The following is a 71,325-nucleotide window of genomic DNA, read 5'->3' as shown; positions in this document are numbered from 1 at the left end:
GCGTAAAAATATCTATGACCATGGATAGGGGACCCTAGATTTTAATCTCCATCCATGTCTCTGTTATATTTATCTTTATAAAGATGTTTGGAAATATTATGCATTTGTCTCGGCCTAAATTACGTAGAATGGTGCTTGTGTTGCTTGTAAATATTTTATGTTCAGTTGCTCTGTGACGTTTAACATGGTTGAAAGTTGCATATGCTGCTTTGTTTTATCAATGATTTGGTTACTTATTAATCAGTTTATACATCCATTTCTTCTTGCATATGATGGGCTTTTTCTCTTCCAATTATTAACCTTCCTTGTCCCGGTTGTTGCTGAATAAGCACAAAGTATTCTTTTTTCAATATGTATTTTCAGTACGTCAAGTAAAAATCTCATCCATTCAACATTTAATTTCCTACTTAAATCAAACACATCAAACCCAAAATGCAAAGAGAAGCTAATTTCTCTAACCTGTTCCTTTTCTTGGGATCTATCTTTTCTGTCCACACTTACACAGCAACTCACAAATCCACTTCACAATCCCAGAGTAACTAGATTAAAACTGATAACGATACAAGAAAAAACATTTTCGCCACAGGTTCTCATTTCTTTCAAGTATTCTTCTTACTACCTGAATGTGACGCACTCTGGTCCAATGACTCCAACTGGTTCCGTAGGTTTTGATTTTCCTCGAGCAACCGATCGTACTCGAGAAGAAAACCTTCGGACTGTTTCCTTAAAGCAACTGCATTGGCTTCTGCAGCATCCATCTCTTTTGTCTTATTCTCAATATCAGACTCCAGATGCTTCAATTTTGCCTTGAGAGTGGCTATTTCTCCCTCCAAGGCATTAGCTTTGTCCGAGCCATTCGGTTTTCCATCCTCGAACGCGGGACCCTGTTTCTTGATAGCTTCCATGCTCTTCCTTCGAATCCGAAGTTCTCTGATATAGTGATGCAATCTGTCTATCATCAGTCCTAGGAACAGTACTCCCCCTGTAATGAATTACCCCAAATTAATCAACGTTTAACAGAGCAATAAGACCCGACTTAACAACACCATGAAATCCAAGAAGAATTAAACAGCTCAATTGGTGCCATTCTCGAGTGCATCACAAGCTGGAGACAGGCGAGGTACCATCATTTCTCTGGGCTGTGTCATGTTGGCATCAGGAGCACAGCCCGGTATTGTCTTGCGGATAGGACGCTTATACAGGTGACGAATCCTTCTCGACTTCGAGTGGTTGGTTGGGACTTGAGTAAAACACCAGCTTATATGCATGATGTTGGTAGTCATTTATGGGATCCGTCAACTTGCGGGTCGACGGACCGTGATAAGAGTGGTCGATCCTAAAGGTAGGAAATCTACGTGTAGTTAGAAAATAAATATAATTTGATTTTAAATTAATCTAATGGTTAGAAATAATAGATCATATAAACAAATTTTACTTTTGATTAATATATGAGGAGATTAAAATAATTTTTTATGAGTTTAAATCAGAAAAGAAAGAAGTTGTTCGATGATTCTTTTATATATATAAAAAAGCTCATTATATTGTTGGATTCTTTTAAAAAAATTTAATGTCATCAATTTAGTAGTCTAAACTTCAATGATCAAAATAAAAAAAATTCATAACGATTATTATTTCAGTAAACTTTTTAAATTTAGTGACTAAAATAAAAGCGTATTAAAAGACCAGTGACTATTAGTGTACTTTACCATAGTTTCTAAATGGATTTAGAAGAACCTCACATAGTAAGATAGAACAAACTAGGTTCCAGCAGCACAGTAGTGAAAGATCAGGCAACAAAAGAGCGATTAGATTTGAAAAGAATCCAAGGAAGAACTAATTTTACCCAAGAGAGTAGCTTCGAGAAGGTGTTTGGCCATGAGGATCTGGTCCGTCATATTAGCCGCACCATCATCGATCCAACGCTTCCGGATCTTCATCACGCTGTACACGCTCGACATCATCACCATGAAAACCGTTCCCGCCACCGTCTTTACCACCACGGGTCCTCGTCCCCTGTTGACCCGATCCAAAATCATTAGCGTGAGCTTCCTAAACGGTGTCCTGAATGATAATACAATGATCACCGCAATCTCTGAGAAAATCACCACGAACAGTAACTGATTCATCTTTAACAAATTTCCTTTATTTTGAAGAACACAGAAAAAAAGGTCGAAATTAAAGAAAAAAAGTTGATTTCCTTTCCTTCTTATTTAAGGGTGGGAGTTGATAATTTGAATCTGTAAGGAAGCTGTGTGACAGTGTGATGTTGAGAGTTGGGAAAAATAAAAGAGACAAAACGTAGTTAATCCGTGTTAGTAACGTGGAACTGTTTATCTTTGAAGTATTCGGGTTATTTTTCTAAAAGATCCTTAATTTTTAATTACTTCTATTTCAGGCTTAGAATTTTGAGTCTTTTTACTACCTTATTAATTAAAAGGCTGAAAGTGAGCTTTTATCTTATTTTTAATTAAAAAAATTAATCATAAAACTGACTTTAATAAATACAAGTCTTGAATTCCAAGTAATCTGACCCGTGCTCATTCATCTACCTCAAACCCTAGTTGTAAGTTTGATTATGGGCAATTTTACGAAAAATGTTTTGATTTGATTCAATTCTTTAAAATTATTAAATTTATTTTTGATATAGTATTATTTTACGTTTACAGTTTAAACTTATTTATATAAATAATTATATTTATTTAATATAAAATTAAATTGATATATTTATTTTAGAAAAAAATACAATTAAATCGAAATCAGAATTTCATACGTAGAATTATGTAAAATCAACTTCATTTAAACATGGTTAATATTATTAAACACTAACTGATATCTAGGTCTAATTATAGGCATTGTCCATACAGTCTTCAAGTTTTTCAAATTTCACCATTATACTTTTAAGTATAATAATTTAGTCCATCTATTTGTCTAATTTATATATTAAGTTCCAATCAATAGTATTGTTAATTGTTTTTCTTAATTTAAATAAGTACTGTCACATATTCAAATTTAACGAAGAATCCACTAGCAATGCTATCGATTAGACTTTCATTTTTAAAACTATATAAGTAGAGAGGAACTAAATTCTTTAAACTAAGAAAATCGAGAACTAAATTTCAAAAGACTGAAAAATATGAGGATTAGGAACATAATTAATCATTGATAGTAAAGCCTAGAAGGTGGAAGACGAAGTTCCATATTATAAAACTGTCGGCAAACCTTTGCTACCTCTACGTGTTGCTCAACTATTTATTATTTAACATTTGGGTCTCCTCTAAACCTTATATATTCCCCTAATTTCCTTTATTAAACATATTATTATTTTCTATGGATAGAAGAGGTTGTGCAACGTGGTTTGTCATCGACAATGACTACATCCACACATGCAAGCAAGACTGCAAGAGCTTGCATAACTTGTTATTAGATAAGATCCTGTATTTTTTTTTATTTTGAATTCTAGACATTGATTAAATTTAAATTTAGTGGATTAACAGAATGATATAGTGTTAGCAGACTTAAACCAACTCGACTTGATTTGACCGAACTGATTTGATCAAAACCAACATGACTATTCCTTGCTCGTGAATATGGCTGGACAACATTTTTATTTATCAAAATACTTACATTAAAACCATATATAAAAACATCGTAGTTGGCTTCATACATTCAATTTACAGAAAAAGTTCCAAGATCAGACAGTTAAAGAACAGTCATTGTCAAGGAATTTACACCATTTCTTTTAGCTATATACATAAGATTGCATTGTATTGCATCATGCTAAAAGCAAAGGGGAACCAAATGTGTTTTCTCCACTGTAAGTCATATAAAGAAACCCGTCTTCGTCCTTGTTTTCCTCGTAGATCGCAGACATCAAGGCGGCTGCAACGAAAATAAAGAAACAAGCCTCACAAGTAGAACGTAAAAGTGCTGCTTTAAGTTATAATACTCAAAACTTTAACGTGTTATTAACTCACCGGTAGGCGGGAGAGTGTTCTTCACAAAGACGAATATAGCTTTCTCAGCACTAAGCTTAATTCGTTACGGACAACATAAACAAATTGCCCCACAGTCAAATCAGCAGGAACAAGAAACCTGAAGCCATAATCAGAGAAGAATATTAAGGAAAAGAACACTGACTGGAATACACGTAGGATTATCTTGTTCGGTTCTTAAGAATCCATTAACATTGACAACCCAAGCAAACAATTACATGAGACATTATTCTCTAGAAAGTGAATCTGGCAAGTAACATATTACATAACAAGAATATTGATCGATCTTCATCTAATGCGTCATAGCCAAAGACTTCACAAGCATGCCAACAAGTAAATTGAATAACTTTTGGATAAGTTTGAGGTCATACTACAACAAGAGAAATTTTAATATAAAGGCAAAATGCTACTAACTTCTTTTTATCGATCAATGACGTGAAAATCATGCTTGAGGGACTTCATTGTTCCGATGCGGAGAAGTTGGATGAAGTAGTCTCCTTGCTCCGTGGACAAGCGAGAATTTGGAGGACTAATGTTACATTGAAGATGTATGGTGATCAAGTAACTTGGTCCTTGTTTTTAGAGGAATTCAAGCATAAATACATAGGAGATCAGTTCATCCGACAGATAAAGCAAGAGTTTATGAATTTGAAGTAATGGAATCGCACCGTGTATGAATACGAGTGTGAATTCAACAAGTTGAGCCGCTTCGTTACCGAGCTTATTCCTACAGAGAAGGATGTTTGTGATTGGTTCGTTGAGGGATTGCGTCCTCGGTTGAAAGAGATGTTAATTGTATTGAACCTAACTTCATTTCAAGAAGTAGTCAACCGTGCCAAAGCCCTAGAAAGAGCCCAGAATGAGAGATTTGGAGATACAAGAGCTCAGACATCGAAAAGAACGGGTGCTTCTTCGAGTTTTGCACCTTTAAAAAAGAGCAGAGATGTTGGTTCTCGACCCCAAGCTAGATCAGAGTCAGTGGAATCCTCCGCTAGAGGATCAAATCCGATGAGAGGCAGACAAACTCAGTCAGCGGGATCTAAAGCTGGGAGATCTAACCAAGGCCAAGTCAGACATGTCCACATTGTGGAAGGAATCACTTGGGGATATGTAGAATGATTTCTGGAGCCTGCTTTAAATGTGGGGACACGGGGCATTTTGTTTGAGATTGTCCCATGATAACCGGTGAGTCTGCGCAGCCAGAGAGGTATGCTTCTGTAACTCAGAGGGGAAGAGGTAGAGGAAGGAGTCAGTTAGAGTCCTCTGCTCAACAAGAGATACGTTCAATAGCTCAAGTGTATAACCTCAAGACCAATAAGGATCGAGATGACCCTGAGATAATAGCAGGTATCTTTCAATTGTATGACAAGAGTGTTTTGGTATTGATTGATTATGGTTCTACTTATTCTTACATTAGCAGTAAGTTAGTAAGGGAATTGAACATTCAGTTCGAAGCTACTAGCAATGAGGTGATATAACAAATCTGTTAGGTTACAGTGCTCGGGTCAATATGGTGTGTAGAGGGTGTCCTATACGGATTCAGGGAATTGAATTCCCATGCTAATCTGATGGAATTACCCTTCGACGAATTTGAAGTGATACTGGGAATGGATTGGTTATATCGTTATCACGCTAATGTCGATTGTAGATTAAAAAGAGTAATGTTGAGAAGTCCAAAAGGTGTAGAAGTCATTGTATTTAGTGAAAGATGGAATTCATTGGGAAATGTGATATCAGTGATGACTGCAAAGAAATTACTGCTACAGGGATGTCAAGGGTTCATTGTTAATGTGTTGGATGTTAGAACCAATGAGAAGGGGATTGAAGAAATTCCCATAGTTAGAGAGTTTTTCGATGTATTTCTTGTAGAGTTGTTGGGTTTACCTCTAGACAAAAGAAGTGGAATTCCAGATTGAAATAATGTCTGGAACTGCACCTATTGCCATAGCACCATACAGAATGCCTCCAAAAGAGTTGCAAGAGTTAAAGATACAGTTACAGGAATTGTTGGACAAAGGATTTATAAGACCTAGTGTTTCGCCCTGGGGAGCTCTAGTGTTGTTTGTCAAAAAGAAGGATGGGTCAATGGGTCTCTGCATCGACTACAGGCAGCTCAATAAAGTAACCATTAAGAATAAGTATTCTCTCCCTAGAATCGATGATTTATTCGATCAGTTGAAAGGAACTTCGGTCTTCTTTAAGATTGACTTGCGATATGGATATCATCAATTCAAAGTTCAGGAAAAAGATATTTCAAAGACCGCATTTAGAACTAGGTATGGCCACTATGAGTTCAATGGGATGTCTTTCAGAGTTACAAATGCACCAGCTGCCTTTATAGACCTAATGGATAGAATATTCCAACCTTATCTAGATCAATTCGTAGTGGTTTTCATCGATGACATATTGGTGTATTAAAAAACAAAAGAAGATCATGGTGCACACAATAATTTTGTAGATTCTACGAGACAATAAGTTATATGCCAAGTTATCCAAATGTGATTTCTGGTTGAATGAAATAATATTTCTCGAACATGTGATTTCTGCGGAAGGAATTTGAGTAGATCCTCTGAAAGTAAAAGCTATTCTCAAATGGGATGTTCCCAAGAATGTATCTGAAGTTCGAAGCTTTCTGGGACTTACTGGTTACTATCGAAGGTTCGTTAAGAACTTTTAAATGATCGCTTTACCTTTGACTAAGCTGATGAGAAAAGGTGTGACATTTGTGTGGACTCCTGAATGTCAAGAAAGTTTTGACATGTTGAAAAAGATTTTGACAGAAGCTCCAATATTAGTTCAACCTGAGTCTGGTAAAAACTACGTGGTGTATAGTGACACGTCCCATAATGGTTTGGGATGTGTATTAATGCAAGAGGGCAAAGTGGTAGCGAATGCGTCGAGGCAATTAAAACCGTACGAGAAGAATTATCCGACGAATGATCTGGAGATGGCTGCAGTGGTGTTCGCTCTTAAGATCTAGCATCACTACTTGTATGGTGAACGATGCTATTTGTATAAGGATCATAAGAATCTGAAGTATCTGATGACTCAGAATGAGTTAAATTTAAGGCAAAGAAGATGGGTGGAATTTCTAAAAGACTATGATGTAGTAATCAATTTCTATCCTGGAAAAGCAAATGTAGTGGCAGCCTATAGATGAAAAGTGTTCAAAGAAATTACAGCAAGTGAGAAATGAAGAGCTTACTAATTATGAGATAAAAGCATATGGTAATTTATATTATCGATGACGATTAGTAATTCTGGATAATGATGATTTGAAGAATGATTTGTTAACGGAAGCTAATTGTAGTCCATTGATGATGCATCCTGGAGGAAACAAAATGTATATGGATCTCAAGAGTCGTTATTGGTGGCCTGGAATGAAGAGGAATATTACAAAATTCGTATCCAAGTGTTTGACTTGCCAGCAAGTCAAAACTGAGTATCAAGTTCTATCAGGACTGTTACAACCCATGTCTATTCCTCAGTGGAAATGGGAGAATGTAACAATGAATTTTGTAACGGGGTTTTCTTTGGCTCTTAACAAAAGAGATTCAATCTGGGTGATTGTAGATAGATTGACTAAGTCAGCTCATTTAGTTCCAGTGCGAGCTGATTTTTCCATGGATAAATATGCTGAGATGTATATTAGAGAGATTATACATTTACATGGTGTACTTGTTTCCATTGTTTCTGATCGGGATCCTAGATTCATATTACGATTTTGGAAGTCTTTACATGGAGCGTTGGGAACTCGGTTGAACTTCAGTACAACGTTTCATTGAGAGCCTGTGTGATAGAGTTCAAAGGATCGTGGGAAAAATATTTGCCACTTGCCGAGTTTGCTTACAACAATAGTTACCATTCAAGTATCAAAATGGCTGCCTATGAGGCTTTATATGGGAGGAAGTGTCGTATACATTTGAACTGGTACGAGCTTAAGGATCGAGATGTTCTCGGTCCTGAATTGATTCAGAAAGTGAAAGAGAAAGTTCATGTGATCCAGAATAATCTTAAAGTTGCAGCAGACAGACAAAAATCATATGCAGACCTTAAAAGGAAAGAAATTGAGTTTCAAGTCAGAGATAAAGTGTTTTTAAAAGTGTCTCAATGGAAGAAGGTGTTAAGGTTTGATCGGAGGGGAAAGTTAAGTCCTCGGTTCATCGGACCCTATGAGATTGTTAAGAGAGTGAGACCAATAACATATCAGCTAGCTTTGCCACTTGAAATGGAAAAGATTCACAATGTCTTACATACCTCAATGCTTCGAAAGTATCGATCTGATCCCTCCCATATTGTGACTCCAGAAGAGATCGAAGTTCAACTGGATTTGACTTATGAGGAAGAACCGGTCCAAATCTTAGCTCACGAGGTTAAGCAATTAAGGAACAAGACTATTCCATTGGTCAAAGTTTTGTGGAGGAATCACAAGATAGAGGAACCAACGTGGGAGTTTGAAGAAGACATAAAGAATCAATACCCCCATATATTTGCCCATTGAAAATTCGAGGACGAATTTTCTTAAGGGGAGATTTGTAACATCCTCAATACCGGGTTAGTGACTAAATTGTAAGTTTCAAAATTTGGTGATTTAAGTAGAATAATTGAATAGTTCAAGGACTTATATGAGAAATGTTGTGTGGGATTAAATTATAAAGAAGGAGGAATTGAATGACAAAATGGTCATTGGCAAGTAAATAATTAAATTTGGTTATGCATATATATTAAGCCAAGTGGGTTGAGGGGGAAGAAAATAAAAGGTTCCAGAGTTCTCTTCTCCTCTTCCTTCTTCATACGTGAAGGCTTGAATCAAAGGTGAGTTTTCTTATTAGTTAATTTCTTGTTGAATTTAAAGTTGGTTTATGATCATTAGATGATAATTAAGCTTAAGGAAAGCTTAATTTGTCCTAAAACAACAAGATGAAAGGTATAAGAAGGATTAAAGAAAGGAAGTGAATAAGTGAAATCTTGGTGGAAAGATAGTATTTAGATTTTTAGATCAAATTTGACTTGTCATCAACCTAATTAAGGAATATGAAGTGTTAGAATTAGATTTAAAACATGTTGAAATTTGAGTATGGTTCTTGAATTCTATGTAGAAGAGTGGATTTTGAAGTTAAGGACGTATTGAATGAGTGGAAAATGAGTTAAGAATGTGTAGGTGAGCTAACTATATGTAAGGGGATAAAATATGAAGCTTTTGAGCTGAGTTGAGTGAATTTTCATGTTTAAGAAGTGATTTATGGGTAAGGGGTATCGATACCCATTCAACAGGTACTGATACCTCATGAGTAAAATTCAGGGATGGTACCGATACCCCCTTGAAACAAAAATTTTCGAATGTAATTTATGTACCGATACATAGGTAGTGTACTGATATATCAATTAAGGTATGTATCGAAACCCTATAGAGGGTATCGATACCTACATTAAACAATAAATGAAATTAACATTTCCTTTAATTAAGAAATGAAAAATTAGAATATGTTATTTGGAATACTGATATGTAAAAATGTATGATTATGTAGATAGTGAACGTAATTCTATTCCGGAACAATCAATGAATTAGAAATGATCGAGAAAGAGATAAGTTCTAGAATTGATTCAAATCAAACAAGGCTAAGGTGAGTGCACATCCTAGTTAATATAGATATGGTTTCATGGAAATATGACTTGTGATAAGTCTATTTCATATATTTAAGTGCATGGTTCCATATTCATGTAAATGCATAGATTATGATTTTAATAAGTAGGTGCATGACTCATATATGTTTGGATATAATATAATATGCAATGTATGCAATTACAAAAGAATGAATTCAAGTAGTTGTAATAAGCAAGTGATCATATGTGTGCATGTGAATTGAGTAATGTGTATATGAAAAGTGATAGAAGAGATATGAAAATGTGAAATGAAATTGTAATTAAGCTCATGTTATTTAATATGAGAACTGTAGGTATAATTGGCATGCCAAGAGTCGATGTATTATCAGTGGTTATTCGGGACATAGTGGTCCTTCGGACAATTTCGAGCTGTGGTGACAACATTCGTGCACATCCTCAGTGTACTCACGTACCTCATGTTCTCAATAATGTACATGGACATCCAAAGATAAATTGAATGAAAACTCTTATAAGAAGTTAAAGTTCATTTGTGCATATTATAATTATATATATATATCATAGTTTGGTAGATACATGTACATTGCAATGTTATGATGGATTGATAGAAATGCATGTTCATGATTCTATTGTTATATGTTCGTTTTATGCCTCACTAAGTCTGCGACTTAGCGTGTAAGTGATTTACACGTAGGTATCAAGAAACAAGAAGGCCAGAATTAAGAGTTGCACAGACAACAAACCCTACTAGAAGATCAGATCAGAAGTAATTGACAAAGTATGTATTTTGTTGTATATAGTATATATTGTATTGGGGTGTTATAGTTATGACACACCATGTCTCCGCTCATTCAAAGAACATTAGCGGTAGAAACCGTTGGATACCCGACTCATAATAAGGCAACCAATAAAACTGTCAAAAGTATTATGTTAGTATAATTAAACAATTAATATTACAATTTCAAAGTTAATGCAAAAAATACTAAAATTTATCGCATGTCTACCGGCGATATCAATCTTCATCTGAATATATACTTTGGTTGCACTAGACAACTTTGTATCGGTTATTCGGTGTCGCCATCTAAACAAAATTATATTATTTATTGTCATTTTCAAAATATTTAAATAAATATTATAAAATATCAAAACTTTAAATATATGAATTAACCTTGCGGCGAGAGAAAACTCCATAGGAGCGGATGTAATAGGCGTCATAAACGGGAGACGATACTATGCCCATGATTGGAACAAAACTAAACAACCCACTACATCTGTTTTTTTTCCTCTAACGACTACAGTCGCCTTATATAGTTCACGATACAAAAATGCCAAAATTGCAGAACTCCAACTATATTAGCGACATACATCGAAATCATCCATTACCGGAAGATATTGGGTGTACACCAAATTTCCCGATTTATCCGGTAGCAAGATCCCTCCAATCAACATCATAAGATATGCTCGAGCTGCATATATCACCTCTTGCTCTGTTGATTTTTTTATCTACTCTAAATTCTCTTTCCAACCACGACATCCGTACCCGTAACCTATCAGTGACATCGACTGGAGTCTCATTTCTCAATAAATTAGAAATAACATCATTTACCTTATAAGTGTTGCGAAGCACCAATGTCATACCATTAATCGGAAAGCCAAGTTGATACTCAACATCTTCCAAAGTTATTGTTATTTCACCACAAGGTAAATGAGTTTTGGGCCTCCAACGCTCAATCAGCGCCAATATCAGTGCCGACATCACATTAAATTCGCGAAGAAACATCGCTCCATATAATTCGGATTGTGAAAGATATATCACCATAATCTCATGTGGCTCTTTATTCGTCATTCCTCAATGACGAATGACTCGTTCTTCTCGCTACAACTTGAAAATAAATTATTTAATACAATTACATAAATAATTATCATTAATACTATAATTTTGTCAAAACTAAAATGAAATAAAACAAATTAAATTTTATGTTGTCAACTCGATCGACGAAATATGAACATCATCAAGGCGTATCATTTCTTCTCTTGAGTTTATTTCAACACAAGTTCTTCAACGCAAAAGTTTTTGCTCTAATAAAATGTTTGATTACAAGTGAAAAATCAATCCAACTCAAACCTCTATTAATACTATACTATCCAATAGCTAGTTTTTTCAAATTGAAAATAGCAGTTGGAACTCATCATATCGGTGTGACGAGTTTTATTGAAATTTTTAAAAAAATTCGACCATTGAACAACGGTCAAAAAAGTTAAATTTATATCCGTTTGAACTTGTCACACCGGCGTGAGTTTCATGGGCATTAAAATATTATTTTTTATTTTTATTTTAAAAAATAAAAAAATATTTTTTTATTAGGACTCCCTCAATATATATTAAATTTATTCTAGATGTAGGGTCCGTCTAACACAACTATTAAAAAATTATATCTCATGAATCTCGTCATACCAACATGATGAGTCCAACAAACACTGTTGTAATTAGTGTAGATCCCAAATTAAAAATTTAATTTATGTGTCCTACTGGGCAAAATAATCCACCGGGGTGTTTATTTGCCCAATTTGGCGTGACATTGTCTATGGAAAAATAAATCCTTAAAAGGAAGGCGTTGTTTAATTAGCAACCACAAAAGTTCACACAGCCAAACCAATAATAGCGTTGGGTCACTTCTTATAAATCATTGACAGAACTTTTGTACGGAGAGTAATAATGCATGTAAACAATCCTTTATTAGGGAGTTCTACTGATTTTTTCAAGGGAAAGAGATTTATCCATCACAGAAATCTGATTCCATACGTATCTACATCAACGTACGTATATACAAACACCTAAATAAAAGGGCAAAGCACGACGAAGAAAAATAACACTGGCCCTAGTGTAGATCCATGGAGAGCATGCATTTAATATAGGAGAGAGTATGATCCATTACGTTTACTACTCCATTTAAGATTCCATCTGCAAGTAATATCTCACTGTCACACAATTTGCAGTGTCCCCAGAAAAAGAAAACATGGGTCAGTGCCGGTCGGCTCCGTCGACAGCAGGCGATGTCGAAGAAGGGGAGCGTTGCGAGGATAATAGTGAAACGTGCTTGAGCATGAACAAGTGTTTAACCATTGCAAAGGAACAACGGTCGAGGTTTTACATATTGAGGAGGTGCGTTATTATGTTACTATGTTGGCAGAAGTACGGCAATTAAGTGTTGACTCGGTTCATAAATTTGTGCAGTAATGTTCATTTATATATCAGCACTAGCTATACAGCTTGCCACTTTAGTTCATTGGTATTCCATTTGAGAACTTAGCTCTTTGTTAATACTGTATTAATGGTCTATGAATAAAAAGAGAGAATATTGAGATAGAGCCTAGGGTTTTTGTCTGTGCTGTGAAAGAAGTGTGGGGGGGAGATTGCAGACACCAATTCACATGGAGGTAGGGATAGATCATTGGAGGGGATACATGGCAGATTTTAGCTTTTCCTTTTGGTAAAACGCTTACCAAAAGAGGTATCAACTTCTCACGACTCTTTGTCTAAATTAAAAGAGATAAACTGTCATCAAACATTACCGAACTTTCCCGATCACCAAAGGCACTGCTTATTCTGATCAAAACCAACTACTGATCCCGCTAATTTGATTAAACTACTTTAGTGGTCTAGTAGGTAAGCATACACCATCAAGCAATACACTATCTATCAGCAAAAATTAAAGTTGCATTAGGCTTAGGCATGCTGTAAGTGGCTGTAGCCAACCCATTTCATCATTAAACAATTGGAAAATGGTAGGCTTTTCTTACTATATTTTCTTTGTGATTCTGCAAACATTTCACATTTATATTTGTTTTTCTTTGTTAACCGGCACTGCTTTTATTAGGGGAAACATGCTTCAGGCATACATTCAACATTGTAGAACATGGGGTCTGTCAGTGACATGATCAGAGCATTCTTGGAGACAATGTCTTAAACTTTTATGGCCTCATGGGTCAATCTTCATTTATTGTGTCTTACCCCCATGCCTAACATTTCTAGTAATCCAACAAAGGAAGGTGCAGGTAAGAAATGGGGATAATCACATTATGATAATGAGACTCAAAAGCGACTTAGTCAACTCAATTCTTATTCATGAAACATGTAACATACATATTCATTTTATCTATAGTACTAAATTACATTCGCAACGTAATTTAAAAACCTAATTGAGTAAGTAATTTGTAGGCCGTTTGTTTCTTGGTAGTTGCTGCCTAAACTCCCTGACTCCAAGCCATGGGGACGTTGACCACAGGGTTACTTGACAGGCCAAACTTAATTCACCTTTGAAACCCTGCACAAAGCTTTTGCAGCTAGACTTTTAGGGGCAGCAGCATGAGGTAGAAAACCCAAAAATAAACTTTACTGGTTTGGGGTCCAGCTTCAATATTTAATAATTAATAATAATAATTTAATACTGTTTGATTTTTTTGCTCTTCAATGTAAAATCTGGTTTCCAAGAGATTTGGTTTCGTAGAAAGATTCAGATTGACACAAAACCTAAAAAAGGAAAATAAGTTCACCAAACGATGACTTTATTCCAAAGCTTTCTCTTTTTTTTTTTTGGTTTTTTGAAATTCAAATAATGGTGGTGGTGGCACCACATCAATGACATGCCCTCCTCGACCTCATCATAAATACAGAATTGAAAGCTCAAGGGTTCTTTCCAGTGAGCTTTTCCCATTGTATCTCTAAAAACTTTACATTTAATATACCCAACCTCCTCTTTGTTCTTGGGTTGGTGCCTTATTCAATGCTTACCATACCATTTTCATGCCTACTTCCATCTCTTTTCTCGTTCATTTAATATATGAGAATCTCTACTGATGTTTCTTCTTACATACCCTAAAGCTGCTCTTTTTCTTGTGTGGGTGTCTTTCTATTGAGTTATTTGTTCATCATCTTCCTTATCCGTTGAAGTTCGAAGTTGAAGGTAAATATATATATATATATATATCCCTTACCAGTATTGTTTCTGTTGCACTTCTTCTCCAGGAAGATTGGTGAGAGAGACCATACGGGAAGCATAATGAAGTATACGAATGCAAGATCGAGATATTGGTGCGGTTCAATCAGAGAACTTTCACTCTTAAGGATAGAGTATTGTTATTTGATTGAGCCGTGCCAATATCACGTACAATTGCCTATATATGTCCTATATAACTTTGATTTCAATTAATCAAGGTATCCCTCAACACCTGCACAGCTAAATGTTTCTCAAAGCATGCTCAAGCCTCAAGCTGTTCATTATCTGGGATAAATTATTGTACCCTTTCTTTCTCTCTCTCTATATAAAAACATACAACTGATAACCTAATCATCTCTCGCTCTTGTTAACCATTTTTTTCAAGTTGCATGCAAGCATATAAGAGCTTTCTGGATGGTTTCATGGCGCATTGTCTTTATCATGCAGGGAAATCGTACCAAAAGTCTTGTTGTAAATAAACAAAAAACCATGTCAAAATCACTGAGATGTGATCCCCCTCCATATTTCTTGTTTTCTAAAGGTAAATGGAGGGTATTTTGTTTTTAATATTTCAGGGAACTTGTGTGTGTAGTAGGTAAGATAGATATTTAATTAAAGAAATTGAACTTTTTTTTGACAAATTTGATATTTGGGTAGTTGACAAGATTCTGTCTTTTTGAGGCTTCTTTATAACGCACTTGAATATAATATGTATGTATGTTATGTATTTGCAAAGATACAAAACAATTGGATGTCTAGAATGAATGCTAGCACTATGTATATACGCATATGGAAATGGTATTATATAATTGCTATGGCGTACACACAAACACACACACATATATATTGTGTTGCGAGTGTTGGGAATGTTTTTCCAATAGGTTTTACTTGATCAGAGGCATGATTTTTGGACCCATAAAAGGTTATATGCTAGGCTGTAAGTGAAAAACAAAAGCAATGACTACTTTCTGAATGAAAAAGAGTTCCCAGCTGCCATGGCCATTTTCTTTTTTATAAAAGAATGCCAGTTGAATGGCCCAAAGGACGCTTGTAGCGGAGTGAATGGTGTTAGGTAACATTATAATCAATGATTCAGTGCTTGCAGCATTAGAAGCTTGACAATAATGGCTATTTTAATTATATTTGTTTTAATCAGGTCACAGTCATGTCTGTATCTTTATCATCAGTGGGCCGGTTACTTGGTTATCTACTAATCTTCTGATTCAATATACAATCGATAGCTGACGGCGAAAATCTATGATGTCGGCCCGTTGAGCTATACGGTTACATCAACATAAAGAGCCTCATAGGTTAAAAGTTGTATGGACATTGTAAAAACAAGAGAGATGAGTATTGCAAATATGAAATGTGTAATATGTTGATTTTATTGAGTAGGAAGCAGCAAAATGCTGCCCATAAAGATTAGCTATGGATCTCATCACAATGGCAGGGAGCTTAGCTTGTAATACAGCTCTCTACTATTCAAAGAATTGAGGGTTTTGAGTCATGTAGATCTATCTTCATGCTTTGTTACTGCTGTTGGGGGTAGGTATCCCCTAAAGTAGAGGGATACCCTCGAAGCAAGGGGTCTCTATATTTGTATATCTTAGTATACCTATGAATGTCTATGCATGTTCTCTCGTGTGTATCTTCCTCGAGTTGAATTCCTAGTCGTTTGTGCGAAGTTTGTGGTCCATAAAGCATTCTTGTCTTCGCCACATCGTTTGTGAACGTCCATAATCCTCTCCACGGACATGCAAATTCCACTGCACTGCCAGTCGAACGAAGCAGCACAGATATTACCGGCTTGTGCTTTCCGCTCACAATCTGCAAGAACAAAAATGAAGTCAAAATGAAATAATACACACAAAATCAGTTTTATACTTCCAACACCTTACCTGGCGGAGTACCGCAGCAGAGTCTCCTATCATCCACATGCTCTACGTCTAACCCGATAAACCAAGATCCCAACGAAACATCTTCATTAGCGTATTTATGCAGTACATTCCTGAAATCGAGCATAACTATTATCATTAGAGCTCGCATATCAACTGAACAAACATAACAGGGTTGAACCAGAGAGAAAATACTAGTAGGAACTCACTGATTTATCGATATGTAAGTGGCCAAATCCTTCGATATAGCATACAGTTTCCCTGTAGCATGCCTGATGTATTTGTTTCCAACCTCACCGAATTTACAGTACTCAGGTTCATGGTATCTCACTCCCCTATTAAATAAAGAGCATATGTATAAGAACAACAAAATATTGCCAAGATCTCAATGTAAGCTAATTTGGAAGAAAATCGGAAGTTCTGCTTACCTTCGAGCAAGAACAGGGCCAGACTTCATGCAGCCGATATAAACTCGAGGTTTCTTTCTATGTTCGGCTAAAGTCATTCCGAGCATATAAACTCAGTAAGGAGTGAAATAATTTTATTTGAGAAAGCAGCACAGCAATTTATCATTAACAACTTCGAGGAAAAATCATCTCGACCTTAGTTTTCTCATAAAATATACAAAGCAAAAGGTTTTTAGTTTTTTGAAAATACGATCACCATAGTCCAACGAAAAGTTTTTATAGGTGATGATACTCTGAAAACTTGGTTATTGACTCGATCTCATTCTAAAGAGAAATTTCGACATATTCACGATGGAACTACGTTACATATAAAGATTTTTACACATGAAAAATGAAAGAAAAAAAGTTCGTTTTACCTAGATTTACATGAACATCGTCAACTTGGACAGAAAATTCCGCATCCCACAAGGAAACAGCAGTGGCAAAATAAGTTTTCGTCTTGCCGGACAACTCCAGGTAGCCCTCAATGTGTTGCTGCATTTGTTAATGACAAACAGAAGTGAAGGCCTGTGAAATATTCTTCTATGCAAATATATATCAAGAGTTAAGTGCTCGATATATGTAATGACTAATAACAAGAATTACCAATCTCAAAAAGTCTCCATGCACTCTTTCCTAAGCTTCGATGGCTTTATCAAGAATGCCGCCTAATGTCGAACTGGAGAAAAGACCAACCAGGTATTTTAGTTTTCTACTCCCTAATTTACAGTCAAATAGTTTACCAACAGATGGGAATATGGAGGATCAGAAAGGCATAGGCGGAACGGGTGGAAATTACCTGTGACCTATAACGAAGCGTATGATGATGCCTTTCTCTTCCTCCAGATTTTTCCGCTTCTCAGCTGGGACATTTATGGCAAGATTCCATATATTCAGAGAGGAAGCTCATAGAAAAAGGTAAAATTCAAGAACCATTAAACTAAAGACTTGAATGAAACAATATATGCACCTTGAGGCATCCAAGTAGTACGCACGGAATCTCTCCGCTTACGACTACTAAAAGCAGTATTGATTCCTATGACCATAAGGTATTTTCTTTTTGAAGTAGATTCAACATTCTTTAAGTCCTCAGATATTATAGGGTCGTTCAGAACAGTCTCACGTTCCGCCCTGGCAGCCGTTAATTTCATCTCCAAATCTGAAATTGCTTTATCCACTGTCCTACATTCCATGTACACCAATAAGCTATGCATTTAAGTCCACATTAGATTATAATACCTCAAAGTTAGATAAAAAAACACACTAGTTCGACTTACTGAATAGATTGTTGAGACCCCGGAATGCCTCTAGATCTATTGGTTTCGTTCTTTAGAAGCCTCTAAGATTGAGAAAAAAAGATCAGATGTTACAAAAAATGTTACCTGGAAAAACTCTAATGTGCTCTTCAAATCTCAATCAAATGGATAAGAATAGAACAAATGTCCGATAAGAAGCACTCACAATTTTCAGATCACAGTTTACAGGTCGTTCGTCCTCGGTTCTAGACGTCCTCAGAATGCCTGTGGCGTCAGGCATAATCCACATCCTGATTTACATATGTTATAGAGTAAGCCATGGAAAAAAGAACTAAATGTTGAACAAAGTTCACCTTAGATGTCTGACATTTCCAAAACATTAACGAAAGAAGCTCAGCAGACGCAACAAGAAACTCTACCATATGGTGAAAACACTAATCTTTAGAAGAAAAAGGACTTTCCTAGGGTACTATTTAAAGCTCTAATTGCAATTTAAAGGAATAGTTTCAGCTTTTAATCTCAACACCTTCGCTATACAGCTAGCCCCTTGCAGAATTGACCACAATTAACCAACAGCAGTTTGTTCCAACAATGATTCACAAAGCATGCTTATCAAAGTACTTCCAAAAGCTTCTTTCAAGAGATCTAATACAAGACTGACCAAAAGTAACTAAAAACTGCAAATTGAGGATTAAAAACAGAATCCCAGAAGGCCAAAAGTACCTGTTGGTGAAAAACATTCCAGCAAAGAAGCTAGCAAAACAAAGCAAAAGGGCCAAGTTCTTCGGTACAACATGCTTTGAAGCATACTCTCCTCTACTCTTGACATACATATTGGTCTAAACAAGTTGCTTTCTCTCTCAAAAATGTAAAATTTAAACAAAAAGATGGAAACTTGGAAGTGGAAAATAAACTCAGAAACAGATTTAGAAATGACAACGCATCAATAGTTTAAAGGCCTAGTTTTTCTTCATTTTTTTTTGTTAATGACACCCTCTCTCTCTTTCTCTCCCACCTTAAAGAGTACAAAGGGGGAGGGGGAAACAATTGGTGAAAATAGACACACGAGCTGCCCTCTCTTAATACTTCCAAATTACAAAACCGTCCACTACTACAACAAACGGACATCACCATAAATGTCTCATTTCTTATGTTTCTAACATCTCCTCTCAGTAACAGTCCTGCAGTTTTCTTTCACTTTATGTAGTAACAGTAAGTTTTCTTTTGTGATGTTCATATGACTAAAATTTTGGGGGCAAAGGCCCGATTGAACCCAAGACCTGAAGTTGGACTGGTTATCTATTGGGGATTTTTGTTGAAATCAGAAACTAAAATAATCATTGGTTTAAAGATTGCAGAAAATACATAGCACCTTTCTCATCAGTGGATAAATCTGAAAGTAAAAGGTGGGAGTAGTTATGGTAGTGGCAGACAGCCATGAACTGTCGGCCTTTAACATTTAGAAAATTCAGTCCATTTGACAAAAATGGTGTGTTGTGATGAAACAACAGCAAAAGATACTTAGCCACATAGGACAATCACACAATCAGAAACAACCTTGCTCAAACTTATGGTGGTAATGAGGTTTTAAAGTAGATAATGTTAACACAAAGGACCAAATGAACCACTAACATACTTAAAAGCATCATTTTCCTTTTGGATATTGTCAAAATTTGAGATTTAGTTCCAGTATTTTGGTTTGATGTAATTTGATCCTATTATTTTATAATATTATTAATTAATCAAAATAATTATTACGGTAACTGCTCTAGTTAAAATATTGATATATATTTTTTTAATTTTTATACAAAATCAGAAACAACCTTAAGCTCAAACTTATAGTGGTAATGAAGTTTTAAAGTAGATAATGATAACACAAAGGACCAAATGAACCACTTACATACCTTAAAGGCCTTTATATATGCGTTGAGACTTACAAGAGTGCTACAAATTGTGATTCTCAAGCTTGCTTTGACTTGTTAAACTTTAAAATGTAATTTGTAGCAATCATCACCGAGTTGCTATCAAATGAACCGGAGCCGATGTTTGCTGAGCCGCCGCCACCGAGTTGCTAACTCATTTGAGCAATGGAAGCCGCCATGCAGATGAAGAACTTGAAGAATTCTCCCTGCGTTTCCTCGGAGAGGGATTTGAATGAGTTGGATCTTCATTCTCATATGACCACAGCACTTCTTCTTCATCACAATCTGCCATGACTTGGCTCTAGCAAAAATAAAAAAGAAGGAAAAAAATAAATCAATATTTGAGTGTAAAAGTCAAAACTTTTAAGAGAAAGAGAGAGACTTGAGGAAAGAATAGAGCAGCTCCATCCCATATAAATAGAGTTGAATCGAATAGAACTATGAACTCGAGACTTTATTTAAGAAACATCAAATTCATGTTTTATGTAATGTTTGTAATATTTCTTCTCCCATGTATGAGTACTTCCAAAGTAAATTACAGATTTCAAGACCCTCAAAATAGTACTCTGCAATAACTGAGGACAATGACAACAACAACAACAACAGATGCTAAATGAAAATATCATTTCTTTTCTTATGAATATATTTATATGTACCAAATTAACAAAGTATTATGATGAGTATGATGTCACTTTAAGTAAATATTTGAATACCATCCGATTCGACTTTAGATTTAATAAAAATTATTTTGGTTTTACCATAAAAAAAGAAGAAAACTATGCTATGTGGACAACACTAGTCCATGAACTTACCTCCAAATGGTGTCTGTAAAGGTAGGATGGGATTGGCAGTTGGCACCAACTTCATGTTAGGAAATAAACCGAGTACAAGTAATTTTCTTTATAACCAGATTAGTGCGAATGCGAAATAAAAGCGGAAAAATAATACCCGAAATTGATAACGGAGTTCAGCCAATTGTGCTTACGTCTCCGGGCTGCTGCAGATCTTTTACTAAGAGAAAATTTACAGGTGTTTACACAACACACTTGAGAGAGAACTAGAAGATTTTGAAGCTAAATGAGCTAGGGTATTTATAGTTGAAACTTAGGGACTAATCTTTGTAAATACCCTAAAGTTCAATGACTCAATTTTGTAATTATCCCTATTACAAAATAATAAAAAATTTAGCCCCCTATTATTATTATTTTCAAGCAGCCGCTGGCTTCTAATAATTTTGCAGCCCATGTGCTGCTTTGACCAACAATCTCCCACTTGAAGACTTATTTCAATCTGTCTTCACACCTCGATCGATGCAGCAGTATTTCTGGTCTTTTATTCTAGCATGCCAACTGAAGCTGAACACAACTTCAATTTGTCCGTAGTTACCGTCTTTGTTAACATGTCTGCTGGATTTTGAGCTGCACTGATCTTTTCAAGTTTCAAAATCCCATCTTCCAGAAGAGACCGGATAAAATGATATCACAATTGTATGTGCTTCGTCCTGGAATGAAAAGACGGATTCTTTGCTAGATGGATAGTACTTTGACTGTCGCAATACAAGATATTGTTTTCTTGTTTCTTGCCTAACTCTTCCAAGAAACTTTGGAGCCAAACCATCTTCTTGCTGGCTTCCGTAACAGCGACATATTCTGCTTCAGTTGTGGAGAGAGCAACTATCTTCTATAGTTGAGAAACCCAACTCACTACAGTTCCTCCTAGAGTATAGACATACCCTGTAGTGCTCCTTCTGATGTCAACATTTTCAGCTAAGTCAGCATCTACATAGCCTGTCAGTATTGTATCTCCACCTTTGAAACAAAGTGCTTTGTCTGTGGTACCCCACAGATATCTGAGGATCCATTTGACTGCTTCCCAGTGTACCTTGCCCGGATTATTCATGTACCTGCTAACAGCTCCCACTGCATGAGCAATATCTGGTCTGGTACAAACCATGGCATACATCATACTTCCAATTGCTGAGGCATACGGCACCTTCACCATGTGTGCACGTTCTTCCTCCGTCTTTGGTGATTGGTCTTTGGAGAGTCTGAAATGAACACCTAAAGGTGTACTTACTGGTTTAGCATCTTGCATGTTGAACCTGGAGAGTACTTTGTTGATGTACTCAGCCTGTGATAACATCAAAGTCCCCGACTTTGTGTCTCTCTTGATCCCCATCCCAAGAATCTGCTTTGCAGCACCCAGATCCTTCATAGCAAACTGCTTCGACAATTTTTGCTTCAAGTTTATAATCTCTTGCATGTCTGAACCTGCAACGAGCATGTCATCAACGTACAACAATAAAATAATGAAGTTGTTGTCGAACCTCTTGATGTAGCAACAATGATCTGCTTGGCATCTGGTAAAACCACTGCTACCTATGAAACTATCAAACTTCTTGTACCACTGTCTAGGAGCTTATTTTAAACCATACAAGCTCTTCTTCAACCTGCATACCAGGTTTTTCTTGTCTGCCTCTATGAAGCCTTCTGGTTGCCTCATATAGATTTCTTCCTCCAAATCACCATGAAGGAAAGTTGTCTTTACATCTAACTACTGAAGATGTAAATTCTCTGCAGCTACAATTTTCAACACCAGTCTGATTGTAGACAGTTTTACGACTGGAGAGAAAATTTCATTGTAGTCAATACCTTCTTTTTGCTGAAAACCCTTGACTACCAATCTTGCTTTGTAGCATTTGCTCCCATCGTGCTCTTCTTTGATCCTGTAAATCCACTTGTTATGGAGCGCTCTATTGCCTGGTGGTAATTCAGCTACTTCCCACGTCTGATTTGACATAAGCGAGTACATCTCATCTTTCATTGAAGAATCCCACTTGACTGAATCCTCCACCTGCATTGCTTCATCATAGCACTTTTGTTCACCATTGTCAGTCAGCAACAAGTAGTGCAAAGAAGGCGAATACCGTTGGGTTGGTTTAGGAATTCTAGAGGAGCGTCTCAGTTCTGGTGTGCCTGGTTATTCCTCTTGAACTGCTTCAGGACTGATCTGAACATCATTTCCAAAAATCTCCTCGAACTCAGCAAATTCCTTTGTTTCAGCTTCGGTATTACTTGATTCTGCGGTTGACCTGTCTTTGTACATTACATTTTCATTGAAAATAACATCTCTGCTTCTGATGATCTTTCGATTTTCGTAGTCCCAAAACCAGTAACCGAACTCATCACCACCGTAACCAACAAAGACGCATTTGTTGGACTTGGGATCAAGTTTACTTCTTTCAGCAGAGTTTATGTGTACATAAGAAATACAACCAAACACTCTTAAGTGTGAAAGGTTTATTTCTTTCTTGCTCCAAGCTTCCTCTGGTATTCCGCCATCCAAAGGAACTGAGGGTCCACGGTTGATCAGGTAAGCTGCAGTGTTGATAGCTTCAGCCCATAGAAATTTGGGCAATCCGACATGTATCCTCATGCTTCTGGCACGTTCATTCAGAGTTCTGTTCATGCGCTCTGCTACGCCATTCTGCTACGGTGTTATGGGAACTGTTGTCTCCATCTTGATCCTATTGTTTGCACATAAATCTCTGAATCTACTGTCTCTGTACTCTCCTCCATTGTCAGACCTCAACCGCTTGACTTTCAAATCAATCTCATTTTCCACCATGACCTTCCATTTTCTGAATGTATCAAAGACTTCTGATTTCTTCTTCAGAAAATAAACACACACCTTCCTTGTTGAATCATCGATGAAGGTGACATAATATAGTGAGCCTGCAAGAGATGGAACTGGGGATGATCCCCATACATCAGTATGAACCAACTCTAACCTTTCTGCCTTGGGTGTCTTGCCAATCTTTGCAAAACTGACTTTCTTTTGTTTGCCAAAGATACAATCCTCGCATAGTCCGACATCTACATTCTTTAGATCCGGAAGCTTCCCTTTTGACAGAAGTATCTTCATTCCTTTCTCACTCATATGGCCAAGCATTTGGTGCTATAGGTTTGATTTTCCATCAACATCTGCTACTGCAATGATATTCTCTAAATTTGAGGTTACATAGAGAGTACCAGTCTTCTTACCACGAGCAATGACGAGTGCTCCTTTGGTAATCTTCCATTCACAGCCTGAAAAGGTTGTGCTATATCCTTCTCCATCAAGCTGTCCAACAGAAATCAGATTTCTTTTGAGGTCAGGAATATGTCTCACTCCTGTCAGCTTCCAGGTGGTCTGGTTTGGCAGCTTTAGTCGGATGTCTCCTTTTCCGACGATCTTTAAGGTTTCATCATCAGCAAGATGAACCTTCCCAAAATCACCACTGACATAGTTCTCCATGATTTCTTGGCATGGGGTGGAGTGGAAAGATGCCCCTGAATCCAAGATCCATGATTCAATCGGACTGTTGACGCTTAGAATCATGGCATCACCTGTCTCCTCTGTCACGTTGGTAGATTCCTGTGCGCCAGTATTTTTCTTCGGTGCTCGGCAATCTCTTTTGAAGTGACCCTTCTTGCTGCAATTATAACAGGTAAAATCTTTATTTACTGTTCTTGATTTTCCCCGTCTGGATTTGGATCTGCCACAATTTGAATTTCTTTCTGAAGTTCTCCCTCTAGACTCCGTGTGCAAGGCTGAGGAGGTTGATGCTTCACCCGATTCTCTCCGTCGAATTTCTTCGCTCAGTACCAGATCCCGAACATCGTCGAATTTTAATTTGTTGTTTCCCGACGAACTGCTGACTGCTGTAACAGTTGCATTCCAACTGTCTGGTAGAGATGATAAGAGAATTAAAGCTCGAACTTCATCATCGAATTCAATTTCCACTGAACTCAACTGGGTTGTGATTGTGTTGAGTTCATTTAGGTGTTGTGCCACCGATGCCCCTTCCGTCATCCGCAAATTGAATAATCGCCTCATCAAATGAACTTTGTTTGAGGCTGATGGCTTCTCATACATACTGGATAGAGCCGCCATAAGACCCGCCGTGGTCTTTTTCTTTGCTATGTTGAAAGCAACATTGCGGGATAACGTCAGTCGGATAACTCCGAGGGCTTGTCTGTCGAGAAGAGCCAGTCTTCATTCTTCATGCCCTCTGGTTGGTTTCCCGAGAGAGGTTGATATAGATTTTTCTGGTACAAAAAATCTTCAATCTGCATCTTCCAAAAGCCAAAGTCCGCACCATCGAACTTTTCAATTTTCACCTTCCCTTCGTCTGCAGCCATCGCTCCCACTCGAATCTGGCTTCGTTTGGATCGTTTCTGACAATTTCTGCGAACCGCCGTGTATTAGAACACCTCTGTCTACAAACTCGTATCGTCGACCGAATTTCACTATTCACGAAATTCACTATTCACGTGAATAGTAATCTCGCAGAAAAATTGATAAAATTCACAACCAAAAGCTCATGATACCAGTTGTTAGGAAATAAACCGAGTACAAGTAATTTTCCTTATAACCAGATTAGTGCGAATGCGAAATAAAAGCGAAAAAATAATACCCGAAATTGATAACGGAGTTCAGCCAATTGTGCTTACTTCTCCGGGCTGCTGCAGATCTTTTACTAAGAGAAAATTTACAGGTGTTTACACAACACACTTGAGAGAGAACTAGAAGATTTTGGGATGATTTTGAAGTTAAATGAGCTAGGGTATTTATAGTTGAAACTTAGGGATTAATCTTTGTAAATACCCTAAAGTTCAATGACTCAATTTTGTAATTATACCTATTACAAAATAATAAAAAATTTAGCCCCTTATTATTATTATTTTCAAGCAGTCGCTTGCTGCTAATAATTTTGCAGCCCATGTGCTGCTTAACACTTCATTGATTTCCGCAACCTTATACTCAATCCACAGCTGCAAACTCAGCTTAGTAGGAGTTAGCAGAGTACCAAAAAGGAGGGTTGAGTGCAGTCCATGAGTTGAATAAAGCTATGTGAAGTTTGATATCATCAAGTTGTCGGATTATTCCTCCAAGGTCAAATGTTCATTCGGAATTTGAGAGTATTTAGATAAAAACATTAGATCTAAAACATAAATTTGAACAAGAAAGTTAAGTTCGTTTAAAATCTGGGCAAGTTCAGGCTCCCACATTCAAGGCCCGAGTCATTAGAACTTAAAATGAATAAAAAATTCAAATCCATGAACTTTTAAGAGCTAAAACTATGGCAGCAAAAGGAATTTTTTTAAAAGGCAATGCTGTACAAGCTAATGAAATGGACATTGATTTGTAGTATCTTTCTTGCTTAACCAGCTTCTTTTCTTGTAGTATTTCCTAGCCGCATGGTAAAGCTCTATATAATCGAGTGCAGGTCTATTCCATGATCAGTCTTGTTCCATCACCCTCTTGCACAATGAGTTGAACCAATCCCCGACTGTCGTACCAAGCCGTGATCGCCCTACAGACGATTAATTCAACTCAAATTCAATTGTAATATTTGCAGAAACATATGGTAGAACATGAACAGGAAAATGTGATGAATGCTAGTTCTTCCTTGTGTGTGGATTTGTTAGCGCTTGAAGCTACTTAAGGAAAATGGAAACTCAAAAACCAACTGATAATGATAAAACAAAAGGGTTTTACTAACTTCGGTCCCGAGAGATGGACTCACCTATTGAGGGCATAGTCGACCCACCACAATCAGCTCCGTCAAAATTGAATCCGTTGGGTTCAAGACCTTGTGCTTCTGCTCTAGCTTTGTCGTTATCAACATCAAATACCGTGTCATATAGTCCTTACAGAAGAAGTAATCGAAACACTGTCAGTATACTTTTGAGAGATTCTATAATCATATGCAAATTCCACCATTTGCAATGCATGGATGTATACGGGCAATGCAGACTTCGGATGAGTATGCGCCTCCTGTTTTACGAACAACCGGTATGGAACCATATCTCATTTCTGTCAGTTGAGTCAGTCCAAAAGGCTCGAAAATCGACGGAACTAGAATGAAATCAGCACCAGCATATATCTGTAAAAAGAATCACATGAAAAATTGAAATACAAGTACGCTCATCGAGGGAACAATAATAAATAAAACTGAACTTTTAAGAGTACAGACCAAGTGAGAAAGTGGCTCATCGTATGTCAAACAAAGGCGAGCACGATCCCAGTGAGATGAACTCAGCCGGTCGGCCAAATTTGCAAAATCATTTTGGATACGAGGATCTGGAGCTGAGCCAAGCAATACAACCAGTAGCAGAAACAAAAATTCCATCATATGTTTATGAAGATGCATTAAGTAGAGAATTCATGGTGCATGTCAATCACATTAGTGTCACTCTACCGAGGGAGTTCGAAATCATATAAAACCTGTCCGTTTCGTTCTAAGGTGCGCGAAATTGCATGCTTGATGAGATGGATTCCTTTCTGATAAGTTAAACGAGTAATAATTTCAACCAAAGGAAAATTAGATCTTTTGAAACCAAGCCTTTGCTGTAAGGCTTCCTTAGCAGCTCGTTTGCCTTCAACAACATTTTCTGAACTGTAAGATATCAGAAATAGAAAAGCATCGAAAATAAAAAACGAATAAACGAATACCTTTTTTTTAACTTTATATCTACAATGATTTTTAAATTAGATAAAGTTCGAATTTAAAATTTTCAATTTTAAATATAAGATAATCAACTAGGTATCAATTTTTTGGCGCTGTGGGGTGTTAATCCTTCCATGCGTAACTGACTCTTGAACCTATTTTCTGGTTTTTGTAGACCATAAAACTTGGTATTTTGATAAAAACAGAATATTTTATTAAAATCACCCGATTTTTTATAGTGTTCCGATCGTATCTTAAAATGATAGGTGGCGACTCTTCACATTTTAAAATCTTTTTAAAAAAAACCCTAAGTCGTATCAGTGTTCTTCCCCGCCGGGCGAAAAACAGTGTCGACAAAACATAATTATTTTAAGGGATAAGATTGATTTAATTTATATAAATTTATTATTTTTTTTATAAAACTATAAATATTGAATGAGTTAAAATAAATAATTAAGATTAAAAGGTTGTATATTAATATTTTTTTATTTTTTATTAAAAATAATAAAATTCTAATATCAACCATCATTATATATATATATATATATATATAATACGTATATCACATAAAATAATTTTTTTAAAGGAATTAAAGTTGAAAGTAAGTTGTAACTTATGTGCCCATCAAATTTCCAAAGTCCAATATAAATAAATTATTGGGCCAAAAACGTGTTAATGGCGAAATATTCACCTATTATCAGCTGAGGTTTTCCCTTACGTCATAAGGCCCCAAGGAAGGTCATTAGGCAACGAAAGAGTAAAAGAATCATAATGTTCTTTTAATAATCTAAAATCATAATAAGATAATATATATTTATAATTTATTAGTATATTAAAAATATATATATATATTCTGTAAACGTAATTGTTCAAATTTAAAAGATTTAACGAAAATAATTTTTTAACCAATGAAGTTATTTGATAGGTTCAATCACTATGAATGTCAACATTAAATGTGATGCATCTAGTAATAAGTGACATTAATTTAAACGTTAATGTTATTGTAATATAAATATAAATATAAATTTTAGAGTGTTAAAATTTATGATCCAAATTTTATGGGTTTGTATAATTATACATATAATTAAAATTTTAAGATTTAATATACTTTTATAAGATCCTTTTATATTTATAGTTCTCGTTTATATCCATAATTTCTTTAGTTTAATTAAACATCTATTATAATTTTTTTAATTCCGTTTATAAATTTAAAAATAATATACATAATTATTATTTATTGCATATATTAGATGTTAATACAAGACAAATAGAATATTTTTTTTTCTATATTGATCCATGCTATCTTCATAATTTAATTCATTCTATTTGATCTATAGAAGTTAGTAATATCTCAAGCTGTTCAATATGAATAGAATATTCATCTGCGGCGAAACATAAGCAGGGATAAGGAGATCTTATGATTTTGAAAAATGGTTAATAATTTCCTGAAATTTATAAAAAAAATTCGTTTGACCTGTTAATATATTTAAAGGGTTTGATTGATTAAGTTATTTATCTTTGTTCTCTTACACATTCCTTTAGGTTATAAATTCTAAAAGTATTCCCTTCATTTCCTTAGAATTCTCTGTTTATTAATTGTCTCCACAACTTTGCATGTCATGAGCCAATGCTTAAAATTTAAACCTTAAGCTGAGCTGTCCTTGGCCCCACCTCCACCGCCAAAACCTCCTCGAACAACCTGTTTCAGCCAAAACCCACTTTTAATAATTTGGTCGACGAACCAAAACCAAGCTTCTCAGGTTCCCACGTCACACCACAGCTCAACGTCCCTTTTCTGATTGCTGTCTGTCCCTTGTTCCCATATGGCTGTCTTGTTTTCTCTATAAATTCTCCCATGCTTCCAAAGCTTAAAAATCTCTCCTCTCTTTATACTACGTGTCGTAACCGATTTTCGTCCGGGCACGAATTTATTTGTTTGGCGGGAAAAGTGATGTGAATAAATGGTTTTGAAAATAATTTGGGAGTCGCCATCGGCCTTTTGGGTCAGGTAGGTCGAATACCTAAAAATTATTTTTTAAAAGAGTTTTAATAAAACACCAATTAAAAAAAATAAACTGATCTGCGTTTATAACCAAAAATTTATTCTTTTTAATAATAAAAAGGGATTCGTGGTCGGTTACGTTTAGGGAAGGATTAGCACCCCTACAACGCCCAAAATTGGTACTTTTTAATTATAAATTGTCTCTATTATTAAAATTTTAAAAAGTCAAAAATATATTTAATTTATAATTCTATTATTTCAAAATTATAAAAAAAATATTTATTTATTTAAAAATATCAGAAAAGAACTTCTAGGTGCCTTAAGACAGCTCTTTTCTTTGATATTGATAAATATTAATTTAAATAATATTGTTTACTTTTTTATTTTAAAATATCAAAATAGGACATCCAGTTGTATTAAGACTGTCCTTTTCTTCGATATTAAAAATAAATATTTAAAAATTATTATTTATTATATATTTATGAATATAAAAATATTTAACAATATAATAAAATAAAAATACAAATACTACTAAAACAATATATTTAAAAACAATAAAATAAATGAAAACATATAAAATAACTGATTAAATTACAATAAAAATAAAATTAAAAATCTAATTCATAATTAATCAAAATTATAGGGATTAAATATGTTATTTCCTTATTTTATTTATTTGGTGACTAAAATAAAATTATCTAAAACTCGGATATTAGAATCAAATAAATTAAAAATATAAACTAGGGATTAAAATATTATTTATTAAAATTAAGGGATTAAATCTGTAATTTATCCTAAATATATTATTTTAATATGAAGGACTAAAATAAAAGAAATTCAAATTCGAAGACTGAATTAAAAATATTATAAATTTAATTTAGTGACTAAAATATAAAGTTTACAAGTTCGGAGGACTGCGGACGGGGTTTAACTATTTTATAATTACGCGCATAGTCCTTCCCGAAACGACGTCGTTCGGGAAGGACTATAAAAGTCCAAATCGGCTGGCCCTTCGGGCCAGCTATTTCATTTCCTTTTTTTTTTCCCTCTCAAACAGAGAGAGAGCCAGAATTCTCTCTGGCCTCTCTCTAGATTCCCTCATCGGAGGGAATCCGGCAGCCGTCTGCCGCCGCGAATTCTGCCGCCGACCACCGCCTCCGGTGGTCGGAAATTCCCCAAATTTACCTAAAACGTAGATCTAAACACCCTAAGACCGAATCCGACCTTTGTTTCCCCAAAAAGACTCCTAATCGGAGTAAATCTATGAAAATACCTTCGGTATTTTCGGTTCTCCGGCGATGTTTAGTGCTTCCGGCGATGGTCAAGGCTTCTTTGGTAAGCTTCTCTCCTCTCTTTTTCCTTCTGTTTTTGTTTTTGCTGTGTTGTTGTGGACTGGGATCGTTGGTAGTTTTTGTATCTCTCTCTGTTTCTGTTGTTTCTTTTTCTTTCCTTTTTTTCTGTCTCTGTGTCTCTCCTGTTTCTGTCTCCTCCTTTTTTTTTTCAGGTTCGGGTGGTGGCTTTTATAGCCACCACCGTTGTAGCCGTCGGACCGGTCCGAAGATGGGGTCTCGGTGAGTCACCGGACTACCAGTGGTGACTCACCGAGTAGCCATGGCGTGGACGGCTGGTATTCTATATTCTGGAGTCTTCGGTTGGGACGTGGCAGCGGCGGAGGCGGCGAGATAGCAACGGCGGCCGCGTGTCCTTAGGGTATCAGACCCTAGGGTTTCCATCTGGGGCAATCTGGACCGTTGGATCTTGCCAGATCCAACGGTTGTGAGCTGAGGCGGCTGGTTAAATTAGGGTTAGGAAACCCTAACTGGAAACCCAAATATTTAGGGTTTCTGGTTTGATCTGGACTGGTTCTGGTTGGTTTGTAACTGGGCCGGTCCAGTTGTAATTGGGCCTGTAATTATTATTTTTTTAATAATATTTATATATGTATTTAATATATTTAATAATAATAATAATAATAATGATAATAATAATAATAATAATAATAATAATGATAATAATAATAATAATGATAATAATAATAATAATAATGATAATAATAATAATAATAATAATAATAATAATAATAATAATAATAATAATAATAATAATAATAATAATAATAATAATAATATGGGTAAAAAATTAGTATCTTCAGCTGCCCCTCTTTGCTCATTCTTGTGTTAACAAGAATAGGGTAAAGATGAAAAGATAATAAATTTTTTTATCCATTTGGCTTCACTTGATCATAATGGAGATATTGAATAAATTCTTCTCTCTCTATAGATGAGTTCTTCTCATTATGAATTTTCTGCTGGGGATGATGCTGACCTCTTTCTTTCTGTGATAGAGTCATTAAAAAGGTTGAATAAGCTCTTGATGAGTTCTTCTCATTATGAACTTTCTCTAGAAAGGCTGATGTTAATCTATCTCCTTCTGTGATAGAATTATGCAAAAAGTTGAACAAGTTCTTCTTATTATGAACTTCTTCTTTCTTCTTCAGATGAGTTCTTCTCATTATGAACTTCTCCGGAAAAGATAATCCATCAATTGATGAATTCAGGTAAAAGGTTGAACAAATTCTTCTCATTATGAACTTCTTCTTCCTTCTTCAGATGAGTTCTTCTCATTATGAACTTTCTCTGGAAAAGCTGATCCATTAAATGATGGATTCATATAAAAGGTTGAACAAATTCTTCTCATTATGAACTTCTTCTTCCTTCTTCAGATGAGTTCTTCTCATTATGAACTTTCTCTGGAAAAGATAATCCATCAATTGATGAATTCAGGTAAAAGGTTGAACAAATTCTTCTCATTATGAACTTCTTCTTCCTTCTTCAGATGAGTTCTTCTCATTATGAACTTTCTCTAGAAAAGCTGATCCATTAAATGATGGATTCATATAAAAGGTTGAACAAATTCTTCTCATTATGAACTTCTTCTTCCTTCTTCAGATGAGTTCTTCTCATTATGAACTCGAACTGGAAAAGATGATCCACCAAATGATGGATTCAGGTAAAAGGTTGAACAAATTCTTCTCATTATGAACTTCTTCTTCCTTCTTCAGATGAGTTCTTCTCATTATGAACTTTCTCTGGAAAAGCTGATCCATTAAATGATGGATTCATATAAAAGGTTGAACAAATTCTTCTCATTATGAACTTCTTCTTCCTTCTTCAGATGAGTTCTTCTCATTATGAACTCGAACTGGAAAAGATGATCCACCAAATGATGGATTCAGGTAAAAGGTTGAACAAATTCTTCTCATTATGAACTTCTTCTTCCTTCTTCAGATGAGTTCTTCTCATTATGAACTTTCTCTGGAAAAATTTATCCATCAAGTGATGGATTTGAATCTTTGCTAAAATCTTTGAAATTCATGTTAAACATTCAACAAGAATGAATGAAAATGCATCTATTTTTGAAAATGCCTAAATATGATGCATGAATGTTAAATTGTTTGATTTCAGATTGGTGAATTGAATATTTCTTCAATTGTAAAAACCCAATAAATATTTCTTCTTCAAATCAAAGAATATATCATCTTTGACAAATGTAGATGTAGATATAATGTCACAAAAACCTCTTGAGAATAAAACTCAATAGTATAGGCTCTTGAAAAGCTTGCATTCAGGCAACATGTTGATTCTGATAACAACTCATCTGATTATGAAGTGACCTTTCAAGATGATTTCACAGATATCAATATTTCTTCTAATACCGAGAAATCTTGAATTCTGATTCTGATGAGGAGAATAAACTGTTATACTTGACAAAAATGGGATTCTCAGATGCTGAAGCTTCAATAGCCATGTAGAGACGTGGTCCAGATTCATCAATTGCAGAACTGATAAATTTTATATGTGCTGTGCAAATGACTAAGGCTGCTGATGCCCTTCTTCTGGTAAAAGATAGTAAGTCATTATGCAATGATCCCCATTACAAGAAAAAGTGAAATTTGGGCTATGATTTTTGAGAAAGGAATAAGCAAAAGAAGCTTGAAAAGAAACTTCTTAATGAAGATGATCATGCAGTTCATCTTTTAATTCCATCGATTGGTTCTGTCCAACCAGATTAGATAACTCAAAGAACACTTCCAGAAGATGCTATTGAGCACATTCATCTTCTAAATTCAATGATTGGTTCTGCCAAATCAGATCAGATAACTCAAAGAACACTTCCAGAAGATGCTATTGAGCACATTCATCTTCTAAATTCAATGATTGGTTCTGTCCAACCAGATCAGATAACTCAAAGAACACTTCCAGAAGATGCTATTGAGCACATTCATCTTCTAAATTCAATGATTGGTTCTGTCCAACCAGATCAGATAACTCAAAGAACACTTCCAGAAGATGCTATTGAGCACATTCATCTTCTAAATTCAATGATTGGTTCTGTCCAACCAGATCAGATAACTCAAAGAACACTTCCAGAAGATGCTATTGAGCACATTCATCTTCTAAATTCAATGATTGGTTCTGTCCAACCAGATCAGATAACTCAAAGAACACTTCCAAAAGATGCTATTGAGCACATTATATTTGTTCCAGTTAATGTTTGGACTAGGATATCATAATGCTCATTTGATGTAGAGCCAGAATTTGTAGATTCAAAGCATTTCCATCATACTACACTGAAAAGGACTATATTCATAATTCTGCCAATTAAGAACGGAGTTTTTCTTATTCTACTTCCTCCCTGTGCTGATGCTTTTCCATTGACAAAGAAATGGTGGCTTTCATGGGATCCAAGAATAAAGTTGAACTGTTTATAAACATGTACAGGAAGTACCAAATTGACAGAAAGGATCCGTAAGGCTCTTGAAGCTCATGAAGATGAGTCACATTCGAGTGTCCAAAAGTATGTTCTTGAGGAGTGCCAAAAATGGAATCTGGTATGAGTTGGAAGGAATAAAGTTGTTCCACTTAAACCTGATGAGGTGGAAATGCTTCTAGGTTTCCATGAAAACCATACATGAGGAGGAGGATCTACTAGAGACATGTTCCCCGATAGTATCAATGTCTTGTCTCTTTTCTCTGAGATCAGTGATGTAGAGGTTGTCTTCTACTGTCTTGGCATACTTTTGAAAAAAAATATGCAAGAACTGAATAATGATCAGTTGGAGCAATTGATGAGTAGATTTGGAGGATTCAACCTTGTTGTCGATGGCATCCAATGTAACAACCTTACTGGAAGAAATAAACGTCATCAGGATGAACTAGAAGATTTTTGTTGGTGCATTTCCTTGCAATGACTGCCACAGTGACAGTTTCTTCTGCTGTTTCAATATATCCCACTCTTTTCGAATCATGGAACAATTTAGTTAACAGTAAAACTGGTCATCTTCAATTTTTGGAATCCTATAAAAAAGGCCTATAAGGATATATTCTGTTCCAATATCTTGTTCTGTGCCATAAGTCCTCAAATTCAAATTCAGCAATCTTCTGAAGGACATAATGAATATCATCTTAACAAAGAAAAATGATCGGCATAGAAGAAGTAGCAATGATGTATCAAGACTTGAGCCAACACCAGAGTGCAGGTAGTGACTTGTTCATGGCTCTATGATGTAATCTTCTAGAGAACATGAATTGATGGCTGGGGAAAATAATCTGTCTGGTGATGCTTATCGCCCTCAGCATGAGATAAACGATAATCTTTCTTGATGAGCTATTAATAATGTCATAGGAGAGTGTTACAAGTTCAATTTTCCAGACTTTCTGACTTTTTGAACCACTTGCCTTTAAAAATGTGAAGTGTTTCATCATTCTGGCCTCGTTCATTCTTTTTTCTACAACAGAGGTAGAATAAGCAACAATTGCTTTAAGGACCTTCCTCATTTGAGACTGTCCTGTTTGAAAATATTTTTTTTCTTCTCCTTTCTTTATCGAAGAATGAAAGAATTTTGCAAAGTAATGCACTTCTCAAGTTCACATTAGAATCAAATCATAAATAATGAGTTTAATGAATATCAAATAAATCAATTACACTTTTAAATCATTCAAAAATCATAGTCCTATAGCAAGTGTCAAAAATATTGACTGATTTAAGGTATAGGTTGGTTCTGGTAAAGTAGGTTCTTTCAAGTTGGTTCAGTATGTTGCTTCGGGCTTCCACTAACTTGAAGAAATGGTTGTTTATGCTCATCTTATAGAGATACTTCTTGATTCCAGAATCTCAGGAACGTCTTTGGGATGTGTGGTGCTTCATTTAAGAGCTTAAGATCATCTCTTATGTCGTTTGTTGCACCATTCAATATTCAAGCCGCCTTTTCAGGTTTTCAACTCGAATCCTCCTTTGGTTCTAAGATGTTATTTAAAAAATTATATCTTGAACCCTCCTTTTATCATTTTTCATATCATGCATTAAAGATTTTAAAAACCAATTTTTACAAATAAAAATCAATCTTGAGAGGCGGAATGAATTCTGAAGATATTCTCTTTTACTTAGAAATCCATGTATGATTAAAATGGACTTTTCAGGTACGTAACGTAGGCCATGGCTTATGGTTTTGAAAGAAATGGATAAAAAGGCCCAAATAAGTGTTTAAGGGTAATCAAACCAAGGATCAATTCATTCTGATGCCATCAATCTTGCCTTGCTTAACTTGGATCTGCTTTGTTGGGGATTTTTCCATCATTTGGATCCCTCTAAACTGTCAAATTTTGGATTCATTTCCATTTTTCATATCTCCAGCATTTCTTGCTCTTCTTGTTTGTACTTGATCAACCTTGTAACTTGAGGCTCAATAAATCACCCATCTTGATTCAATTTTCCTTTTTCTTTTTTTTTCCTTTTTTTTTCTTCTTTCTTTGCTGGATGAGTATAATACTTCAATTGCTTTGAGCACCTCCTTTTCCTTTTGTATTTTGAAGGTTTTCCATTATTCTTGATTGGATTGATCTTCAAGCACTCTTCATTTGACATACTTTGTAGTTCAAAACTTTCATGACTTCATGGAAACTTGTCTTCGTAATAAAACTGTATTGACAATCTTTATTCTTGTGAGCCAATATCCTTTACCTTTCCCCCCAATGTAGAGGGTGATCCTTGGTTAGGGTTGAATTAGAAGAAAAATTATTCAGGCTCAAATGGGGACAACAAAGGATATATATATATATATTAAAGGATAAATGAAACAATGCCGTTCATCATCTCATACACAGAAACCTTTGTAAAAAGAGGTATCCACAGGGGGATGAATATTCAAGATTAACTTTATTTACATGAAAAAATGTAATTAATGCATGATATATTTATTTCAATCAATCACTTTCCCCTTCTTCTTTGAGTATGCCCTAATCACTCGAAATTATCATCAATGAGTTGGTCCATGATGCCTCATCTCGTCTCTTCTTGCAGTAAAATTCACGAATAGTTAAAAGTTTGGTTCTTTTGAGGTCTTTTGGTTTATGATGGTTTTGTATTTGGATGGACAAATGTGTGACTTATAAATTCATTTATATGGTGGAAGGTAGTATCATCAATCAATCGACTCTACCCGAGAAGGTAAACATCTAGAGTTTGTGTCTCAAAAACAGGTAGAGACATTTCTTCAGAGTCTCAGATAAATGTAGTGTCAGGATTTGGTTTTAGTAATTGGCATTGGATGGGATATTGAAGATATAATTTTACCACTTGCCAATAGATCTATAACTCTTGAAAATTAAAAGAATATTTAATCTACTTAATACTCAATAATCTCAAGATTAAAATTTGACTCCTTGCTCATAACCATAAAAGAAACACATATTTATTTATTGCACAAAAAGCGGAGAAATGAACAAAAAACATATTCAAACAAGATGCTGAAAATAGAAAGTACTACAGTGGTAGATAACACTTCCATTTGTTTATGCATCATTACTCCTCTATTGTTGGGTGTGTACTTGGCCCAGGATTTTTATCCTTATTTGCTCCCCATTTCTTGATCATTTCTTGTGTCAAGACTCCCTTATCGACGAGCGTCTCTATTTCCTTTAACAGTGACCAACAATTCCCTGTTGAATGTCCAGATACTCCCAAGTGAAAATTACAGAAGCTATTTTGATCATAGCAATGGGCATAAGGCTTTGGTGACACCTTCACCAATCTTGGTGAAATATATTAACCTTTAACCAAATGAGGGTACAGGTCTGAGATAGATTCTTGAAACACCTTTAGAGTTTTTCTTGCTCGCGAGGCTATCACTTTCTTTGATCGTTCTGAACGAATGAATGCTCTCATGTTATCGAGGGGGTTCTGAATGCTCATTTCAGCTATAACTGGGGTAATATTAACCAGATTTCTTAAGTTGTCCTTTGTCTTACTGGTTTTCGAAAAATCTGATACATGTATCTGAGGTGTCTTCTGGGTTATATCTGCCTCATTCTTTTTTAGACCTATGGGCCAATCTCGAATTACATCCTTGGGAGCCTTTTGATTTCTTTTCCCATTTTCTTGTGCCTGATATTCTTCGTAGGATTTGGTTACATTAGTTTCTGTTGCAACAATGGTTTCTGAACATTGAACCTTAACCCCTTCTTTTATCTTGCATTTTTGAATTGCTTGCTCTAAAGGGTCTTGGAAATTTCCCTTAAGGTTACCAGGAACCTTAGCTGAACAATTTGGAATTCTAGTCTGATTTATCCAAGGAACTTCCTTATAGGTCCAATTCTCATTTGGAGGCCATTGTGATTGATCAAGTTGTGGAGTAATTGATATGGCTGAGAGCATTTTTGGATGCAATTTTTCACTCGAACAGTGGAAGGGAGGAATTGAAATCCCTGCACATTCTTTTTCTTCTTGATCACTCTATAAGGTTTGGCACCATGTTTAACTGAATAAGACCTCATTGTATTAACCCCAGCTTCTTTCTTGACTTTAGAATTGTCAGAGCTTATCTTGCCATTCTTGATAGCCATTTCGATGATTTCTCCACTTATGATGATGTCAGAGAAATTATTAGGGACAACCCCTATCATGTGATTAACATAAGGAAATTTCAATGTGTTGATGAACAAAGTAGTGAACTCTTTTTCAGTCAATTGTGGATGCACTTGAGAAGCAACGTCTTTCCATCGTTGTGAATATTGTCGAAAGCTTTCATTGCACTTCATATTCATGCTTTGCAACATTGTTCGATCAGGGGCCATATCAGTCATGTGCTTGTATTGACCCAAAAAAGCTTGAGCTAAATCCCTCCAAGAACGTATTTGAGTACGTTTTAGCTGATTATACCATCTGGATGCAGACCCAGATAAACTGTCTTGGAAACAGTGGATCAACAATTTTTCATTCTCTACATAGCCAGTCATACGACGACATACATAGTGATATGATATGAAGGGCATGTGGTCCCATTATACTTCTCAAAATCTGGAACCTTGAACTTTGGTGGAATAACCAGGCCAGGGACCAAACTTAGTTCTTTGGCGTCAAACCCATAAAATGTCTCAACTGTCTCTATAGATTTTATCACATCTTCTATATTTTCCAGTAGTTGAGTGAATTTTTCCTTCTCAACTGATTTGTTTAGGTCAAGGACCTCATTACAAAATTCATCAGGCTTCAACTCAGAAGTAGTAGGACAATCAGTGGGGAAAGATGCTCCAGCTTGATATGGTGAGTTCTTAACAGCAAAATAAATTGGTGACTGAATTTCCTGGGGTACAGAGGTGAACTCAGGAATATGAACAGGTGTAACACCCAAAGAATTTGTGGGGTTTTCAACAAGACTCTTTCCAGCAGTCAAATGCTTATCAATCATTTCTTTCATATTGTTCAGTAGATCGATATGAGAATTAGCTTCGATTTGTGCCAACTTGCTCCTCAATTCCTCTTGTATTTCTTTCTGCTTTATCTCAAATTTGGCTAGCCTATCTTCAGTTTCTTTAGACATTTTTCTTGTGTCGTGCTGAGCGTTCTTGCTTCAAGGAAAAACCAAGATCACTTCGTTTGAAATCCTTATTTTAATGAATGAATGTTTTAATGTATTATGACATAAAAAATGCAAAGATGCCAAATGCAAATGTAAATATGTGAATGTAATAATAAAAATACAAATTGTGCAATACAAATGCAAAGATGCCAAATGTAAATATGCAAATGTAAAAATGTAAATGTAAATTATTTAAAATACCAGAATAGGACATCCAGTTATATTAAGACTGCCATTTTCTTTGATATTGAAAATAAATAAACATTATTATTTAATTAAATATGTTTTAATGCATGATGTAAATTTAAAAATGTAAATGTAAATACAAACGTAAAAATGTACAAATGCAAAATACAAATGCATGTATGAAAAGGTGTTACTCAAGAGTGATCATCTTAGAACAGATTACATTGAATGCAAAAGTTTTGGTACATCAAACAAAACTTTACATATAGGGATATATTTCATTCCTAACTTCTCCAAAGCCAAATTAGTCTATCAACTTAAGGGACATATTGCTTGTCTGGACTGCAACCTCTTCCATGACATTCTCTTTCATTTTCTGTGTCACTTCTCGGAGTTGCTCCTTTTCCCTTGTAAGAGATCTTTTCTGTCCAAGAAGTTCTTGAACAAGATCTTCATATATGTTGCAGTTCTTTTTCAGCTTGGTGACCCCTGTGATCCACTCTTGTGGGGTACTTCCTAGGCCAGTATTTTGAAAAGCTTGACTGATTTTCTGAAAATCTTCATGCATAGTTTTCATTTCTGTGCTCAATTTCTTGTTTTGGTCGTTCAAGTCCTTCAAATAACATGCTTGAGCTTCATAAAAACCTCCACTAATCTGAATGCCCTGATTGATGCTCTTACCATAGACTGCTTTTGGTATCAATATGGTAGGATCTTTGTGTAATACTTTTGGTATTAATATAACAGGATCTCTGTGTGCTTTGCTTGCTTCTATCCTCGGAGTTTCCTCAGGATGTCTTTCTTTGGCCGCATCATATTTTGTTTGATCATAAAACTTTTTGTCCATTTACGATTTCTTTCTAATATGATGAACAGTCTTTCCAGTAAACACCTTTTGGTTATGCCATGATCATGTAATGCAAACAAAAGAAATCAAATATAAACAAGTTTAGAGCAAACAATATGTATGAAAAAAATGAGAAGTGAAAAAAAAAAATTGGTTAGTACCAATTAATGGAAAGAAAAGATCCTATTTATCAAAGTATAAATCCTAACCTCATGCTTTCTAGTTCCATGCTTTGTTTGGAAAAATTAACCTAACTGTATGATTTCTAGTTCGCAGGCATTTATTCAGAAAAAAAAATGAATAAATTAAAAGCTAGAACTTATTTCTCCTTTGTGTACACTTACGGACAGAGGTTCAATATTGTCTTAGATCAGGTGAAGTGCTAGGGTTTATTATATGCAAGGTTTCAGATCTAAGAATAAAGGTACTCGAACTGTCCTTGTTGATGCCCCCTTGGGCTGTCAACCCTCAATCCTAGTCCATTACAGACTTAAGCGGATCGAGTTCAATTCGAGGGGATACATTTCTCTATACCTGACACGGAGAATAAATTCTCACGAAGACATAGAGCATATGAACCCCGAAAGTTACTTGCTAGGTCTGACACGGAGAATAAATTCTCACGAAGACGTCGCTTTCACTCCCACTTAAAAGGGACAAACTCAATTATAGAGCTTTATGTTATGCAATGCAAGTGTTGTGTGTGAGGAGAAATGTTCAAACCTCTAACAGAAAAAATAAATAATGAAATAAAATATTTGCAAATAAAATGAAATATTAATAAGAAAATATAAATACTATGAAATAATAAGCATATATAAAATTTTGAAAAGAAAGAATTAAAAATTAAATATATGAATTTTTAATTTATAATTAATAGAGACAATTTATAATTGATTTTAAAAGATTGACCGGTCCCCAGCGGAGTCGCCAAGCTGTCGTAACCGGTTTTCGTCCGGGCACGAATTTATTTGTTTGGCGGGAAAAGTGATGTGAATAAATGGTTTTGAAAATAATTTGGGAGTCGCCATCGGCCTTTTGGGTCAGGTAGGTCGAATACCTAAAAATTATTTTTTAAAAGAGTTTTAATAAAACACCAATTAAAAAAAATAAACTGATCTGCGTTTATAACCAAAAATTCATTCTTTTTAATAATAAAAAGGGATTCGTGGTCGGTTACGTTTAGGGAAGGATTAGCACCCCTACAACGCCCAAAATTGGTACTTTTTAATTATAAATTGTCTCTATTATTAAAATTTTAAAAAGTCAAAAATATATTTAATTTATAATTCTATTATTTCAAAATTATAAAAAAAATATTTATTTATTTAAAAATATCAGAAAAGAACTTCTAGGTGCCTTAAGACAGTTCTTTTCTTTGATATTGATAAATATTAATTTAAATAATATTGTTTACTTTTTTATTTTAAAATATCAGAATAAGACATTCAGTTGTATTAAGACTGTGCTTTTCTTCGATATTAAAAATAAATATTTAAAAATTATTATTTATTATATATTTATGAATATAAAAATATTTAACAATATAATAAAATAAAAATACAAATACTACTAAAACAATATATTTAAAAACAATAAAATAAATGAAAACATATAAAATAACTGATTAAATTACAATAAAATTAAATTAAAAATCTAATTCATAATTAATCAAATTATAGGGATTAAATATGTTATTTCCTTATTTTATTTATTTGGTGACTAAAATAAATTATCTAAAACTCGGATATTAGAATCAAATAAATTAAAAATATAAACTAGGGATTAAAATATTATTTATTAAATTAAGGGATTAAATCTATAATTTATCCTAATATATTATTTTAATATGAAGGACTAAAATAAAAGAAATTCAAATTCGAAGACTGAATTAAAAATATTATAAATTTAATTTAGTGACTAAAATATAAAGTTACAAGTTCGGAGGACTGCGGACGGGGTTTAACTATTTATAATTACGCGCATAGTCCTTCCCGAAACGACGTCGTTCGGGAAGGACTATAAAAGTCCAAATCGGCTGGCCCTTCGGGCCAGCTATTTCATTTCCTTTTTTTTTCCCTCTCAAGCAGAGAGAGAGCCAGAATTCTCTCTGGCCTCTCTCTAGATTCCCTCATCGGAGGGAATCCGGCAGCCGTCTGCCGTCGCGAATTCTACCGCCGACCACCGCCTCCGGTGGTCGGAAATTCCCCAAATTTACCTAAAACGTAGATCTAACACCCTAAGACCGAATCCGACCTTTGTTTCCCCAAAAAGACTCCTAATCGGAGTAAATCTATGAAAATACCTTCGGTATTTTCGATTCTCCGGCGATGTTTAGTGCTTCCGGCGATGGTCAAGGCTTCTTTGGTAAGCTTCTCTCTCTTTTTCCTTCTGTTTTTGTTTTTGCTGTGTTGTTGTGGACTGGGATCGTTGGTAGTTTTTGTATCTCTCTTTGTTTCTGTTGTTTCTTTTTCTTTCCTTTTTTTCTGTCTCTGTGTCTCTCCTGTTTCTGTCTCCTTCTTTTTTTTTTCCAGGTTCGGGTGGTGGCTTTTATAGCCACCACCGTTGTAGCCGTCGGACCGGTCCGAAGATGGGGTCTCGGTGAGTCACCGGACTAGACTCACCGAGTAGCCATGGCGTGGACGGCTGGTATTCTATCTTCTGGAGTCTTCGGTTGGGACGTGGCAGCGGCGGAGCGGCGAGATAGCAACGGCGGCCGCGTGTCCCTAGGGTATCAGACCCTAGGGTTTCCATCTGGGGCAATCTGGACCGTTGGATCTTGCCAGATCCAACGGTTGTGAGCTGAGGCGGCTGGTTAAATTAGGGTTAGGAAACCCTAACTGGAAACCCAAATATTAGGGTTTCTGGTTTGATCTGGACCGGTTCTGGTTGGTTTGTAACTGGGCCGATCCAGTTGTAATTGGGCCTGTAATTATTATTTTTTAATAATATTTATTATGTATTTAATATTAATAATAATAATAATATAATAATAATAATGATAATAATAATAATAATAATGATAATAATAATAATAATAATAATAATAATAATAATAATAATAATAATAATAATAATAATAATAATAATAATAATAATAATAATAATAATAATAATAATAATAATAATAATAATAATAATAATGATATGGGTAAAAAATTAGTATCTTTCACTACGTATACATACAAACTAAGAAATCAAAAACTGCAGAATATCAGAAATGGGGAATTGTTTTAGACACGAAGACTCATCCTGAGCCGATGAGGACTGGGGTTCTTTGGTGTCGAGCACACACAGGCATGGAGACGATGACAAGCTGCTTGTTGGTGGAAATACCAGAGAGGTGAAGTTAACACTTTCAAAGAAGGAGCTACTGCAATTAGTACATGACATGAACCAGCAGGGTTTGACACTAGAACAAGGCCTGGCTAAGATGGTCGATGGTGGTGATGTATATGAGGCGGAGCAGCGGCGGACATGGAAGCCAGTCGTGCAAAGTATTCCGGAGGTGAACTAGTTTAATGAGTCGCGGATATGGTGCCGTTTTTATTTGAATTTGTTCATTCTTTGAAGAACATGAGAATTGGGTTGGGAATAATTCATGATTTTTTTTGTTAAGATGGATTATTGTAAAGATTAGGGAGTTAGTTGGATCTTGTTTATGATGTTCATATATACTGAATATACTCTTTCTATTTGCTTGTAGATTCGTTAAAATTATCAGAATTTGAACAAAAACTTCATCCTTCTAATTTTTTACTATTCCTTACCATTAATATAACAACAAAAACTTCTTTTTAAATTGCACAGTTAATTATGAGTATAAATTATATTAATTTTGTGATTTCTCCTATATTTTATTATTGATATAAATAATTTTTTTCTTATATCTATTTTTTTTCGAAAAAAAAATCACATTAAACCTATATTATATTTTTCCTTATTATTTCACAATAGATTATTCATTCTTTTTTATCTTTTAACAGTTTTATGATTGACTCAAAGACCATATAAATTAGAGACAGATATAAGTTGGATTCGACTAGTTTTTAGCTTATATGAATCTAAATGGAATGTCGGATGGCGAATGTTGAAATGTTGGACTACGTTTCTTCCATGTTGGACGCTTGGGTCATCATAAGTTTGGTTTCTCTTTAAACCCAACGAGTTGAAGTTGGTTCCATAATATTATAATTCGATTTGATTGGCTCAGTTTCTTATTTTAAGCCCAAAATTCAAGATGTTTTTCACGAAATATCACCGGTGACCGGTATATTTATCATCTAACACCGATCAGATTATATTTCTCGATCTAACACCCGTAGCAGTAAAGCGCGCCCCCTGACCCGCGCTATACGTTGATTTGGCGCCACGTGGGGTATAGCACGCCCCCTGCACCGCGCTATTTGCTGATTGTGTTACACGTGGGGTATAGCGTCCCCCCTGAACCACGCTATATATGTGTATCTAGACAATTATATTTAGCGCGGACCCTGATCCGCGCTATACCATAAATATATATACCGCGGTGCAGGTACCGCGCTTTGTATGACTATATATACCCTTCTCCCCCGGTTATGTTCCTCACATCTCTCCTCTCAACTTATAAATTAATACAATAATTCCATCAACGAGCCAATAATTTTGACAATCTTCTCATATTTAGTTTAGAAGTTCGTGCGATTTTTCGTTATAAGGTAATTTTGTTATAATTTTGTTATTATAATTATTATTTATTATGATTATTTGAAAAAAATATTATACTAATTATTTTCAATTAATTTTTATGTTTGCAAAATTGAAAAGCTAGAGTATACGTCGAAATAGTTTTACGGTGTAGGTAATAATATAAAATTATATTATTTAAATTATTTACGTTGATGTGTAAAAATTTATTGTGTTATATTTTCGTTCATATATAATTTATTTAATCAGGTTTGTTTCAGTTATTTTTTTTGCAGATATAATATTGCCGCACTTTTAAACTCAAAGAATGGCACGACTTTCAGCTATTGTTTATTATGATGGTGAAATTCGAGAAGATGAAACCGGCGTTGTTTTTGTATCAAATGAGCGTGTTAAAATATCATTCAAGAGAAACATAACTCTTGAGGAGCTAATAACGAATATTTCGAGGAAGATTCATGTTGGAAGTAGTAGAAGAATGTCGTCGTTGCAGTACAAATTTCCAACATCATTGTTGTCATTAACTTATACAGCGTTCGAACTTTCGAACAATGATAATGTTGATATGATGGTTGAAGCTCAAAGTAATTATTCATACGCCGCAATTGAGATGTATGCACATTTTGTTCAAGTGCGTGCTATTCGGGGTTAATCATTAGGCTCCCACTATGGGCTGGCTGAACAAGTTGATCAAGTTGACAGCCCGACTACAGTAATGTGTAATGATTTTAATGCCATAATGGGGAGACATTCATCCGTAACTCCTTACGATATGTACCGAAGTGGGTCCACGAACAATTCGTATGGCAACATCGCGTCCAGTTCAAGGGAAAGGCATTCATCTGCAAATTTCTTTGACCATATGGAGATGTCATCGACGCAACCATCTGTGCAGTTTCTATTTGACACGATGGCTTCAAGCTTCAGGGGGAGGCATTCGACTGCGAGCTTTTTCGATCTCAATGTCGATATGCATTCCAGTTCAAGGGGAAGACGTGCAAGTAGTATGTTCTTCGACCTAAATGTGGAGAGCATGGAGGAACCATCATCTCCACCAGAAGAACCGCTTCGTGAGCCTGGTGCGATGGTGCTGAGACTGGACTATTCATTCACCCAGAATCACCGCAATTCAACTTCGATGATGATGAAGTTCCAGGAAATGTGGCACAAACTGACTCTCCTGCACACATGTATGAAGCTGATTTTGGTGCAATGTATGGGCCAGAATTTGCGGATATGCCTCATCTCGGTGACTATGGATATTACTCATTAATAAATAATGGTGAGTTATCTTTAGGCATGGAGTTTTCAAGCAAAGAAGAAGCGATGATGGCTATAAAAAATTACAATATCCGTAATTTTGTTCAGTCCAGAGTAAACCGATTGACGACTGAAAAATATGTATGCTACTGTGTCTGACGCGAAAACGGATGCAAATGAATGGTTCGCTTATCGAAAATGAAGAGAAAAAACAATATATGGGAACTAACAGTATACAACGGTCCTCACACATGTTGTGCTGGAGGGGTCAACCAAGATCATTTTAACTTGGACTCTGAAGTGATATGCCAAGCCATCATGCCCATGGTAAAAACAAGCTCTCATATAGCTGTTGCAGTGTTGATTTCAGCTATACAATCGCGGTATGGGTACACTGTCTCCTATAAAAAAGCTTGGTTGGCAAAACAAAATGCCATTGTCAAACTTCATGGCGAATGGGATGCATCTTACAACGAACTTCCAGGCTGGTTTAGGCTGGTACGGAGGTTGAATCCTGGGACAATTGTGGACTTCGAAACCTCCTATGCATACCATAATGATCGAGTTCTCGCGATCGATGTCAATTCTACCGGGTTTTTTTGACTTACCCACAGTACGTTAATGTTGTCAAATACTGCAAGCTTGTGGTCCAGATCGACGGACTTTCTTGTATGGAAAATACAAGCAAATTTTATTATTGGCAGTTGTCCAAGATGGAAATCGAAACATTCTTCCAGTTGCTTTTGCCCTTGTCGAAGGAGAAGATACAGATTCTTGGGCTTTTTTCCTCCGAAATTTACTTGCACATGTTATCACGAGGGAAAAAATATGTGTCATTTCTGATCGCGGAGCTGGGATCAAAGCAGCAATGGAGTCTTTGGATTCAATGTGGCAACCACCCTTTGTCCAACATAGGTATTGTCTCCGACACATTGCTGCGAACTACTATGGAAGATACAAGAAGAATGATGAGCGTCAATTACTTGTGCGCATGGGTAAGTGAAACTGATATAGTTTGTTTTTTTTTTCTATCCTTTTGATCAGGTTAATAAGTTATACATTTTTTGACCAGGTTACAAACTTCTTCCTCGAACGTTTGAATCAATGTAGCTTGCTCGCATACACGTCAAGACTATAACTATTTTGTGGATCCCATATACCTACTATATGAAGTTTTTAAGGTATACGAATTTGAGTTTCCCCCCATAGGTAATGACAAAGACCCTGATGAGGTTCAAGAGTGGTTTCCGATTGTACCAAATCTGAGTTTATTGAGGGAGCGTGGTCGTCCAAAATCCAATCGAATTCATTGCGATATAGATATTCGAGAAAGATCTAGACAAGATAGAAGATGTGGGCATTGTAGAAACCCAGGACACACTAGAAAAACATGTCCACTTCTGTTGTCATCAAGTAACAATTGATGAGGAAATGATATATTTGTTTATCAAATAATAATTCTTGTACTTTAATTTGCATTTACTTCAAGTTAATGTCATTCGATAATCAATGATGAAGATTAAAAAAACGAACACAATCATTAAATTTTATTAAACTAATAACAATTTGGTATTTGAATATAATTTTAAATACAACAAACTTACAATAAGTATTAAATGGTAAATGATAACCAAATTACAATAACTGATATTAAATTGTAATAAACAAAAATAAACTGAAATACATTAAAAAAAGTCCAATAAATTTAACAAAATAAAGTAAGTATTAAATGAGAAATAATAAAAATTACAATTTAACAAAATAAAGTAAATACAAATATAATAAAAAACAAAATCTATCGATGCCTGCGACGGGAATATGTTCCGCAGGGCGATGGTTGTCGGTCTCGAGGAAGATTTCTTCGTATCATTGGTTCTGACTCCTCGCTGTCATCATCATCACCATCATCGTCGTCGTCGTCGTCGTCCTGAGCAGGTACATTAGGTTGATGAGGAGCTGATGACGATGAAGCACCTCCATAGAATAAGGACCCTAGAGGTGTATGACTGATTATCCTATCGGCCTGCAAAAACTGGGAAAACTCATAAAACCCAGACATCGCTGAGTGTGAAAACTGTACAGGAGGTGTCTGTGCTGCGGCCATGGGTGATGAGGCTGAACCTGCCAAATATACAACATATGAACCCCAAGTCAGATCTGCAAACATAGACCCATAATAGCCTCCAGGAGGGGTCATCTGTGACGGCGGCGGGGTCATAAAACCAGGTAAAGGCGGCGGCGGCATCTGGTAATGGAAAGGCAATGGCGGCATCATATATGGCTGTGGTGGCTGTTGTGAAGGTCCTGCTGGTGCAGCTGAGGATGAACCGGAAGCACATGCTCTCCGTCCACGAGTCGGGGGGACGATGATGCTGTGTCGGATCACGTCTCTGTCGACATCGCAGAAAGGTCTGCCCTCGTGCATCCTCGGGAAGCAGAAACGGTTTCCCGTTACTATTGAACCACTCATAATAACCGTCAGCATACATCAAGAGGTCATAAAAAATGGGCTCTCTACGGGGAAGGCACCGATATCGATCCTCCCACAACACGACCCACTCATAATGCCTCACTAGCCAATCTGTATTTGTCTTGTCGCGTCTATCTAAGCTATGCAACTCGTCCATATTGGGAGGTGCTTCTGGAATTGGTTGAAAACAACCAAACTTCCGGAGCACGCGATCAGTAGAGTGCTACTCGACGGTCGCATAACAGATCAGAGGGACCATCGCCATCCAAACATTTGATGGACCTCTCAACTCAGGTGGGATCACCGCCCTCACATCATCAGTACAATATGGCACCCATTCAAACTAAAACAAATATTATATAATTTTTTTATCAAAATAATAATCTAATTATATAACTGTAATCTAAAATCGATTTTTAAACATTAAAATTCATACCTGTGTGTCAGCCTGCTGATCGATGAGCACCCTAATTTTTTTCTAAATCATCAGGTAGCTCCTGATGATTTTTCCTATCAGTATACCACCTATTCAAAGAAAAAAATATTATACGCTGTATAAAATTATTAATATACAAAATCAGTTTTATAATTACCTTAGAAGTAGTGGAAATACGAATGAGTTCTTCACAACGGGACATAAAAAGGGCAATCGATACCATGCCCAAGACTGCAGCAGCAGGAGACATCCGCCGATAACATTACGCCTGTAGTTAGTGGCTCCACACATCTCCCTGTACAACAAAGCCAAAACTGCCGAGCCCCAACTGAATGATCCGGCGATACGAAAGTCGCTAAGATATCGCAACCACATGCAGTGAACTAGGTTGCGCGATTTGTCCGACATCAGCAATACTCCTATCAGCTGCAGTATGCATGCCCATGCGTACTGTTTAACTTCATCGTCAGACACTTCCTCGCTCAACTCCTGAAAATTGACATCTAACCAATTTAACGGTATCCTACCTCCGATAAAACTTTTCGGGACACGTCCTAGATTTTCCCGGCACAAAGTAGTCCAAGAACCGGAAGCTCTCCCTGATATCACATCTCTATCCACCGGAAGCCCCAGGTGCATAGAAACATCCTCAAGCGTGATCGTGCACTCTCCGCACAGAAGATGGAATGTGTGGGTCTCCGGCCTCTACCGCTCTACTAAGGCAGAAATAAGGTCTGATTCTATCTTATAGTAACCCTGATATCTACCTATGTAACCAAATCCAGTCTCTACTAAATACGGCAAGACACGGCTAGATATCACTAACTTAAGATTCATAATAAAATGATCTAATATACGGTCATTCTCCTAAAAATAAATAATTACAAAAATTAATTCTTAATATAATAATCATGCATTAAATAAATCAACAAATTATTACTAATAATTTAAATTAAATTAAAACGTTAAAATGTTACCGTATCAACAAAGTGTCGAGATATATGATTTACATTTAAGCGAAGTAGACCGCCTTCCATTATATATCTGTAAAAAATTTATATTAGTAAAATATTAAATAAAGTAAAATAATTAAATAAATTAAATACATAATATTAAAAATATTATAAAATATATCTTAAACGAGAGAGTATTTAAGAGAATTTGAGAGAATTTTAGAGAATTTGGTGTGATGAAAGTAATTGAAGATGAGGTATTTATAGGGAAGGGTAGGGTGTGAACGGCCGGGTAATTAAAGTTATAGCGCGCCTTCTGCACCCTGCTATACTCCACGTGTCAGATAAATAGGTATAGCGTGGAGTAAGGTCGTGCTATAGCCATGTGTAATCCAGTCAGCGTATAGCGCAGTATAGGATTAGAGCTATACCCCACGTGGCGCTAAATCAACATAGAACACAGATTAAAAGATGCGCTTTACTATTACGATTGTTAAATCAAAAAATATAATTTGTCCGATGTTAGATCGATAAATATATCGATCATCGATAATATTTCGAGAAAAACTTCAAAATTCAATTAACCCAATCTGTTGCCGTACCTAGTGATTAACACATGGCCAGAACTACTGAACCTGGTCACATGTGTGGTCTTAATTGCATGGTTTGTTGAAAGATTTCTCCTTGTCCAATGCTTTTCCACAGCTTGTCACCATCGTCTACCTCTACCATACACGTTTTATCATATTCCCAATGTTCTACTAACATTTATGTTGCTGAACCATAGTTTGCTTTACTCAAAATCTCCCTAACCGTTCAAAATCTCTCTTTCAAAGCTCCAAATTATGGAGAAACCAGTCGCCAATCCCCGACAGCCCTTTGTTGCACTTATTGTCGGCGTCACCGGCATGGCAGGGCTGAGCTTAGCTGAAGCCTTGAAGAGTCCCAAAGCCCTTGGCGGTCCCTGGAAAGTTTACGGTTCAGCGTTGCGGCCCATGCCAACCTGGTTCCCTTCCTCGGTCCTAGATAAATACATCGCTTTCGATGCCATCGACGCTGGCGACACGGCCGATAAGCTCGCTCCGTTCTCCGGCGAAGTCACCCATTTGTTTTGGGTGGCCATCCAGGTTCGTGAAAGTGAACAAGTAAACGTCACGGTAAATGCAACTATGTTATCCAATGTTCTCAACGTGTTGAAGGGCGGCCGCGGTTCAAGACTCAGCCACATCACGGTTCAGACTGGAACCCAACATTACATGGGTCCGATCCATTATTCGTCTGAGTCGACCCGTGGTTTCAACCCCCACGAACCACCGTTCGTGGAGGATTTGCCCCGGTTGCCTTACCCGAATTTTTACTATGCGCTTGAAGACCTCTTGAAGTCATACGTACCGACATTGACGTACTCCGTGCACCGCTCGTCGATCATAATAGGCGCGTCGTCGAGAAGCAGATACAACGCGCTACTTACCCTCGCAGTGTATGCATCGATCTGTCAACACGAGCGTTTACCGTTCTTGTACTTCGGCAGCCGGTACACATGGGAACATTTCTGCGACATGTCCGATGCTCGTGTGCTGGCAGAGCAGCATATATGGGCCGCTGTAACCGAAGGCGCCAAGAACCAAGCTTTCAATTGTGCTAATGGCGATGTATTCACATGGAAAAACGTGTGGAAGAAACTGTGCGACATATTTGATCTCGAGTTCATCACGTTCGAGGAATCCAAAATCTTCGATTTCATTGAGTTCATGAAGGAGAAAAGCAAAGCATGGGATGAAATTGTAGAGAAGCATGGATTATACAAGACAAAATTGGAGGAAATTACATGTCCAATGGCTCTTAAAACTGTGTTGCATTTTGGGTTTCAACATGTATGTAGTATGAACAAAAGTAAAGAATTTGGGTTCTATGGGTATGCAGATACTCTCAAAAGTATTCCTCTGTGGGTTAACAGACTCAGACACATGAAGATTATACCTTAGTTTCTTTATATTCTGCTGTTAGTTGCTAATGTTCTTCCCAGGCACACGACTTCATCCATATATTGATGGAGTCAATTGATTAAAGTTAAAGTTTTTATGATTATAATAAAATTTCTTTTATTTAAATAAAAATTTCATTTAATATGTATTGTTTTACTTATTAAATAAATTATGTCATGTTTGAATATAATTATCTTTTAATTTATAATTGTTTAAAATCATTTGTTTGGTGGGCATTTGGGTCATTTGTTTGGTTTCTCATTAAGCCCAACGAGCTCAAATTGTGTTCCATGTTTCGACCAGAATTGAGAAACCATCTGGTAGTTGGGCTAAGACATAATCAGGTTTTGTCTCAATTGTCAACGCCTTTTTACTGAAAAATAGTTAAGGTACACAAGGAAACCACCACCTTAATAACACTCAACTAACCAGCATGTGCCAGATCACAACCCCAAACGCCATTGGCTCGTTCTAAGAAACATTACCCTCACAATCACGGTAATTAAACTAATAGAACGCTCAAGTAAATAATGAGAATTAAATGTGTAATTATATTAATTTTATTAATTGATAGATTGATTTTTTGTCAAATATTAACAATATATGAGTTGATTACTATTATTTAAAATTTGAAAGATTTAATTGAAAAAAATAAAAAGATAGATAATTAGATTGTAATTTCCTTTAAAAATAACCATGGAAGTAATATATCTAAAAATATAGAAAGAAATCAAATTATAAGATGGAATCTTATCATGATCAATTAAAAATTGACCTTGTTACCCTCCCTAATTTTGGACTTCAAATTCTCTTGATAAAAAAATAGTATATGGTCTTTTGTAAAGGTTTGATTCCATTCAATTAGAATTAATAGAGGCATGTAACTGTTAGGGGATGTTTTATTCATGGAATATAAGATTATTTTTGGATTAAAATTATTAGAATATAATATTATTTTGGAATGTTGTATTATTTTGTTTGGTTTGTTTAGTAAAAATATAAGATTTTAGTGTTTGATTAAAAGAATATACGATTATTTAAATGCATATTTTACTAAATTATCCTTTGATATATGTTTCTTTCAACAAGTTCAACTTTAATATTATAAATATTTGAATGAAAATTCATAGAAATATTTTAGTCGTTACACTATCTAACCTTTAAGAGAAAGAAAAATATATTTATCATATAATTAGTGTACTGAACTTATACTTTTAAATAATTTTCATAAGTATCATATTTATTTATATAAAATATAGTATAATATAAAATATAATATTATAGTTTTAAGTGAACAAATATATCATTTTGAATGTATAAGATTTTGATATAAATTTAATAATTACATTTTTAAAATAATATCATTTTTCTCATCTTATAAAATTATAAATAATTAATATATTTAGTATTAAAAATATAAAATAATTTTAACTACTTAAATTTATTAATATTTTACTAAATAAAACTCTTTATATATTCATGGATTTAAAGGGATGGGAAGAAAAGCCATTGATGGCGTTTAAATGTTAAATGCGTAGTGGGTGTATGTATTTATATCCGAGTGTTTAATTTGACTGTGGGGTCTACCCTCTCAAGAGGACAGCTATTTTCATTACTCCTCACTGCTTCCCTTTCTTTCTTTTTTTCTCTTTTTTTTTTTCTTGTTTAGTCCCCACCCTCAGCTCATTCATGACTTCTCTGTGTTGTCTTACATTTACCCACTTCTTGTCCCTAATTCCTTGATAACCCATTGTTTTAATCTCTTCTCCACTTCGGTTTTTTTTTTGTCTATGTTGTGTTGCAACTATTTGTTTTATCAAAGGAAGGAAGACATGAGTGCCGGGGTGTCTCTCAAGCACAGTTTCACCATCTTCCTGCTTAAATTGTTCATGTTTTTCGCCTGTGAGTGATTTCAAACACTCCTTTCTCGTGCCTTTACTCAGGGTTTTGCTTATATTGGCATGATCTTTCAGTTTTAACATTTGGATCATTGTTGTCAAGTTTCTTCTTTCTGGGGAATGCTAGGCTAAATTTCTTAATTTTTTCCTTGCGTACTTGGTCTTAAAGAAATGAATTCTTTTTGAAATTCAAGGCTTGTAAAGTTGTGTGTTTTATGTAGGAAGGTTCTTGATTGAGAACAGTGCTACATTAACTCATTGAACCTTTTACTTTGTTGCGTTATTGGTGCTTTGATTCTAATATATTGTAGGTGTTTGTGAATAGTTGATTTTAGTTAATAATTTTCTAGTGATTTATTGTAGTTTACCAGAGTTTCTGCTGACAACTACTTGAAATCTCAGCGTTGCTTGAATCTGAGATCTCTTGACTACTTATAAATTGTCTATTTTGAGGTTAGAGTGAGGAAACTGGGAACAGACATAGGCTATGTAGGTTTGATACTTAATTTTTCTTGAAATACTTGTGTTCAATGCATATCCGTATATAGGAATATAGCGATATGATCCTCCAAATATATAGAAAAATTAAGGGAAAATCAAATATAACAATGTTCGGCTAACACAAGACATAAGCATGTCTTATCAACGACATTGTAGTTCTGACCCTTTCTAAGCGCACTTTAAGGCGTAACTATAGCAGTTCTCAAATCCTGGATGAGTTTAAGATTTTTATGATTTTTCTTTCTCCCAAAGGTTGTAGATTACCTGTTGTTGCCTTTGTGTATCATCAGTGCAACACTGGAAATTTCACATCTTACTTCTCCGGTTATCTTAAACTACAATCCATGCCTTCGTTTCAGGCTTCCATGAATGTTTATCCAGCCCACTGGATCATCGTGAAGGTTATATGTTAACAGACCGCGCAACGGATGCTTTCTTACCTAAAATTACTCCAACCGCAGCTCCTCAGCCATTTCTTCCTCTGCTTGCACCTTCTCCACTGTCACCCTTCACAACTAGTGCTTCTCCTAAACTATCGGGTATGTTTTACGAAGTAGGGTAAACTGGAATGCGAAAGCTATTTGGATGTTAGTGTATAATTGTGGTTTCTGCTTGGCCTTTTGTAGGACTCTGTATGTTAAATTTCACTGCTGCTCAAAGCTTGATAAGCATCACCTCGATTGATTGTTGGGCTGCATTTGCTCCATTGTTGGCGAATGTAATATGTTGTCCTCAGCTACATGCTACTCTCGTGATTCTCGTTGGTCAATCAAGTAAAGAGACTGGCGTGCTTGCTCTAAACAGAACCCTTGCCAAGCCTTGCCTCTTAGATATTGAGCATGTCCTGACAGGCCAGGGCGCTGGTGAGAATCTCAAGCACATTTGCTCGATTCATCCATCAAAACTTACTGAAGCATCTTGTCCTGTAAAAGATGTCAACGAACTCGAGAACACCATAGACGCTTCCGAGCTTCTTGCTTCATGCAGAAAGATCGATCCCGTGAAAGAATGTTGTGACCAAGTTTGTCAAAGTGCCATATCGGATGCTGCAACAAAACTTGCCCTGAAAGCTTCTGATCCTTGGAGCATGGATGGGCCCCATGTTTTACCCCAGCATTCAACAAGGGTAAATGACTGTAAAACTGTCATCCTTCGGTGGTTGGCAAGTAAATTCGATCCTTATCATGCAAAGGAAGTTCTCAGAGGACTAGCCAATTGCAATGTCAATAAGGGTGAGTTTGGACTAAAGCATAGATGCATACATCTGTATTGGCTTCATATTTAAGTTCTTTTTCGATTTATTATGTGGTTGTCTTATGCTTCAGTTTGCCCTCTCGTTTACCCCAACATGAAGCACGTGGCAAACAGTTGTGGAAATGGGATAAGTGACCAGGCAGCTTGTTGTGATGCTATGAATAGCTACGTCTCTCACTTGCAAAAGCAGACCCTGATCACCAACTTACAAGCTTTGGATTGTGCTACCTCGCTCGGGTTGACGCTCCAGAAATTCAATATCACCAAAGATGTTTATAGCCTATGTCATATAAGCCTTAAGGATTTCTCCCTTCAAGGTTGGTTTTCTTGCTTGATGCAACCATGATGAGCAAACTGAAGTGATTGATTTGAATTCATATTGACACTTTATTCTTTTTGTCGCCATGATCAATTTTGGTTCCGATTACCAACAACTTGTATGCATCAGTGGGAAGCCAGGGTAAGATTCTTCTCCACTCGGAAATGGTAGCATAAATTTGGTTTTAGATACTGGGAATTTGTTCCTATGTGCATCTCTTATCTTTTACTGTGAATTCTAATATCTTTAGTTGGTACGTGAATTACGTTGAAACTCACTGTTTGGAATCTCGTGTTTTTAGCATTTCTAGCTTGTGTTTCTCTCCCATCCTTTAGATACTGGGAATTTGTTCCTCTGGTCATTGATGATTTTAACATGTCTAGCTTGTGTTTCTTTCCGTTGCTTTTAGCATCTGGATGCCTCTTGCCAAGCTTACCGTCAGACGCAACGTTGGACAAGTTTTCCGGGATCAGCTTCATTTGCGATCTGAACGATAATATTCCAGCTCAGTGGCCCTCTATGTCACTACTACCAGCTTCATCATGCAACACAAGTATGTACCCTTGAGTTTACCCCTAGTTCGAGTAGTTCATGTTGCAACATGATTTTGAATTAACTTGATGCTATTTCCCTCTCGCTGTCATTCATTAAATTTCACTCGGATTTCTGGCATGCAGCTGTGAGAATTCCTGCACTACCAGCGGCAACAAATGCTCAAAGTGGTAAGAAATAGACCTTTTACTAAAAAGGAAATGTCGATGTCTTCTGGCCATGCAGATTCTAAACATTTAATTGATTCCGGGCCTCTTTGCATCGCCGTTCTCTCTTTCGCAGGTCTTCACACTGGATATGCTGACGTTTATCTCCTCATCGCATCTTTGATGGCCATAACGATGCTCTTACAATTCTAGTTCGAGGCTAGGCTAAGTCGATCTTTTTCGAGAACCCCGTCATGCGACCAAAGCTGAAGATAACTGGAAGCAAGTCTTAAAAGAAAAAGTTGTATACTATGATACTGACAAAACTCCTTGTTTATATCAAGGTTTAAGCAGATGCCAGAGGGGGATTGAAGTTCGTGTCTGATCATATTTAATTCACGATTCTTGCAGGTGCAGAGTTTTGTGTAATAATATGTTGTAAAGTAAATAACATGGAGAAGACAGAAAGAACGTTTTAAAGTTCAAGAAATTTACTTCAGTATAGTAAAAATCTTATCTACTAATCAAAATTTACATGTTATAATTGAAAATACAGATATAGATACAAGACAGCATATTTAAACACACATATCAAACTGTAAACACGTGTGTCCCTACCTCATGAATAGTTTTTTTTATCATGTCAAATCCATATTTAGGGATTCAATTAAGATCGAATTATTACAATACTGATATTTTAGTGTTGAAATCTAGAGACTGGTTTAGACTACGAGAAATAATATAGGGGCTTTTAGTGCAATTAACCCTACATATTATATAAACTTAGTATGGTTAATTCGTCCATTCATTTAGCCATAAAAATGGTTGAGAAAAGGGACAGAGAATAGGTGCTAAAGTAATGGATGTTGCCTTCCAGTGTAAACCAGCATCAAGAATCACTTTACATGTAATGTACACACACATCCGTGAAAAGAATATAAAGGGAAAGGAGCCAAAACGTCACGTTCCTCCATTGTATTAAATTACTGATACGATATTTATTACGAATGTGATTACAATATCGTAATAATTATCGTGAACATGATCTGCTAGTGTTTATAATATAGTGCGATGTGTTTTTTTAATCAGAGATAAACTGAAGGAGAGTAAGTGGGCAGTCATCTCTTGAAAATTTAAAATTAGTATATATTTTAGATATTTTCTATGTTTAATATTGATAATATGTTTTATCTTTAAAATTTTATAAATTCATTTTACTTTAAAATTTATTCTCTAATATAAAATAATATGTTCGATACATTTTTTCTATCCATTTCCTTAAAGGGCTGAAGCTAGCTAATTAGTAGTATATGTAAGTATCCACCATAGCTACTTAGCTAGGAACTCTACAACTGCTAGGTTAAAGCGATGGATTCTCAACAGGACCTGAATCAGCCAGTCTTGATCAACTCCATGCATGACCATCAGCCACTAACACCTGAATCCATTCACTGTGCCGTCCATGGGGTCGACTCGAGTCTCGAGCGAGTTTTATCGGACAACGAGCTTTCATTTTGCAAGCGTCTAGGATTGGCTTCATGGATTGAACTCAGACTCCTCTTTCGCTTGGCTGGACCTGCTGTTTTTGTTTATATGATCAACAATACCATGTCTTTATCCACTCGTGTCTTTTGTGGTCATCTAGGCAACCTTGAGCTTGCAGCCGCCTCTCTCGGCAATAGCGGCATTCAACTCCTCGCTTATGGCCTTATGGTACCATATAAATATAATCCCTTCTTTCTGTTCTTTATATTATGCTCGCCATCAGACAGACGCGAAATTTTATGTAAATAGTTCGTATCATTAGTCCTCTCTGTCCATCCCTACTTACGATCGAGCTTTCCTTGTGTGAAAATATAAAACTTTTGCAGCTAGGAATGGGAAGTGCAGTCGAGACACTTTGCGGACAAGCTTACGGGGCTCACAGGTTCTCAATGCTAGGGGTTTATCTTCAAAGATCAACCGTTGTCCTTACTCTAACAGGGATCCCATTAATACTAGCCTATGTGTTCTCGAAGCCAATCATGATCTTACTCGGCGAATCCAAAGAGGTAGCATCCGCAGCTGCCATTTTTGTCTACGGCCTGATCCCACAAATCTTCGCTTACGCCGTCAACTTCCCGATCCAAAAGTTTCTCCAATCCCAAAGCATCGTGAACCCGAGTGCATACATCTCGGCCGCCACGCTCGTGGCGCACATATTGTTAAGTTGGCTGGCGGTTTATAAGCTTGGTCTGGGGTTGATTGGCGCATCTCTGGTGCTGAGCCTGTCATGGTGGATCATAGTGGTGGCACAGGTGGTCTATATCTTGATGAGTGAAAAGTGTAGGCTTACATGGGTTGGCCTGAGCTTACAGGCCTTTTCTGGTCTATGGGATTTTCTGAAATTCTCGATCGGTTCGGCCGTGATGCTGTGCTTGGAGATTTGGTACATGCAGATACTGGTGTTGGTTGCTGGTTTGCTGGAGAAGCCTGAGCTTGCATTGGACTCTCTTTCTATATGGTAAAGAAATTTAATTATCAACCCAAGTCTAATGCTTTATATTGATAATTAAGGTAATTAATTATCCTAGTTTGCCTTTTGGCAGTCACTATCCTAATCTTGTTAGGCAGAAACTCCACCTTCCATGCAGATTGCTTGATTGTTTAATTAATTAGGTATCTTTGTTTTCTAGTAATTCCATGGACTACTATGCGTTGTCAATGGAAGTGATAGTGTTTAGACTCATAAAGTAGTAAGATTTCTGCCGCTAGAAGGAAAGGTGAAAAGAGATGGAATAAAGTCTTGCCCCAGATATTTCTTACTTTAATCAGATATATATATTTTTATTTATCTTCACTATTTGTGACGTGTAATCGAACACATTTAAAAATCCTACGAAATATGAATAAATTTAGTTATTTAATTGACCATGAATTAATTAATTAATCAATGTTGGTTGAGATGGTGCAGCATGTCAATATCCACCTTGATGCTCATGGTTTCAGTTGGGTTCAATGCAGCTGCAAGGTTCGTCACTTTCTGGACAGCTCTAGTTTTTCTCTTCAATAATTCCATTTTCAAAAAGGAACAAAAATTAAGTTTCAATTAAAAAATGATTAAAAATTATTATATTATATTTAATTTATCAGAATCCAGTGCTTGTATTTATTGAACACTAAATAAACTTTGCAAGCGTTTATGTTTTCACTGAAAACAGTGTTAGGGTGAGCAATGAGCTGGGCGCCGGCCACCCCAAGTCGGCAGCATTCACAGTTACCGTCGTGACTTTGGTTTCCTTAAGCATTGCTGTCGTAGAAGCCGTCGTCGTTTTAGCTCTACGCCATGTGATTAGCTTTGCATTTACGGAAGGTGAGACCGTGGCCGAGGCAGTGTCGGACCTATGCCCATTCTTGGCCGTCACTCTTGTTCTTAATGGGGTTCAACCTGTCTTGTCCGGTAAGAAACATTTTTTGGGTCTATTTATGCCTTTAGTCCCTCCATTCTACGGATTTAAAATTTAATCCTTTAATTGATAATGTTATTAATAGATCTAAATTGATAGTGCTGTTAGTTCATGCCTTTCAAGTAATTGAGTATAAATTTTTAAAAGATCAAGTATTTGTATGACATGAAAAATTTATTACTGGTTGAATAGATTTTCATTATCTCTGGTTGTGTGACCGAATAACCGTTAAGAAAATGTACAACATCACTTCAACAACTAACAATATTATCAATTAGTTAATAAAAAACAATATTATCAATTAGAACTTACTAATAATAGATTAAAAGTGAGGGGATTAAATTATGTCAAAATAAAGTTTAGAGATTAAATCTTAAAATTTGAAAATAGTAGAGGGACTAAATCTAGAATTGAGCAACAAAAGCTAGTAATTGAGATATGATTGGAATTGCATTGCAGGGGTGGCTGTTGGGTGTGGATGGCAAACATTTGTTGCATATGTAAACGTGGGATGCTACTACGTTGTAGGGATCCCTCTGGGGTGCGTTCTAGGCTTTAAGTACAATCTTGGGGCAAAGGTAAAAACTGACACTCCACTTGAATCCATAATCTTCAAAATTCTTTAAAATACTGATGTCAATTAAATTAATACTCAATTGAATCCTCTATTTTTTTTAATCTGTAAGTTCTTTAAGATATTCGAATCTTCGAGCAGGGAATATGGTCTGGGATGATTGGAGGAACATTGATGCAGACCCTCATTTTATTGTGGGTGACATTTACTACAGATTGGAACAAAGAGGCAAGTAGTCCCTTTCAAACGTTTCATCCACTTAATTTTGTTATTCATGTACTGATATGCCTCATTTTTGCGGTTAATTTATGGTTTCGGTCTACCTACTACACTCAAACTTGAAATTTAGTCCCCATATTTTAAATTTAACATAAGTCGACCCCTGTACATAACATTATTAACCATTTGAACAGACTAATGACATTATAAAAGTAAAGAAATGAAATTTTGTCAAATTAAAGTACATGGACTAAATCCCAAATTTGACCTAATTTTCATGCCTATTAACACCCTAAATGAAGAATTGATGAACCTGCTGAAATTTCAGGTGGAACAACCAAGAAGCGGTTGGACAAATGGGAAGATAAGGAGCCTCTTCTAAAGAAGTAAAGATTATTAAGCTTTACCTGCATATGCATCACAAAGTTGAAGAAATGAATCAGGACTCGATTAACCCACCACAAATAAGTCAAAATGCCAATGCCATGGCATTTTGCTCATACTACCATCAAATGGTTTGCTTATTGTAGCTTTCGGGCTTATAAGCCTCGAAATACGGTTGGCTTGAACTCACAGCTGAGAGTTTACAGTTCTCTAGAGTTTGATTGATTATATAAAACATAAACTAAGTTCCCCACCATGCTCTACTCAAGTATATAATTCTTCCTGGCAAGGGGTAGGAGGTAGGGATTGTCCGATGATTGAACCTACCATCGAACCCAAGGTAGGTGTCAACTGAAGACTTGAACACAAGTCCTTTGCCACTCCACTTGTGGTTTAGTCGACATACCCTAAGTAATGTTAATTATGAGTTAAGTTCATACAGAAAGGAGTATATACAGCTACTTAAAATTGTGTCGTAGAGAGACCAAAAACTGCGGAATAATTTCCATTCACTATAGTAGTTCACGAAACGAAAGTCATAAGGGCCTCATCTGAACATTTTCATTTTATAAAACAAACATCAAGAGAGATGACAACCTTGATAATAAAAGCAATGAGTGCTCACCTTGAGCAATGATGATTTTTTCTTTCTGCTGCTACTGGAACTAAAAAAAACCCCAAGCAATTTTGGATCAGTCGGTATAAATCTTCGCATTTCAAATTGCAGTCGATGTAGTTGTTTTTTGTGTTGGGCTGTTGGCTGGTCTTTGGTGTTATAAATCAATGCAAATCAGCATCAATCTTACTGCCTGCCGTTGGATTTGCCTCATTTATTCATATCATCCCTACTTGGCGTAGAAGCGGATCTAATCATATATTTGCATGCCCTGAACATATACTTATCAAAACCATCAGATATTAAAAAAATGTTAACAATAAATTAAGAAGCATATATAGAGTAGAAAAAATCACAAATTCCACAATCTTATATGGATTCCAAAGGTGAATTCATATAGAAGCAAGATTGCGACATGTCTACAAGAAGCATGCAAATGCAGCTATCATACCGTAAAAGTGTTAAGTCGAGGTGCTAATCCAGGTAACTCATTTGAATTCACATAGAAAGCTTCCATATTGAACATATTAGTTCTATACAAAGTAAGAATCTTAACACTTGGAAATGGGTGCCGTTTCGGAAAAAGCACACCATTCGAAAGAGTGCAAACTGGACCTTTGTCAGACGAGAGTCCAATAGATAAAAGTATAGAATCTTGAACCTACAAGTGAAAACATATGACAAATGTTATAGCTTCATACATAAAATAACCCAATTAAGCACCAGTATGCATACAGATGCAAACATCTAAATTTAACTCTTATTTTTATTCAATGGAAGCCGCAAAACGTTGTACAAAGAAAAACTTCTGTGATACCAGAAGGTACTATTCCTTTCCTTTCTGATAATGAGGCTAAGAGATTAGAGATTGGCCTCCTATAGATATACTATTCGTAAAGTAACTCATCTTTCAAGAAAAAACAATAGTAAAGTAACTCCTAGTAAGTTCCAACCTCCTGGACAGGCTTGAGGAGCAGAGGAAAAGAAGCAATAGTAATCACTCCTAAAGCAATACATCCCAGAAGAAATCGAACCCCATGAATCCAGCACAACGGAATATAGTGCAAAGCAAACAGAAAATGGGTCCACATAAAAATAATATATGGTATTCATCTACGTAAGACATTTCATTTTCACATTCACCAAGAATTTCACCCAAAAAGACGAAAAAGGTAGAATTTAAGCATGAAGAGAGAGTGCATCCGTAATTCAGATGAATTTGAGTGAAAATGAGTGTCTGTGTGTTTAATAAGAATGCTATGACAGAACTCAGACAAGGAAACTCCTTTTTTCTTGTTTGTTTCCAGATCAAGAGACTGTCAGTTTATTTATAACACGTAAGAAAAGGATTTGATCAGAAGTAAAAGCTCAACGTAACGGAATCTAAAAAGCAATAATATGTTAAGAAACAAACCTCATATTCTCTGACACGGAATATTGGACTTAGCATCGCACACTGAAGAGCACAAGCACGAGCCACACACTCATTAGCGTTTATCGTTCGGCTAGGTTCTCGGTTAAATATAGAAGCTAAATTCTTGTAATTGCCAGAATTCGAGACCCTGATTCAACAAGCTCAACTGAATTGATTTTATCCAGAGTCAGACCAGAATCAGCCAAAACCTTGCGACAAGGGACAGTAATCCTTTCTAACAAGTCAGATGACAAATTCTCAAACTCCTCCCTCTTGATTAAACCCCTAACATCTTTCTCATCCATCAAGTACTCTATATTAAGTGGTGCTTCCGCATTTGCACTCAGGACCTTCTTCAGCTTCTCACACGATGCCCTCAACCTAACAGATGCCTTTATATTTGTATGAACATCAATGTTATACTGCTCCTGAAACTGAGATGCAAAGTGATTGAACAGAACTTCATCAAAGTCTCTTCCTCCCAAGCTTCTATCAAAAGCATGAGAAATGATTTTCATTGGTCCAGTCTCAAATGACGCAACACGGACCTGTGTGTCACAGTGACCAATATCCACAAACACAGAATAAACTGGACCCGAGTTAGAGAAATCAGTCTTGTAAATCCCGTATCCGAGTGCAGTGGCGGTACAATCATGCAACAATCTCAATGGCTTCAATCCAGCAATCACTGCTGCATCCAAATAAGCACGCCTCTGTAAATCAGTGAAGTAAGATGGAATCCCAATTACACAATCCAAAAAAGGCATTTCCAAATTCTTCTCAGCAATCTGCTTCAAATGTGAAAGCAACACCCCCAAAATCTGTACAGGAGTAAATTCGTGAACCTCTCCCATGAACTGTAACCAGATCGATATTCCACCGTCAGGGCTTTCGAAAGTTCCAAAAGGGAACAGCTTGAGCTCTTTCTCCAAATCAGATTCATTAAATTTCCTACCAATCAATTTCTTAACCTGCAAAATAGTGGACCTAGGATTCATCGTCGCAGAAGCCGCCCCAGCTGAGCCCATGAACCTTTGTTTCTCGCCCAACGAAACAACAGCAGGCGTTGTACCGCGTTGCTTAGCAACCGCAATAACACAGTTCTCGTTCCCGATATCAAACCCAACCACGCTTATTTTCTCTGTAATAAATTCAAACACCAGCACAAAATTTTCCAACAATTATCACATATTCATCAAATTTTCAAAAATATCCTATCCTTAAACAACTGCTTAAACTTTTCTCAACATCAAAAAGTAACCAAAAAGCTTCAAGTTTCCAGCACCGGAAGCAAAAATCACCTAAAATTAATTAAAAATAAGCTAATTAACCAAATATTTGAATCAAGTAATCAACTCTTATCATTGCTAAATGTACTATAAATCTAACAATGAAAACTTAAAAATTTATTTGTGTTATTAAACATAAAACTGAGCTTAAATGAGAGAGAGAGAGGAAGACGTTAAGCTTCTATCTTTGTATACAAATTCAGAGCTTCATTTTGCTTATGGGCTGCATTTTGTGCTGAGAATCAAACAGAGAACGTACGAAAATGAGCGATACCTGCTGAAAATTGTATAAGAGACTGTTTGGCTTTCTGAATCGAAATCGAAAAGTCTACTACATATGATACATCTCTCAGTATGAGCGAGTAAAAATGAAATGGAAGCATAAAGCGTTTCCGATCGAACGGGAAAATGTTTGGCCGTTTGTAAATAAGGGCGTGGCAAACAGTACCTAAGAAGAATTAACACACTAATATAATACTATTTGGTTTTCTTTTTCATTGACTGGTCTCTGAAAAATCCACGTCATCAATCAGAGAGTGGAGCCAAGGGAAACATTTGCAGGCTCAAAAACCTACCATTGGACAATATAATCTAGCCGTTCTTTAAATCATATTTAATACTTTAAAGTATTAAAAGTAAATTATTATTTCTTAAAAGAAAAACACGTAAATTACATTAGCCGGAAACAAACTCAGAACAAAATTAGAAATGAAGTCTAGATATAAGCGAAATACAACGGCGTAGAACTAATGACAGTCCATTGAGTGAGGCATCGTTGGTAGGATGGCGAATGCATCGAGCATGAATATAGGAGTAACCGAGCGGACATCCAATAACCATCGGGCTTCTTGTAAATGAAAACCTACCACGATAAATCAAGATGAAGATGAAACAATTGGTGGATCACATTAGCAGCATCATTCTCCATAATCACATCAGATCGGTCTAAAACCTATAAGAGCTTGTTCCTCCAAACTCGTCTTCAATAGGTCTAGAACGGACTGAGTATGGCCAGCAATAACCATATCCCTAAAATCCCGATCAAGGACCCCGACAGTCACAGCCCCAACAACAGCCACACACGCCTCATAAACATTGATCTTGAGAGTGTCTTGTGGAGGCTTAATCCAATGTGAGAGAGAAGCAGGGCGACACTTGTGTTGGATCATGCGCTACAGCATACAACTTAGACGACTGCAATGAACGAGCGTTAGTGAGGAGAATCCAACCAGGCTTGAGGCGAATCTCATGCAAAAACATATTTCACTGACTCCAAATGTTCCGCATCACGACCAACAACTTCGTGAACTGAACGAGGTCAACAATTTGCATCGCCTCTCAAGGCATGCCCCATACGAGACTTGTGGGAGGGATAAATTACGATAAAAAAAATCCTTCAGCGATAGGATATATTGAGCATCAACATATTCATGTAAAGCATGCAACACTGTTTCAGCACTAAACCTGTAATAAATAATTAACGACCAACAAGAAGTGCTTCATGCGCAACTCGCCAGCCAAACTATCATATTTTCGGGAGCATATGCAGCTTGGCCGTAACTTGCCAAAGCTTCAAAGCAACCCCAGGCACCCTACGTCGACGCATAAGCCAATGATATCCAGACCGTGTAGAATAAATATCAGTCAAATGATTAGTTCATATTAGAAAATCAATCGCTACATGAGAGTGGAGGCAGCATCGGATGCAGGAAACTACGTCTACCTAGTTTTCATTTTACGAAACAAAATCTGGGACCATGAATTCCCCTGATCAATACACCATCAACATATCGAGACTCAAGCCGAACATGAGAGGAACTGCCCCATCATTCCATATGCATTCGAACTTCGTTATTCATTCCGACACGCCAGTGGAACCCATAGCGTAATGCCTCCAATCGAGAGTCCAATACATTGCCAGTAGGAAATACTTTACGGACAACACGACTTTAGGGCTCATGGATGAATCTCCAGACTTGTTTACCAAGAAGCACTAGACTAGATGAGTGCAAATCACAAAATTCAAGTCCCCCTGCACGTTTTGGCTGGCAGAGGGTTTTCCAAGCAAGAAGCGACCAATCTCGATCATAAATATGGCCATACCATTAGTAATTACGCAGGACTGAAATAATATCGCTAAGAAGACAATCTAAAAATCTATTTCAATGGATTATTATTTGATATACAATTTGTATAAAATTTATTTTACACTCTGACTATTTAACACTAATCTTAAAACATAAAGCCTTAGACTCTAAATCTTAAATTTTAGAACTCTGAATCCTTAAAATCTAGAACCATAAATATTAAATTATAAAATCCTAAACCCTATAACTGAACTATAAAACATAAAGCCCTAAATCTTAAATAAAACCTCTAGCATTAGAATAAATAAATTGTGTAAAATAAATTTTACCAATCAAAATATTTCCTAAATAATTAATCCTTAATATTATTGTTGAATTTTGAGCTTTTAGATTGTCTCGTGGAATACACATGCACTTATCGGCCCATTGGGCCTCATAGATCAGGCCGAATAAGTATGCAGCCCGAAGAAACACCGATTCCTGGTTTCCTCACGTTTCGGTTCCCGCGAACGAAACGGCGTCTTCAAAAAAATAATAAATCAGAAATGAAAAATAATAAATAAACAGAGAGGAAAAGGAAATATAATTATATCTAAGGTATTTTTTTGATTTGTTTATTGATTTTCTCACCACCCATTTCTTCACTCAGATGATTTGTGGAATCTCTCTTATCAACGAAAGCAGGTACGTTATTTTCATTTAAAAACTGTAATTTGTTTTCAAAAAAAATTATCATTGCGTTAATATTTTTTGTTTAATATTAAATATTTCGTTAATGGAAAAACATGAGATAAACAACTGATTAGTACCCAATGTGATATTTTTCACTATTGAATCTAATGAGATATTTGAAATGTGTAAAAAGGGTGTTTATTTTCTTAATATTTGCTTGATTTGAGTTATGATTAAAGGGTTAAAATTTGTTTATTTTTTCCCAAGATCAATGTAGTTTTGTTGGGAAAAATGAAGGTTGTTGTCTTGAAATGTAGAGGCTTTGTCCTATGTTGCTCTTGTTCTTCATTTTTCTACAAGTACTTGTGTCTGACACTCGTCTCTACACATGTATACGAGGATATGACATCCAAGGATCCTTCAAATAACACCTGTGTTAAATATACCCGTATGTAAGAGTTCGAGAAATTGATATTGTTTTATTGAAAAGTGTTTCAGGTTCTGTGTTTGTTTTGCACAATTATTTGAACCGTCTCTTTCATGGTTACTGTTTGTGATTTTCCCTATAAATCCTTTCCCTCAGGCAATGTTTTAGCTCTTTTGTGTACCATTCCACGTTGAAAATTACTTGTATGAGAAAATTGTTGTTCTCAAATCTCAATGTCCCTGATAATGTGAGATTTGGGCTAAGAAGTCATGGTTCAAACTGGGGATTTGCTTAGAATTTCAATGGCAGTATCGTCAACCTGTACATTGCCTGCAAAAAAAGAAAAAAGGGGGTGGGGTAGTGAGAAGAAAAGGAAAATCAGGCCAAACATGTGCCTTTAACTATGGCAATTCATCATGATATGAAATATGTACCAGGATTTCTAGGTACTGCTTACACTTTACTATTAAAAACCTAGCAACATCTGTCATGAATGTGTATCTTCTGCTTAGGTGTCCGAGAATCGAACCCGGGGTTGTGTGAGTGTCAACTGAAGACTTGATATCAAGTCCATTGTCACTCACTCTTGGTTCAACTGACTTCACAATGTCAGGCTTGTATAATTGAATTTATACCCATCTGGTTTGTTCTTTGAATCTAACCAATACATATACAACCTTCTGAAATGCATAGTTCATCAGCAATGGCTCATTCATTGATCAGAGGATATTAGCGTTCAAATCTAACCCATTTGTAGCGTCCAGAGGATTGCCTGATATTATATAGTTTGGGATACTCTAATTCAACTGCAGTTTTATGCCAATTTTCTAATGCACTTGGTTTTTCTGTGGTGACATTGATGAACAAAGTTCTAGTTGCTTTTTGATTGCAGGTAAACTCAAGAAAATTATTGCAAAAGGAATTACAGTAAGATAGTAGAAAGGGGGTTGTGCATCTATTTGTGCAGGATGAACAGCCAGAATCAAGGGTTTAGCTTATCTTCTGCAGCAGAGCCTCCTATGAGGCGGAAACGTGGGCGTCCACGGAAGGATGAGATCGTTCAAGGGGACAACTCACCTGTGACATCAGCATCTGAAACTCTGAACAAAAGCAAGCTTAGTGTGGAAACGGTGACTCTGTCTCTGATGACATAGTAGGCCAGATGGTTTCAGGTGTCATCGAAGGTTCATTCGATGCTGGGTATCTTCTTAATGTTAAGGTAGGTGAGACCAACACGCATCTTAGAGGTGTTGTATTCCTACCAGGGCGATTCACTCCAATTACTGCTGCAAATGATGTGGCTCCACAGGCTAAGATGTATAAAAGAAAAGAGATCCCTTTCCCGTTTGTAAGCCCTCAAGGTCATCTCCATCCTGTGAGTCCTACATCAGGGAAAAGTGAGAAGCCAATAGAGCATAAAAACGACACAACTAAAGTTCCAGACCAAAGTCTACATATAGGGCTTCAGTCTGGTGCCACGGCTGCTAATGAAAGCCAATCTGCTTCCAGTCTAATTCCTCCAGCTAGTAACTTGCCAATAAATGACACTGGTCTTCCCTTGGGACAAAGGGTCTTGCAAGACCTTATCGCAGATATTGGATTGCAGAATGGTAAAGCTGTTGGATTTGAAGCCTTCAAACCAGTGAAAGGAACAAATTTTAATGTAGATGCACCTAAAGTGTCTGAGTCAGTGTCTGCAACATTTACTGCTAGTTTGCCTGTTACTGATACTGTTAATCCGAAGCCTCAAGTTGAACACTGGGCCGTGAGTTCTGATCTTAAGTCACAAAAATTGGTTGGTGAAGAGAAAAGCCTTGACCTTGTTAACGACCAAAACCCTAAATTTCCTGATCCTGAATCTCAAGCAATGCCTTGTGAACACTCTGGAATCAACATGTTTGGAAAACAGGCTTCTAATTTCCAGAAACTCAAGCAACGCATTGTGAACCCACTGGAATAAACATGTTTGGGCAACAGGCTTCTAAATTTTCTGAACCTGGAACCCAAGTTATGCCCTGTGAACCCACTGGAATCAACATGTTTGGGAAACAAACTTCTAAGTTTCCAGGACTCCAATCTCAAGTTATACCTTCTGAACCCCTAGGAATCAACATGTTCGGGAAACAAGCTTCTAAATTTCCTGGACCTGAATCCCAAGCTTTGCCCTGTGAACCCCCTCAAATGAACATGTTCGAAAAGCAGTCTTCAAAATTTCCTGAACCTGATCCTCAAGCCATGCCCTCTGAACCCACTGGGACCATTTTTGGGAATCAAACTTCTAAATTTCATGAACTTGAACCTGCTAGAAACAATATTTTGGGAAACACGCTTCTAAATTTCCTGAACCTGATTCTCAAGCCATATCTTGTGAACCCATTGGACTTAACATGTTCGGAAAACAAACATCTAAATTTCTTGAACCTGGACCCCGAACGATACCATGTGAACTTACTGGATTCAACATGTTCAGAAATCAGCTTCTAAATTTCTGGAACTTGAACCCCAAGCAATACCATGTGAAGCCGGAATCAACATGCTGGGAAAACAGGCTTCCCAATTTCCCGAACCACAAGCCATACCTCATGAACCTACTGGAATCAACATGTTCGAAAAACATGAGTCCCATTTTCCTGAACCTCAACCTTATGAAACTACTGGATTCAACATGTTCGGAAAACAGGTATCGTCAAGGCAAGATATAGGTGTTTCACAAGACACTCAGTTGGAGCTTGCTAAAAAGATTATGACTGTTGCTGACGTGCCTCACACACATGGATTTTTTGCAAGTGATGCTGCAACTACTGAAACAGCTCCATGCTCTGCATCAATGGCTAGCCTTCCAATAATGATATTTGGGGCTGAAAATATACCATCCGGGCACAAGCCTGCCACTGAAGAATCTATTCTTCAAAGAATGGTTGTACCTGAAGCCAGTAGTTCCTCGATGGCCGTCAACAACAACAGCGTGGAATCTAATGCCAAAGATGCCATTCCACCAGCACAGTTTTAGCTGTTTAGTTCCACCAGAACAGAACAAGTCGAGGCCTAAGGGTTACTAGCGTATACCATTGGTAAGAATAGTGCAGTCTTAAGGCAAATTACTTGATGCATGTCTCTAATTTGGATTATTTGTACTCTTTGCAATCTGTCCTTTACTTTCT

At 36.2% G+C, this 71,325-nt stretch overlaps 7 protein-coding genes and 3 pseudogenes across 8 annotated transcripts in view; 5 read left to right on the top strand and 5 right to left on the bottom strand.

Moving 5' to 3' along the window:
• The window catches only part of LOC120206097 (aspartic proteinase-like), a 4,056-nt gene extending 3,905 nt beyond the window's left edge, over window positions 1–151 (top strand). The window contains 1 exon segment of the mRNA XM_039205847.1: window positions 1–151. This exon segment is cut by the window's left edge and continues 79 nt beyond it. Within this exon segment, the coding sequence (XP_039061778.1) occupies window positions 1–6 (6 nt within the window). The 3' untranslated portion in view covers window positions 7–151.
• A 218-nt stretch (window positions 152–369) lies between these two features.
• On the bottom strand, window positions 370–2,126 carry LOC120206098. The gene is made up of 2 exons (XM_039205848.1): window positions 1,844–2,126; window positions 370–982 (listed from the first exon to the last, which is right to left on the bottom strand). The coding sequence occupies exons 1-2, from the start codon at window positions 2,124–2,126 to the stop codon at window positions 600–602; spliced, it is 666 nt and encodes a 221-aa protein (XP_039061779.1). The 3' UTR covers window positions 370–599.
• Window positions 2,127–3,748: 1,622 nt separating this feature from the next.
• LOC120205901 lies at window positions 3,749–4,884 on the bottom strand (annotated as a pseudogene).
• An 11,101-nt stretch (window positions 4,885–15,985) lies between these two features.
• LOC120206099 lies at window positions 15,986–19,853 on the bottom strand (annotated as a pseudogene).
• Window positions 19,854–26,242: 6,389 nt separating this feature from the next.
• Window positions 26,243–27,307, bottom strand: LOC120205900 (starch synthase 3, chloroplastic/amyloplastic-like). The gene is made up of 4 exons (XM_039205665.1): window positions 27,152–27,307; window positions 26,950–27,061; window positions 26,702–26,824; window positions 26,243–26,488 (listed from the first exon to the last, which is right to left on the bottom strand). The coding sequence occupies exons 1-4, from the start codon at window positions 27,305–27,307 to the stop codon at window positions 26,415–26,417; spliced, it is 465 nt and encodes a 154-aa protein (XP_039061596.1). The 3' UTR covers window positions 26,243–26,414.
• A 23,862-nt stretch (window positions 27,308–51,169) lies between these two features.
• Window positions 51,170–52,401, top strand: LOC120205828 (3-oxo-Delta(4,5)-steroid 5-beta-reductase-like). Its single transcript, XM_039205620.1, has one exon. It carries the CDS (start codon window positions 51,227–51,229, stop codon window positions 52,364–52,366), a length of 1,140 nt encoding a protein of 379 aa, XP_039061551.1. The 5' UTR covers window positions 51,170–51,226; the 3' UTR covers window positions 52,367–52,401.
• A 1,549-nt stretch (window positions 52,402–53,950) lies between these two features.
• LOC120206094 (uncharacterized GPI-anchored protein At1g61900-like) lies at window positions 53,951–57,446 on the top strand. Its single transcript, XM_039205844.1, has 8 exons — window positions 53,951–54,268; window positions 55,125–55,304; window positions 55,392–55,997; window positions 56,091–56,336; window positions 56,468–56,479; window positions 56,748–56,891; window positions 57,016–57,060; window positions 57,173–57,446. Exons 1-8 carry the CDS (start codon window positions 54,157–54,159, stop codon window positions 57,247–57,249), a joined length of 1,422 nt encoding a protein of 473 aa, XP_039061775.1. The 5' UTR covers window positions 53,951–54,156; the 3' UTR covers window positions 57,250–57,446.
• Window positions 57,447–58,320: 874 nt separating this feature from the next.
• On the top strand, window positions 58,321–61,912 carry LOC120206092 (protein DETOXIFICATION 40-like). Of its 2 annotated transcripts, none has more exons than XM_039205842.1 (7): window positions 58,321–58,749; window positions 58,908–59,539; window positions 59,990–60,046; window positions 60,237–60,475; window positions 60,942–61,060; window positions 61,198–61,284; window positions 61,604–61,912. In XM_039205842.1, exons 1-7 carry the CDS (start codon window positions 58,405–58,407, stop codon window positions 61,655–61,657), a joined length of 1,533 nt encoding a protein of 510 aa, XP_039061773.1. In that variant the 5' UTR covers window positions 58,321–58,404; the 3' UTR covers window positions 61,658–61,912. The 2 variants fall into 2 exon arrangements, with proteins under 2 accessions (XP_039061773.1, XP_039061774.1); XM_039205843.1 differs by having other exon boundaries at window positions 61,198–61,291; window positions 61,604–61,665.
• An 808-nt stretch (window positions 61,913–62,720) lies between these two features.
• LOC120205899 lies at window positions 62,721–64,858 on the bottom strand (annotated as a pseudogene).
• Window positions 64,859–67,686: 2,828 nt separating this feature from the next.
• On the top strand, window positions 67,687–70,582 carry LOC120206096. Its single transcript, XM_039205846.1, has 2 exons — window positions 67,687–67,749; window positions 69,057–70,582. Exon 2 carries the CDS (start codon window positions 69,327–69,329, stop codon window positions 70,122–70,124), a length of 798 nt encoding a protein of 265 aa, XP_039061777.1. The 5' UTR covers window positions 67,687–67,749; window positions 69,057–69,326; the 3' UTR covers window positions 70,125–70,582.
• Window positions 70,583–71,325: the final 743 nt, after the last annotated feature.

This window comes from Hibiscus syriacus, unplaced genomic scaffold, assembly GCF_006381635.1.
Source record: "Hibiscus syriacus cultivar Baekdansim isolate YM2019G1 unplaced genomic scaffold, ASM638163v2 tig00013285_pilon, whole genome shotgun sequence".
Classification (NCBI taxonomy): domain Eukaryota; kingdom Viridiplantae; phylum Streptophyta; class Magnoliopsida; order Malvales; family Malvaceae; genus Hibiscus; species Hibiscus syriacus.
This window is presented reverse-complemented; position numbering and strand designations above follow the sequence as displayed.

What these genes read in the sequence shown, in the direction of transcription:
- LOC120205828 (XM_039205620.1), top strand. Translation starts at nt 51,227, where the DNA reads ATGGAGAAACCAGTCGCCAATCCCCGACAGCCCTTTGTTGCACTTATT.
- LOC120206092 (XM_039205843.1), top strand. Translation starts at nt 58,405, where the DNA reads ATGGATTCTCAACAGGACCTGAATCAGCCAGTCTTGATCAACTCCATG. An exon ending in TCCTCGCTTATGGCCTTATG is followed by an intron (nt 58,750 to 58,907) that starts GTACCATATAAA and finishes AAACTTTTGCAG; the next exon opens with CTAGGAATGGGAAGTGCAGT. An exon ending in TTGGAACAAAGAGGCAAGTA is followed by an intron (nt 61,292 to 61,603) that starts GTCCCTTTCAAA and finishes CTGAAATTTCAG; the next exon opens with GTGGAACAACCAAGAAGCGG.
- LOC120206094 (XM_039205844.1), top strand. Translation starts at nt 54,157, where the DNA reads ATGTTGTGTTGCAACTATTTGTTTTATCAAAGGAAGGAAGACATGAGT. An exon ending in TGCTTCTCCTAAACTATCGG is followed by an intron (nt 55,305 to 55,391) that starts GTATGTTTTACG and finishes GGCCTTTTGTAG; the next exon opens with GACTCTGTATGTTAAATTTC. An exon ending in GGCAACAAATGCTCAAAGTG is followed by an intron (nt 57,061 to 57,172) that starts GTAAGAAATAGA and finishes TCTCTTTCGCAG; the next exon opens with GTCTTCACACTGGATATGCT.
- LOC120205900 (XM_039205665.1), bottom strand. Translation starts at nt 27,307, where the DNA reads ATGGAATTTTTGTTTCTGCTACTGGTTGTATTGCTTGGCTCAGCTCCA. An exon ending in ATGAGCCACTTTCTCACTTG is followed by an intron (nt 27,062 to 27,151) that starts GTCTGTACTCTT and finishes TTCTTTTTACAG; the next exon opens with ATATATGCTGGTGCTGATTT. An exon ending in GGTTGTTCGTAAAACAGGAG is followed by an intron (nt 26,825 to 26,949) that starts GCGCATACTCAT and finishes TTCTTCTGTAAG; the next exon opens with GACTATATGACACGGTATTT.
- LOC120206096 (XM_039205846.1), top strand. Translation starts at nt 69,327, where the DNA reads ATGGTTTCAGGTGTCATCGAAGGTTCATTCGATGCTGGGTATCTTCTT.
- LOC120206098 (XM_039205848.1), bottom strand. Translation starts at nt 2,126, where the DNA reads ATGAATCAGTTACTGTTCGTGGTGATTTTCTCAGAGATTGCGGTGATC. An exon ending in TCTCGAAGCTACTCTCTTGG is followed by an intron (nt 983 to 1,843) that starts GTAAAATTAGTT and finishes AATTCATTACAG; the next exon opens with GGGGAGTACTGTTCCTAGGA.